The sequence below is a fragment of the Melanostigma gelatinosum genome (assembly GCF_949748355.1).
Source record: "Melanostigma gelatinosum genome assembly, chromosome: 6".
Classification (NCBI taxonomy): Eukaryota; Metazoa; Chordata; class Actinopteri; order Perciformes; family Zoarcidae; genus Melanostigma; species Melanostigma gelatinosum.
The window spans coordinates 27,212,713-27,284,801 of record NC_136639.1 but is presented as its reverse complement, the minus strand read 5'-3'; the positions used below and the strand labels follow the sequence as shown (position 1 = coordinate 27,284,801).

The window sequence follows — 72,089 nt, the reverse complement described above, 5'->3', positions numbered from 1 at the left end:
TGCAGCAGCGACCTCCAGCTCCCGCGGCTGCCGTCCCAGAGCAGCAGCGACCGCCAGTTCCCGCCGCTGCCGTCCCGGAGCAGCAGCGACCTCCAGTTCCCGCCGCTGTCATCCCGGAGCAGCAGCGACCTCCAGTTCCCGCCGCTGTCATCCCGGAGCAGCAGCAACCTCCAGTTCCCGCCGCTGTCGTCCCGGAGCAGCAGCGACCTCCAGGTCCCGCCGCTGCCGTCCCGGAGCAGCAGCGACCTCCAGGTCCTGCCGCTGCCGTCCCGGAGCAGCAGCGACCTCCAGTCCCAGCTGTGGTCTCGGAGCCGCAGCTATCCCCGGACCTCGCGGCCGCGGAGCCAGAGCCGCTCTCTGGTCCTGCCGCCGCAGGGCCAGCTCCAGTTCCTGCCGCCGCAGGGCCAGCTCCAGTTCCTGCCGCCGCAGCTCCAGTTCCTGCCGCCGCAGCTCCAGTTCCTGCCGCCGCAGGGCCAGCTCCAGTTCCTGCCGCCGCAGCTCCAGTTCCTGCCGCCGCAGGGCCAGCGCCAGTTCCTGCCGCCGCAGCTCCAGTTCCTGCCGCCGCAGCTCCAGTTCCTGCCGCCGCAGCTCCAGTTCCTGCCGCCGCAGCTCCAGTTCCTGCCGCCGCAGGGCCAGCTCCAGTTCCTGCCGCCGCAGCGCCAGTTCCTGCCGCCGCAGCTCCAGTTCCTACCGCCGCAGCTCCAGTTCCTGCCGCCGCAGCTCCAGTTCCTGCCGCCGCAGTCCCAGTTCCCGCCGCAGCGCCAGCTCCAGTTCCTGCCGCGGCCGCCTCTACGCCAGTTCCTGCCGCCGCAGCGCCAGCTCCAGTTGCTGCCGCCTCTACGCCGCAGCCCGCTCCAGTTCCTGCCGCCGCAGCGCCAGCTCCAGTTCCTGCCGCTGCCACCTCTACGCCAGTTCCTGCCGCTGCCGCCTCTACGCCGCAGCCCGCTTCAGTTCCTGCCGCCTCAGCGCCGCAGCCCGCTCCAGTTCCTGCCGCCTCAGCGCCGCAGTCCGCTCCAGTTCCTGTCGCCGCCTCCGTGCCGCAGCCTCTCCCACACCCGGCCGCCGTCCCAGAGGCGCAACGACCTCCAGTTGCCGTCTCTGAGCGGCAGCGACCTCCAGTGCCCGCTGCCGTCTCTGAGCAGCAGCGACCTCCAGTGCCCGCTGCCGTCTCTGAGCAGCAGCGACCTCCAGTGCCCGCTGCCGTCGCGGAGCAGCAGAGACCTCCAGTACCTGCCACTGCGGCACCAGCATCCTATTCTCCAGAGCCCTTCCGGCCGCCCGGCCGTCCGCCGGAGCACCCGTGTCCGGAGCCCTTCCGCCCGCCCGGCCGTCCGCCGGAGCACCCGTGTCCGGAGCCCTTCCGCCCGCCCGGCCGTCCGCCGGAGCACCCGTGTCCGGAGCCCTTCTGCCCTCCCGGCCATCCGCCGGAGCACCGGTGGCCGACGCTCTTCGGCGGCCCCGTGGCGGGTCAGATCCTGTCACCCCTCCTCCGGACCCCCGCCGCCCACCCTAGTCGGCCTTGTAGCTGTGGGGACATCCCTCCTCCGGACTCCCTCCACCCGCCCTGTGTTGTGTCTTGTGTTACGTCTGGAATCCGTTCCTTAAGGGGGGGGTACTGTCAGGATCCAGGATCCCTGTCTGACCCGGTGTGTGTGTCCCCTGATCTCCTCTCCTCATGTGCTCTGTCATTCCCCTGTCTGTTATTGTGTGCCATGTGCTCTGTGTTTGTCCTCTGCCTCCAGACACCTCCCATGGCCGCACCCTTAATCGTGCACGGCTGAGGACAGTCAAGCTGATCACCTCCTGCAGCCTGACACACCAGACTCAGGGCCCCTTAATGAGTATCCTGCCACTATATAAGCGCTGGCCCTGCAGTCTGGGAGTGTCAGGTCGTACCGTCTTTAACCGGCTGAAACCCCGTGGCATCCTCTGCCCTCCTTGTGTCTGTGGATTACACCCCGCCGCTCTGCCCTCCTTGTGTCTGTGGATTACACTCCGCCGCTCTGCCCTCCTTGTGTTTGTGGATGCGCTCCGCCGCTCTGCTCTCGTTGTGGTCTACGGATTACACTCTGTCGACTCCAGTATCGAGCCACGGGACTTCACGCCGTCAACTCACCAGCCCTCCAGTGTCGAGCCACGGAACTCACACCGTCGATCTGTCGCTCTACCCGCCTGGGGTTAAACGGACTACAATCGCCGTCAAGCTGCCAGGCCTCCGGTGTCGAGCCACGGGACTCACACCGTCGATCTGCCACTCGGGTGTCGGACCACGGGCTCCACACCTGCACCCACCTGTCTATAAATAAAACCTGTTGAACATTCACTTCTGTCTCCTGTGGTCTTGCTTTTGGGTCCTATCTGTGAACTCCCGTGACAATAACTGGTTGCCTGGACTGGTGTCTGGCTCATCGGTGAAGCAATAAACCCCTGTAGAGGTCCACGGATGCAAGGGAACCCCCATCCACAGACAACTAGGAGGCCTACGACGACAGCACACAGAATAATTACGATTGCCAAAAATGTATGTTTCCACTGGCCAAACATACTTCCCAACCAATCGGTGAACGGATTCGTGACACCAGAGCTGTCCGCTAGCTCTTGGCTGAGTGCTGTCAGTCCCTCCAGAGCCCTGGTCACCGATCCATCAGGAGCTGTGTTATTTGGAATGAAAGTACAGCACGCAGACCCAAACATCTGGCACACGCCACTTTTCTCTGCTAAATCATATCTAATGCCATTCTGTTCTGCAAGGTCATAAAACTAGTCTTCGCCAGCTGTGCATGCAGTCCTGATATGGCGTCACTGGTGAAGTTTACAAAACGCTGTTGGTTATAGTAAATGTAGTTGATCCAATCGACATTTTTATTAATCATCACCCTCTGAGAGAAAACAGATTCTAAATCTGCTGCTATTTGATTTCTGGCTTGAAAGTCATTAGACACCCCCCTTGGCAGTCTTATGACATCTTATGTACACTTGGTCATCAAAGGCTCCCTTCGGGCCATCGGCATCTCTTTTGGATCTTCTGTTAGCATGTGGGCGTGGAGAGATGAGTTCTCTATAAGTTGCATCAGTGACAGGCAAGATATAGAATGACAATATAAGTTGCACCAACACACATCTACCTGTCCAATCTTTAGGCAGGATTGGATATATGGTTCTTCCTCCACACCACCACCATAAATCAGCTCTAGGTGCTGTCTGTCTTAACACACTGTTATATAGATAGTCGCTAGCATTGTGACTGTGGCTACAATTTGCAATAATTTGCAATAATACTACCTACATTGGGCCCCTTAGCTGTATCTGAGACTATACAATCAAATGGACCCTCTGTAACCTTGAACAGAGGTGGGGTATTATATTCTACAGGTGGGTAATCCCAGTGTAGCCCCTGACAAGTGTGATGGAGGGGCAAAGTGTCATCAGTAAACAGAGTTAAAATACAACTAAATTCAGGACTTAGGAGTCTGAATCTTGAAGGAACTGGTGTTGCTAGGGGTCTAGATCCTAAACACACAATACAATCTGTACTACTGACTTGAAGCCGTATATTGTACCCACCATAAATTCCCATCTGCCATTCCAGTTTCCACCCCTTACCTCATTCTCTGCGTCAGTCGTATGTCGAACCTGGTCTTTTTACAGGCTTAACAATAATCCTAATGAGCCCTTGTGGGGCAGGACTATCAGTAGTTGCCTTTCCCTGTACTACGTAAAGTCCTCAGTCAGTCAATTTTGGGTCTGTTAAGGTAAGTCTTAAAGGATTACATCTACCCACCCCCTTTCTACACATGTGATAAGAAGCTGGGGCATTTAACATCTTCAGTCGGTCTTTAAGACCTGGGTTGGGGTCTTTTCCTAAACCCTCGCCACCTGTGTTCATCGTTGCCCATCCCCAATCTTCACAATCACAGTCAAAGAAATCACTTAGATCTGAATAGAAGCAAATTCAGGATGTTTCTGGGAGTATTTGGGTACATTTGTTCAGCGAGTGTCTCACTCGTTACCTTCGCTGCTGCACAGTGAGTGAGGTGGTGCCAAGTCGCTCCCATTTTACCTTTTCTGCATGTGAGGTTGCCAATACTACCTCCCATGGACCTGTCCACCTTGGTTCACTCCACCTGCGCTTGTGGACTCTTGTCCACACCAGACTGCCTGGTGACACGTCAGCCTGCTTCCTTTCGTCAGCTGCTGCTTCTGCGTTTGTCACCTGAGAAAACAAACTCGGCTCATGTTAGTTAGAGCTCCAGTATATTTCTCAATTTCTAGAGTTAGCAAGTCTAGGCTAGGACCTATCACTGAGTTAGAGGACTTGGATTGTGCTGTATTTAAATTCAAAGTTGTGGTTTATCATGACGTTATTAAATCTCAAAAATTGTGAGTAGCACCTTTACTGAAAACTATTCTAAATGTGGATCTACAAAAAATGTTTGACACCTTACCATATCCCCCCTTCACCTCGATATCTCTGCTGTAAGGGATCACATGGCAACCATATATGTATCTTGGCTATACACTGAACCTCCCCATGGTCCTGGTGACAGCATGGGCATCTGTTGATGTCTCATGGGAGGAGGTCCAGCTGGACCTGGTCGTAGGTACTGCTGATGTTGTGGTGGGAACGGAGCATGTTGTGGTGGTGCATTGGGCTGTCTTCCTCTTCTTTTATGTGGGCAATCTCTCTGCCAATGACCTTCTCTCCCACATACGTAGCACACTCCTTTACTTACACGACCCCCCTGCCCCCCTTTATCGTTATCTCTCCCTCTGTTGGATGCACCACTTCTGCATCGTGGTGGAGGCTGATAGTACACCACCGTGGAGGCTGGTACTGCTGGATTTTGTTGCTGCTGGGCTTCTGCTGCTATCATCTGTTTCTTGGCCTGAACTTTTCTATTTAATTCTCTGTCGACCTCTGCTACTTGCAGTTTAAGCAGTCGCCGCTGCATTCTCTTTATATCCTCGTCTTCTTTACTTTCTGCTCGTCTTTCCTCTATCTGCTGTTGCAAATCTTTTCTGATGCGTTCTGCTTCTTTAATGTAAACATTATGCAGCCCTCTGTGCTGTATGGTGTGCGGCCGTTGACTCCAAAACTGGGATCCACTGCTCCACTTCCCAGATCTGGATCCACTCAACCACGCACCTTGACTAAAACACACACAAAACTGCCAAAAGTTCAGCAGTAAATGTTAGCATACGTCTGTAGTGTAAGAGAGGTCAACGATCTCTCAAATATGTTTGCGCCGTCCGTGTCAAAATTGATTCTTAGGAACGATGTAAAATAGTAAATGTACCAAAATTAGTCAATACTGGATATGTGAAGGAATCTCGAATCCAAAATTGAAGTTAGAATTCCGAAATCAACCTCAACATCTAAATCAGAATCAAAATCACAATCCAGTTCCAAATCAGAATTCGAAAGGTTTAAAATTGGAAGTAAAATGAAATTAAAAAACAATGAATAATTAATCAATTAAATATTAAATTCAACTTCAAAAAATCAATAACTGTGTTCAAAGATATTCAATCAGACATACCAATGCAAGTCAAACTGTTGAACTGCACTTACACTCTGGTCTGCACAATAATGAATCACAATTAAGTTCAAGAATTGAAGAAGCACACCTGAAACCATTAATCTTTGTTAAAATGCTGAATTAAAACCAAAGTCAACGACTAAAGTTATAATGCTTAATTAAAACTAAGGTCAGGATATAAGCTCACAGCTCTTAGACAATGAATCTCTGAAAAATTCACAGATTCTAAACACTTATTACGATTATTTAGCAGTTACTTCTCCTAGCAGTTACTCCTTCTTCTGCGCAGTTCTTCGCCGAACCGGAAGTTATCCTGAAACTGGCTGTTTTGGTAACGGATATGCTAACCGCTATGCTAACGACAAAAACGGAGCTTCTAATAAAGCATACGCACACACAAGTTTCACCAAAATCCCACACTTTAATTCCACTGGTACGCCCTCTGTCTCCTCTCACACTCTACTGGTTATTTTATTTTATAAGCACTTATTTTACATACAGAGTACCGCAACACCGGAGCTACACGTAGCTAGCGTTAGCTCCTCACAGCGCGGCTACAGATTATGCAATGTTATTCACCATTTTAAACGTATTTCCACGCTGCTAAAACACAGACTGGTCACACGTATTATTGGACTTATTGTCCGGTTTTATTAAACCTTAAATCCTCCGGTTAACAGGCTATTAGCTCCTCCAGACCTGAGTTCATTGTTACGTTTGATCACGAGTTATAAACTTCCAGCGTCACACCACTCTCCTCAGTCAGTCTAGTTTCCCCAAAAGCCCACTATTCTACTTCTTCTGAACCATCCACACGATCCTCTATTTATAATGCACGGCCAAAGCAAGCAAGAGTGTCTCCCAGGAGCCGCAGCCTCAGAAGCTAACTCCCGCTAGCCTAGCTTCTCTAAACAGCGTATGCTCACGGCCCAAAACTCATGGACTAAACCCGCAAAGGATTGCACCCCTAAGCCGGAATGCCAAGATATTTCAGTTCGCCAAGCTACATACCTGCTTTTGAACTAGTTGTTAACACAAACCCAACAATGCACCCGCCGAAACAGAGTGTCTCAGTATGTGCAAAATTAGTCCGCTTTAGCCAACAGCTGTTTGATACCAATGTGATGATTTAATTACAGCGCTGTCTGCCTTTAATTTATTCTTAGGATCCTTATACCTTGACTAGTCCCTTAGTTCACCATACTTCAGACAGTAAATCGTACTTACCTCAGTGGAACGCGGCCTTCCTCGTGGAACGTCCCCACCGGCAACGCAGAGCTAGCTGTTAGCAACGCTTAGCCAAGCAGACATTCCCCTAAATGTTCTAGAAGCTACCTCACAGATTTCATGAAACGGCTCTGCCTACCGATATTATGGGCCCAGGATGTCTGCTTGACCAGCGCTGCCTTCAGCACACACAGCGAGGCCGGTAAGAATGTCCCTTCGTGTTATGCCAAATTTGTTGAGGCCAGCACACGTGGAATGATAGCTTTTCAGACACACGGCGCTAAAAACGTTACCGAAACTGATTTACAATTATAAGGAATTTAATTCCACTGATGCAAGTACGATTTCAGTTACACATTGGAGTACATACTCCTATGAAATATTAAAACAATTAACCCACTTTGGAAAAAACTCTTCCCAGTCCCAGGAGAACACGTCTTCCCCTGGACCGCTACCTAACAGAAGAGAAAAACGCTTGGCTATATCCCTCCCTCATATTCGTTCGCGACTCCTCCCCTTTCGTCTATCTCAATTTTTATTGGCTACCTACGCTCACACCTCAGTAAACGCCTGTCTTCACATCTCGCTCTACCTGCAACAAACACATTCAAATCCTGTCAGTTATGACTTACTCCCTTCTATAATCCTACAGCACTTTATGTTTATCTTAATTATGCATCCCCAAAACCCTTATGATTATGACTAATTATGAATCTTAATTATGAATTATTAAACACTATTATATCTACTAACCACCCCGGTTTTTGCTCAAATTTCTTACATTGTCTGGGAATGTGTTTCATTTTAACTGAGCGTCTTGGTATTTGGAGCTATGCTACACTAACCTGAGGATGCCATATGGACACTACGGTGCTTTTGAAAACTTTTGGAGAAACCAGAGTGGATCAACAGATCAACAAACACGTTCGCAGGGAAACGGAGCTCCACAACCGCGGTCCGCCCGCCCTGATTGTCGTATTTTATAGATTGGATCCATTATATGTCGTACCATTTGATAGTTTTTGACAAATAAAGACTTAAATTGTGAGGAATACCACTTCTTTTCAGGCCAAGTTCCATTCAGCCCACCTTAATGTGCCGGAGCAGGAGCAGTCGTAGTTGTTGATAAGTTGGGGCTAACCACTTTAATCATCAGCCGGCTGACACAGACCCAGGGATTTATATTGGGTCTTCTCATATGTGTTGAGGAGTTGTAGCATTTATTTACTGAAAAATAATCTGTACACACACTGAACTGCTACCTTCACAGCTGTAACGTTACTGCTGACATCATACTCACCTCTCTTTCTCTCTTGACCGGACACTCGCTAACGTTACGCCAGGCTTCTAATACGGCGTACCCAGACAGCGATTATGCCATGCAGACACATGGCCATAGACTGTAGATGAGATGTGGAACTAGTCATCCTGACATCAAATATTGGTTTGTGGACTGATGTTTTGAAACTTTGAGTTTGGTGAAGTGGCCATCGCCATCTTGGATTCCAACCAATGAATGGAAGTTACCATATTTGGAATGCGTAAGAGTGACGTAGTGATGCCAGATACGGCTCTGGAAGCGGCAACGACCTGTCAATCACAATAAGCCCGCCTTAAAGCATACCCTGCTTTATGGTCTATATGACTCTAAATAGACCATTAGTTTGTAAATGAACATGATGCTGTATTGAAACTAAAGATTGAGACCATAAACCAGGGGTCACTAATAGGCGGACCAGGAGGTCTCATATGTTCCGAGACCGTGGCGATTATTAAAAATCAAATCATTAAAAATTAATAATCAACGATACAGCCCTCCACCAGTCTGAGTTGACCAAGATTGATTTTACAAACCTTTTAAGCTTTTTAAACAGCTGTGGACTGTCTGCTTTTATCAGTGGTCCAAGTCCAACACTCGGCCGTGGATCACAGCGGTTCAGCAGAGTCCTCAGCCTCCACACTTGGCTCCACCAAGTGAGAAGTAACCTCCGTCACCTCGTACGGCCCAGTCCACCTGGGGTCAGTCCACTTGCACTTGTGAACCTTGACCCTGACCCAATCACCTACTTGTATCTGCTTTCCAGCTGGCGCTGCTTCAGGTACTGCTCGAGTCCTCTCGATCTGCTTGGAGAGAGCTTCAGCAAGAGAAGTTAGGGCACTCATATAGTCAGACATTTCAATCTGCTGTACATCCAGAGGTGGCATATGACCTCCATCTCTGGGTGGACCTGGCATCGGCCGGCCAGTCACGATCTCGTGTGGGGAGAGATGTGTTTCTCCCCCTTTTCCGGACCTCATGGCCATAAGGGCCAGGGGCAGGCCCTCAACCCATGTTAATTTGGAGCCCGCGCAAACTTTGGCAATTTTGGCCTTAAGGGTCTGATTCGCTCGTTCCACCAGGCCCTGAGATTGCGGGTGATAGACTGACCCGAATCGGTGTGTGATTCCCAGAAATTGCTCTACCTGTGCGAGCATGGTGTTGCTAAAGTGTGATCCGTTATTGGAGCGGATGCATCTCGGTACTCTGTAACGGGGAATCAGTTCTGTCTGCAGCCACTTTACAACTGTCTGCGCGTCTTCTCTCTTGGTGGGAATTGCTTCCACCCATCTTGAAAATCTGTCTACCATTACCAAGATGTACCTCTTTCCCTGCACTCTGTTCTCTGGTCATATCTGTATAATCTATGCTGATGTCTTGTAAACAGGCTGAGGGCACGGGATAAGATCCCATCGGTGTCTTGAATGGTTTTCTTGGGTTGTGATTGCCACAAATTTGACATTCATCGCAGAAGAGGAAAGATATCGCTTCCATGTGCGGATGCCACCATAGTTGTTTTAAATTTTCCAATGTCCGTTTCTTTCCCTCGTGCGTAGGTCCGTGGGCCCCTGGTAGGAGTGCTGCACACAGTTCTGCTGAGGCAACCACTCTGCCATCGTGGGCTCTCCACAGACCTTCTTTGTCTTTTGAGGCTCCTTTTCGTGTCCATTCGGACCATTCATAAGGTCCTGCTTTCTTTTGATGATCTTTGATGTGCTCGATTGTGAGCTCAGGTGGGCCGGATGTTGGCTTCATAACCATTTGGCGAGGTGTGTAGCCTCCAGTTTTCTTGGCTGCTCTGTCTGCCGCGTCATTACCGGCGCTGATTCGTGATCTGATTGTGTCATGTCCTTTGCATTTCATGATGGCCGCCCCCTTTGGTAGTTGGATTGCTTCTACCAGCCTTCTCATAGCTGCTTTGTGTTTCATGCGGTGGTCATTTGAAGTGGTGAAGTTTCGTCTTCGCCATACAGGGCCATCGATGTGGGCCGCTCCATGGGCGTAAGCCGAATCTGTGAAGATATTTACAATTTTATCCGTGCTCCACTTCAGAGCCTGAATCAGTGCTTCCACTTCCGCTAGTTGTGCTGAAGCGGGTTGTGGCAGTGTCCCTGACTCCACTGTTTGGTGATAGCCATCACTCTTCTGTTCGACCACTGCATAGGATGCAATGTTCCCTTCTTCTCCTTTGTAGCAGCAACCATCCGTGTAGAGCCAGGCTTCAGCTGTGAGGTGGGGAGTGTTTTGGAGATCCGGTCTCAATTAGTTTTCTTGTACTGCAACTTCCTCGCACACGTGGTTGTCCATCCGTGAAGTTAGCCAACATATTTCTTGTGGCTGGCACAAAGGTGATGTGTGGCATGGTGCAAGTGTGTTGAATCTTTGTTTTTCTTGCGGCACTGAACGTTAATTCTTTACTCATCAGGAATGCCGCCACGCCATGGTGCGTGTGTACTTCCAGTGGATGGCCCATGACAATATGAGAAGTTTTTTCAATTGCTTTTGCCACTGCTGCAACATATCTTGCGCACGTGGATTGACCGTTTTCCACAGCATCAAGTTTTGATGAATGATACATCAGTACCTGTCTTTCACCCCCATTTTTCTGGAAGAGTACAGCATTGAGTAGGCTGTCTCTTTCGGAAACATCAAGGTGGAACGGTAGGGAGTAGTCTGGGGACATGAATGCGGCGGCATGTGCAAGTGCTTGCTTCAAACGGGTGAAGGCTGTTTCACCCTCTGCTGTCCATGTGATGTTGGCAGTAAGATTTCTGGTGCCCACTTCCTTCAACATCTCTCTGAGAATGGTGGTGTGGTTGGTGTAGTCTGGGATATGGGCTCGTGAGTAGCCGGTTAAGCCCAGAAATGAGAGGGGAGTGGCAACAGTGAGCGGTTGGGGATGTTGCAAGATGGTGACCCTGTGCGTGTGTGATATTTAGAGTGCAATGGACGTGGTCCAGGGGAGTTTTGTATGGGAAAAGCTGAGTGATTTTTGGTTTGAGAATGTTGAACCAATATTGGATGGCAGGGGTCTGGGGGCCAGTTTGTAGACAGCGTAGCCAGAAAACCTCTTCGTCTGTGGGGGACACCGTCTCTGTAACGGGAGCAAGGGAGAGAATGCGTACTGGCATGGACAACGTACTAGTTGGTGGGTTGGACGAGACATGGACACCTTCTTGGTTCATCCAGATGATCAGATTGAGGCGAGTCATCAGATCGCATCCTATCAGGTTGACTGGGCAGTTTGGAGCATGGAGAAAGCTGTGCATGAGGGTTGCATCTTGAAATGTGATGGGGAGAGGGGCGTGTCAATAGGGAGGGCTGTTGTATCCTCCAGGCCATTGTTGTTGGCTACTTGCCTGTGTGGCATGGGCCCCGCCTTGGGGACCATGTCCCTTGTCCCAAGGAGCCTGATGGGCCCCTTGCTGTGGTCTTTGTCCGTCATAGCCATGTCCGCCTCTTCCTCTGGAGTATTGTCCTCCTCTCTGTGTTTGCTGCGGTGCTGCGCTGCAGTGTCTTGCGAAGTGTCCCGGTTTCCCACAGTTGTAGCAGAAATAGGATGCTCCTCTGTCTCCAGGCGCTCCTCTTCTTCTGGCTCCTCCTCTTCCACCCCATTGGCCCTGTGGGACCCATGGGCATGACTGTTCACTGCCTGCTGACATCATAGCCATCATGACCTCCAGTGGGACAGAGGGAGTAGGTGCCGTTGGACGTGGAGCCGGTGCAGGTTGGACTACCAGCTGCTGTTGCAGTTTAGCCTTAGATTTCTTGGTTGCCTCAGCCGCGTCTTGTTATTTGAGTTGTTTCTTGAGTAGGGCCTTCTGCAGGGCCTTAATTTCTGTGTCACTACCCGCCTCAGTTTGAATGTGCTTAGAGAGGTAATGTCGGAGCTGGGCATTCCACATGTCTTGTGTCATTTCTTCTAGGCCAACCACTGCGTCCATGCACCGGCGAGGTCCATCAGGGAGGCCTCGTTTTACCATTGTACGCCATAGTGCCACTGTGGTAATGCTTGCATCATGTGGCTCTCTGAAGGCCTGGCGCCACACCCGTTCTGCTCTGGCCAAGTACAGGGGCGGGGGCTCTGCCGGGGCCCAGATGAATGCTGCCACTGCGCCTTGGTTCACTGGAGTGGGGAACTTAGTTCTGAGCTCCTGCCACAACGCTGTACGATATTGATCAAAGGGGTCGGCATCTGGTGCCACACCAGCGCCTGCCATGTATAGTAGGGCAGTACACTGGGTTGGGTCCAGACAGCAGGAGAGAAGTGCTCTCAGGTCGCCCACTGCCAGCTGGTGGCCAGCAGTCAAAGATTCCATGAGCTCAATCCATGGATTGGCTCCCGCGTGGAGGGATGGCAGCTGTTGTACCATGCTGGTCATGCCTGCAAACCCAAAAGGCACAAATTGAACACGCAGTGGGAGCGCGAGAGTGGGGGCTGCTCTCAGGGGATATTCACCGGCATCAATCTCTTCTGTTTCTCCTTTGGGGGGCGGGCCATGGGGCCCAGCAGGTGATACTGGGGGGGAGGAACCGGAGGAAGTGCTGGAGACAGGCCAGTTGAGGGCGGGGGAGGGGCCGAGGCCAGAGTTGCTGCCACTGGTAGGGGTGATGTCAAGGGGGGTGATGTCGAGTGACAGATGGGGCCTGGTTTTTTCTTTTCCGGACGACATGTCCACCTGCATCCGATCCGTCATGGCCGTTCCTAGTGCCATCATTGCCACTCGCTGTTCCTCTTCTCTGTCTTTGCGGGCTTGCTTCAGTGGGTTAGCGAACCCCCATCGCTTGGTTTGATTTGTCGTTTGATTTCTCTCTGCAGTCTGTGCTTGAGTCACTCGTTTTGTCAAATCGTTGGTAAAGAGCAGGAGGTTGTTGACCGATGGAGGTAGTGGACTAGCCGCCTTCCACCACCCCTCCTCTGTCCATCGTTTCATGCAGTTATCCCAATGAATCTTGTCTCTTTTCCATGCAGTCTTGCCTCCTGTGTCTGTGACTGCTTTTTCCAGTTTTGCACGCAGTTCTCCTGAATAGCCACCAGATGGAGCCCCAGCTCCAGCCATGTCTTCTTGTGTTCTTCTTCTTTTTCAAATAAAGTTTTTTTTTTTTTTCTCAATTCAATTCAAGTTTTTTCGAATTTCAATTTTTTTTTCTTCAAATTTCAATTTTTGAAATTTCAATTTTTGAAATTTCAATTTTTGAAATTTCAATTTTTGAAATTTCAATTTTTGAAATTTCAATTTTTGAAATTTCAATTTTTGAAATTTCAATTTTTGAAATTTCAATTTTTGAAATTTCAATTTTTGAAATTTCAATTTTTCAAATTTCAATTTTTCAAATTTCAATTTTTCAAATTTCAATTTTTCAAATTTCAATTTTTCAAATTTCAATTTTTCAAATTTCAATTTTTCAAATTTCAATTTTTCAAATTTCAATTTTTCAAATTTCAATTTTTCAAATTTCAATTTTTCAAATTTCAATTTTTCAAATTTCAATTTTTCAAATTTCAATTTTTCAAATTTCAATTTTCAAATTTCAATTTTTCAAATTTCAATTTTTCAAATTTCAAAAGGAAATGGCGTTTTGCAGTCTCCAGACACACTACTTTCACATCAGCGTATTTCAACAAAAATTTCTATATACGTGGTCCAAACATCAGCTTGCTACATCGCATAAATCAACAGTGTGGCCCGGGATTCAGTCTTTCAGACCGTCATTGTTCAGCGAACCGAAGCTTTCGCCACGGCTGTGTCACCTCCGAACAGTTCGTCAAAACTTACGCGGTGAACACAATGTCAGCCTATGCAATTTCACAATCATCAATTTCTGTTAGACCCACTCACACACATGTACATTCTATACTAAAAACCCCCACTGCTGGCACAACAATTCTGTCACAATGCTACGTAGTTTGTCTTTAGAAATTTAGTTAATGCAATTCATTACTCACAACCCGGTACTCCTGATCAATTCAATTTAGTACCTATAGACAATTCTGAAGAATTAATTTGAATAGGCTCTGCTTACCTTTCGATTGCAGCTGCTTTGATCAGTTTCCCGAGGTGATAAGAATTGCTCCGGTCGGCAGCCGGAATCCCCAGCCTCTCGGGAAAACACCTGTTGTTTTGTCTGTGGACAGAAGAAAAAGTCCGTCACGAGATGTATCTCCTACTGATCGTTAAAGCCAAACTCTGCTACCATGTTGAGAATAAAACTCATGTTGAGGAGAAAACTCAGGTGAACAGACCTAGGTCGAGGCGTTTAGCTCAATTCAAGCAATAAGGTTTATTTGTAACTGAAGTATTATGTCCAGCAGTTAAACGTGCACGGACCTAGAAAGTTCACTCTGTAGGAGCGAATGAAAAGCTAAAAGGCGCTTAGACAGAGTGCGCATGTGGTGTTAAAGGTTCTTCTGATGGAAGCCTATTGGTTGAATACAAAGTAGGAGGTGGATCTGTTTTTTAGCGTTCAGATGACCTGATGGAGCTCTGGGCAACTTCACCCACACTGGCTCAGTTCCGGGACCGCCTTCTCTGGAACATCAGTGTGTCTGCATATTGTTAACACTTAAGGTGCCGGAAAAGGGTGCAGTTCTAAGCTATTTCGAAGTCTCTGTGTGAATAGATAAAGAGAACTCTTCTCCTACTCTAAGATGGCAGTTTCTGCCCTAATCTGGTGGTTTAAGCAAGTGTTTCTTTCAGGGCCACTGTATCTGTTTCTATCGTGCGAACAGGCGACGGAATGCCCTGCTTGGAGTTTTTGACCTACTTACAGTGACCTCACAACTCCGCAATATAAGCTTACAAGTATAGCGCATATTATTTAACATTGAATGAATATATTTCCATTTACACTTGGGGCAGTTATCATCTCAGTGTTTGGTTGAAGTCGTCCGGGCTCCTCCTCTCTGTGATCCACATGGTCAGTTGTCCACCCCTGTTCTCTGCTGCACCTCTGAAAAGGCTCACTCAAAATGTTCCCTTTCTGACCCTCAAAACTAATCAGTGTTTTAATACCTTTAGTGACTATACTTCTATGGTTTAATACATTCAATGAGTAAAATACTGTAACATATAATATCCTCTGTAAGTAAGAATATTGTAAACATATAATACATTCCATCAGTTAACATATTTTGACATTCTTATTATTGTGACACTTCTACTCACCACTAGGGGTGTTATTAAATCCTACTAATAATGCGTTTCTAACACTGAAATCCTTCACAGTAGCCGCCTGCTAGCGGCTAATTTACAGCATGCTGTTCACTCCCATTCACATGATTGACTGTTTACACCTGGCGCACATGATCCTAGATCCCCTGTCCACTGTCACTCTTCCTCTACGTTCATTGATCAGCCGCATTCATCCCCTACAAGCAACACTAGCTCCCCCTGGCGGCATGGAGGGTCTCCTACTACTCTTTCCCCAGCCTCTACCGTAACTTCCACTCCACGACCCATGAACATTCCCGTGAGAATTACAGACTTGCGCTTCCGCCCTAGTTATGGTCGGGTTCGAGGTGCTGCACGAGTGATCCGTCCTATTGCACATACCCCCAAAGCTTCCTGTGCTGATGACGACACAGTGTCTTCCCCCATCAACATGTGTCTGATTAATGCACGCTCTATAACAAACAAGGCTCACAAGTTATAATTTGGATTTTTTATTTCTGACCAAGACCTGGCAACGGAATATGGAATGCATCCATTTCAATGAACTCTGCCCTGTGGACTGTTCTTATGTTGGGACACCGCGTTTGACAGGCCGCGGTGGAGGTCTCGCCGTGGTCTGGAAGAATCAGTTTTCCTGCCAACTGGGGAGCACATAATCCAATGCTACTTTTGAACTGCAGCTCACTAAAGTGGGCCGACTATAGCCGTTTTACTGTTTTTTAATTTACCGACCTCCAGGTCCTGCAGGTCAGTTTTTATCAGAGGTCACAGACTTTCTGACCTCTATTATCAAGCTCGACAAAGTGCTTCTGGTTGGTGATTTTAATCTGCATATCAATGATACCACAGACTGTATAGCCACTGAGTTTCTAAATATTACAGAATCTTTTAATTTCACGCAACATGTTTCTGGCGCCACTCACAGGGGTGGTCACACCTTGGACCTTGTGTTCTCTCTGGGTCTTGATATTGATCATACCCGTTGTGAGGACCGACTGATCAGTGACCATAAATGTATTTTCTTTGATCTTTCTGTCAATGCTGACCCCTTGTGTCTGAAACAAACATTCCACTCCCGCATTATTACTCAGAGTACAGCTGATAAGTTCTCTATGCACTTCTGCTGTGATATTAACACAACTCTCAATGATGTTGAACACTTGATACAGTCATTTAATGAACATTGCACCACTTTGCTGGATAAAGTGGCACCTCTTAAGGAAAGGACCAGGGCTGCCTACAACACTTCTCCGTGGATGACAGACGCTGTCTGCAGCCTGAGACGGAAGTGTCGCAGGACAGAGCGGCTCTGGAAAGCCACTGGGCTAGAAGTGCATCGCTCATATCTCAAAGACCTCAGAGTTTCCTTTAATACTGGAGTAAAGGAAGCTAGAACTGCTGATTTTGCCAATTTAATCTCTTCCTCAAAGAGAAATCCCAAGATTCTGTTTGACACAATTAAGTTAATTGTTTCACCGTCTGTCTCTACATTACCATGCTGTTCTGTTGACGATTGCAACAAATTCCGTACCTATTTTATTGATAAGGTAACAGGTATTAGGTCTGGCATTCAGCCTGGGATTTGTTCATCTACATGTAGCTCCTCGCAATCTCCTGCTGTTCTGGACTCTTTCCAGCCTATCAGCCTTCAAGACCTGATGGACTTAATTATCAAAACAAAGCCATCATCTTGCCCTCTGGATATAATACCAACCTCTCTGTTTAAGAAAGTTCTGCTAATTATTGGCCCTGCAGTAACATCTATTGTCAATTCCTCATTGTATACAGGAATTGCCCCTTCCTATTTCAAACATGCCACTATCCAGCCCATATTAAAGAAACCAAACTTAGATCCAGCTTTGCCCATGAACTACAGGCCCATATCAAAACTGCCTTTCCTGGCCAAACAACTTACTGCTGCACTGGAGAGGCACAACATGTACGACAAGTTCCAGTCTGGGTTTCGTAAGCAACACTCTACTGAAACCGCTCTCCTGAGGGTTTCAAATGGCATTCTCATGTGTGCTGATGCAGGTGACTGCTCTGTGTTAGTTCTTCTGGACCTCAGTTCTGCATTTGACACTGTAGACCATAACATCCTGATTAAGAGGCTACGTGATTGGGTGGGCATATTTGGCATAGCATTAGACATCTTACCTCAATGACAGAAGCTTCAATGTCTCTGTGGGTGATTTTGTGTCTGTTACCTCTCCACTGTCTTGTGGTGTACCGCAGGGCTCAGTTCTGGGGCCTCTGTTATTTTCCCTTTATCTGTTACCTTTGGGGCCGATTATAAAAAGTTATAATGTGTCCTATCATCATCAAAATTCTCACCATCACTTACAGAGCACTTCACGGTCAGGCTCCGACTTATGTAGCTGATCTACTTCGCCCCTATTCACCCGCCCGCACTCTCAGGTCAAACGCTCTAGGTCTTCTGTCAGTCCCACGCACACGATTTAAGACCCGTGGTGACCGAGCCTTTGAGGCAGTGGCCCCGAGGCTCTGGAATGCTCTGCCTGCAACTCTACGCCTTGCAGATACTGTGAATACTTTTAAGAACCAGCTCAAAACCCACCTTTTTAGGCTGGCGTTTGAGTAAAAAGTAAAGCCATGTCCTAGACCTGCTCTTAAAATATGTTTTACATTTTTATTTTATTTTTTATTTTTTCTGTGTATGTAATTTATTGACCCTAGGGTCACATTGTGTTTTTTATGCTTTTAAATGTCTGCTCTGTTAAGCACTTTGTGATGTTATGTCTGTGAAAAGCGCTCTATAAATAAATTCATTCCTTCATTAAAAGCGGTGATGTGAAGCGCCACTACGAGACAAAGCACAACTCTTTTTAGCAAACGTACCAACTCACATCAGAAATGCAGTTCAATATGATCATGAACATGTGAATTCACTTCCTAACAATGATGTTAACAGAGAGGAATAGAGCTGAAACTCATGATTTTAATAACCACAGATAAAGTCCCTGCACACAAATTTTTATTAGAAGATGACAAAAATATAATATCATGGCTTTATTTTAATTACATGACTTCACACCTGAATAAACTGAATTTAAAGCTGCAGGGTAATACGTTTTCTAAAATTAAGTATTTTATTTTGAGATGCACATTTTTCAAAAGCTTTCTGTTATGTCAGTTATTCTTTGATGCAGCCTTTATTTTACTTGAAATGAGAAGAGCATTTATTTATGTATTTCTATGTATTATTTATAATCCATCCAGTTTAATGTGAAAACTCAGAATAATAATTGATGTTTACTTTCTTAATTTGATTTGACAGTTGTTGACTACACAGAGACGTTACTACTACTAGGCTTCTTGAATATATATATGGCACTAAATAGCGCGAGTTAGATATTATTGTAATGTTTCGAACCTTTGGACGAGGACATTTTCTCAATCTGGACCTTTTGGAGCTTTAATTGAATACCCGTGCCATAAACCCATGTTTACAATGTTTACTGAGGTAATAAAACAAGTAGGAGAAGTAAGATAATTTTTTCATAAACTTCCATACAATCTGACATCTTTTTGCAACTGGAGTCGTCGCCCCCTGCTGGTCAGTAGAGATAATGCAGGTTTAACGCATTCCACACATATTTTTGATGTGGTAAATAGTTTATGGAAACGCCTCTGCAGAATAAATCCTGAGGTAGCTTACATTTAACTTACATGATTGATCATCATCTGCTTTTGGCTCAGATATATTTTTTTGTTGTCTTCGCCTCTCGACCGTATGAAACATGGCTGATACTAGCTGTCATGAAAGAACAATGAAAACATGCTCAATTGAAACAAATTCTTGAATACCTCTATGTTTTCCTCTCCTAGTTAGATGGCCGAGGCAACTTGTTTTGTTTACACTTCGCAACGTTTACTTCTACTCTTTAATGGTGGAATACAGCCTTGCATAGCCTATAATGCCAGCTTCTGACTATCTTCTGGATCTATGTGAGAAAATGTGCTTCTGTGCATGTGTGTTAGCTCCATGCTCCTTGCACAGCCTGATAGCGGGGACGATGTGGCCCACACATACTGGAGCTCCTCAATTATTCTGGTTGTGTGTACTCTACAAAGACTTCATCACACAGCTTTTCAGGGACGTTTTCACATTGCTAGGTGAATCAAAATGGTGGTGACACCCATCCCCAGCCCGGATGTCATCTGTGAATACACAGGGTGTCAGTCTGGCTGTGCTCCGACTGCAGGCAGACAGCCTCTGTCAGCGTCAGACCAGGAAATGCCACCTCTCTGCTGACAGCTGCCTGTGCAGCACTGACGACGGCACCCGCAGGGAGAGCCCTGCAGCTCCACACCTGGCTCTGCACGCCAACACACTAAGTGCAGATCCCCAAACTTGCCATGCAACGCCCTGACAGCACTTCACTGTATGTCTAAATAGAGCAGGAACCCAGCGTGTCCCAGCGAAACTTTTACATTCTGCTCCATTCAGGGAGGGTTTGTCACCTGGGAAGGTGGATAATGAAGCAGTGGTTGTTCAAGGCACTGCTTCCCCGTCGATATGGTAATGGCTGGATTGGATTAAATGAGCTGTCCTCCTTGTCTGTCACGGGGAGGACAGTTGAGATCTTTGGAACGTTTAGGCTTTGTTTTAAGCTGCAAGGGTATGAACTGAATATGATCAAGCTGCAAAATAAAAATAAAATGGGAGTTTGACTGAAGACGCTGGCTACAGATAGTTGTAGTCAGAACTGCCAAAGTAAATGCTCCATCCTGACAATCCTTGTTAATGGTAATGTTAGCTTTTCCCTTGTTTGGTGGTCCAAGATCCCAATGGAGATGTGGTATCCCCATGCCACCATCTTATCAATGACAATAACATCAAACAGTGTGATCTTTAAGGGTCCTTTATTGTCACTGAACAACACATCGTTGCACGACAACAAGCAGTTGTAATCCTGTAATGCTACAAGAAAATCAGAAACACAAAAACAGTTCATTACTGTCGTGCATTGTTTACGTAAATTGCATCAGGAGGAATGTAAACAGCAGCAATAAAAAACACAGTTCAACTCTAATGCCAAATAACATGGCCTGTAACTTAACATTCAAAATGCGACATCAGGGGAACATTGTCCATCATCTTTGACGTGGATGTGTGAGGCAGGAGATGCTATTTGACTGATCTGTGTGGCCTCAGCTTAAAGGTCATTAACATCCTTTTGGTAAGTGTCTCAAACCGGTCCACTCTATGTCAGTATTGGCTTTGCAAAGTCAAAGGTCTGATTTAAAACCAGCCCAGTTGCCAGGGGAAAAATATTGGCATTGGTCGTTTCTGCAAATGACGGATACGTTGAATGTGGATGTATTGTAAGTGACGTACAACAGACAGAGAAAGTAACATGGTGTATCGAGCACCCTATATTAAGACGTATGTGGTGTATTAATGGGAATAGCAATCGAGAAAGTCCATTAATGGTGGGTGGACAGGTCAAACAAACACAGGACTTTCACCCAGGAGACCATGGTTTGTGTGCTGTGTGAAATACAGTCTGAGGTAACGGAGACAAAAGCCAAATGTCAAGCGTTCATAACAATGTCATTCTTTATAGCCGGCCTATCAATCGTTTTTAAGCTCAATACTTCGATTTTTAATTGGTCACAGACATTGTTAATTGTAAATGTTACTCTTGTCTGTTAATGGTTAATGATCAGTCGAAGACGGTCGGCTAACGGTCAGGAAATAACGTGTGACACGCGGCTGATATGAAACATATATTAATAGAACGTATATTCCATTCAAAAACTTTCAACGTAACCTTGGTTTGCAGAAAGATACAATGCCAACATTGTATCTGTTGACTGGGACAGTAGATTGTGTGTTAAGCCATTTTCAAGACATTAAATGCAGATATGTATTCATTTGGAAAGAAATGTCAATATTAACACAAGCATTAATGTGCGTCATCACAGTACATCTATATCATTTACAGCAAGAAACACAAACGGCTGGGTTACACAAACGTTTCAAGAGCAGTAACATTATTAACCAAACCGCCTGTTTAACATCCATCACAGCCTGCAGACCCACTTGCTGCTTCAGCTCTGCCCTACTGTACTCACTGTACTAGTGTGCACACACTGTTCCTGTACAATGAGAGATCATTACCAACATTTCAGGTTGGCTCACTCTCATTATGTTTGAGTGGTTTAGATACTGGTAATCTCAATAAAGTGCTGGCTTGTTTACAAGCTGTCTGATTGTCTGACTGCTATAGAGAGCTGTGTGCTGCTCTATTCCTCACTATCCCTGTATATCACTACAGCTCTTTCCTACTGCTTTGCAAACACAATGCTATGCTGCAGGTCCATTTTTATTAATATCATGAAATCACAAATTTGCCTGAAAGGGCTTTACAATCTGTACAGCATTGGACCCCCTCTCTCTCTCAGCGTAGGACCCCCTCATATCAGATCAGGGAAAAGACCCCCAAACAAACTTAAACTGAAAAAATAGAAGAAACCCAACGAAGTGCAGTAGAGGAGGACATTGAGCAACCGCAGGTGTCTCCAAACAGATAGCAACTGAGCCACACAACCTCCTCCCCACCATGAAGACCTTAAACCAGCCAACAGGAGCAGCAACAACGACAGCACAGTTAGAACAGCAGCATATTGTTCTGTTCCAGTGAGGCAGAGCGATATGGTGGCTTCAGCAGGCTACTGTGGGATCACTTTCTGTGCGCTCTCGTGTTTGTGTATATCTTCCCTTTGGAGGGTTGCTCCCACTAATTGGTCTTAATTGTTGGTAATACCCCCACGTCGTTTTCCTTTAGGTCGCCTCGGCGTGCTGCTGAGGAGATGCCTTTTTTATTGATGTGACAGCGCTAAATTGAGAACCTTTGGCGGAGTGTCAAAGCCAAATTAATCACTCTAATTTCATCTCTCCACGCGTCCTCAGCCATTGAGTGAATGTGATCAGAGGGAGAGCCGTCTCAGCGTTAGCTGATTCTCCTCATGCTAATTAGCTGCTAGTCCTGCGCTGGAGAGGCCCTCAGGGTGAGAGGCGAGGGGCTAAAGCCGGCCTAAATGGCCACATAATGACCAAGGGTATACGGGAATAGGAACCCAGCTCATTTTCGTTATATATTACATTAGATTGTGAATATTCCAGCCTCTCTTCTTTTTTGAGTGAAGGGCTGATCACTGCTTAGGGCTGCTAGCATGTGCATCAATGAACAGCAACAATCATCTTGTTATATTTCACTTTGCTGATAGAATCAGTTGGCAACATGTAATGCTGAACTTGCAATATCATGTCAACGTTCAATATGGTGATTGTCAAAATGCAAAATCCTTTTTTTGTGAAGTTAGATAGAAGGTTGGCTGAATAAGGCCTGTTGAAATAATTGTATTATTAGTATAATTATTATTGTTAATATTAGCAGTATTAGTAGTATAATCCATGTGGAGCTTCATCCCACATCATGCATGAGTGCAGCCTTAGTTCTGAACAGATCACATCCGTCTCGACGTGTTAACAGCGAGCGCAGCGCAAACTCTTATTTTAAAAAGTCAATCACAATATCGCTAACTCACTAACCACACCACTACTGGAACTATATGTCAATATAAATGGCTGCCATGTTAATTGTGCTTCTGCTGGTGATTAATGACATGTTTCAGGCACGTCTGCCACATTTGAATGGGCTCTACCCCCCCCCCAGTTCAAAGAACATTCTGGGTGTTTAGAAGGCTGCTGCTGAAACTTGGCTCCGTTCCTGCATATTAAACTTTACAGGGCCCAGTGTTTCCATATTGCCTGTCATGCATTGTTAAGACTGGCCTCTCTCTATTAAAGCCTTCATCACACCACTTTATACGAGTGTGTGGGTACATCTGGCCAACGTATTTGGCATCCACTGTAGATTCTGGCTCAGACACCTAACATGAGACTTGAAGCCCTCGGCACCGAGCCTGCCTGGCACCCGCTCCTCTGGGAAAGAAGGGCTGGGAGAATAGGCCGAGAATCAGGACAGGCTGGAGAGCTGTGTGTGTGTGTGTGTGTGTGTGTGTGTGTGTGTGTGTGTGTGTGTGTGTGTGTGTGTGTGTGTGTGTGTGTGTGTGTGTGTGTGTGAGTGAGTGAAGTTGACCCTTGCTCTACTTGCTGTTGGTTGCTTGTAATGTTGGTGATTCAGGAATTGAAGCCTCTTCTGTTATTCTGTAAGTAGCTGTAAGTGGTTGTGCGTCACTCTGCAGACGTGTGCCAGCTAAATGCCTCAAATACAAATGTGAATGTGTCTCCAGTTCCACTGTGAATAAGCCAGAGCCGACAGACAAGAGTGATCTATAACAAGACAGGTTGTTAGGAGGGTTGATTAATGAATCCTAACCCATCACAATGTTGCAATGACTACTCATGAAATTCATGAGAAGCCACTGTTTCCCTTAAATTGACTTAATTTGCAAGGTATGAGAATCAGCTTGAGACCTACTTCAGTTGTTTAATGTATCACACTGACCATCATGCTGCTTCTATTGTCATCAAACTTACACATCGTTGCTTTGTAAATGAACTCGTACTAAAGTAACTCAAGCTACTTACTCAAGCAAGTGACCAGTGACATAACATTACTCAAGGAGGAAACAGTTCATTTAATGGGGACTATTTTCAGCGGCGGATTAATCAGCGGTGCTCTAGTGAGTAGGTGTGGCAGCAAGGGTGTGTGTGGCATTGAGTCTAAATAAAGTAGTGTGTGTGTTCATGGTGATGAAGGAACATGTCAGCCAGTGACACAGTGTGTTGTCAATGGAGCTTCATGGCACAGAGGAAGAAGACATATCAGACTTTGGATACACAGAAAACACTTCAGTAGTACCGATTATTTTCACGATTGATTATTCTGTTGATGACTTTCTTGATTCTTTTTTTCTTTTTTAGAAAACACACTTAGAAAAAGTGAAAAGTATCCAAAACAAATTCCCCAAGGCGTATTCAAATATTTACTATAAAAGAGGACGAAGAAAAGCGTTAAATCGAGGGAATGCGTCCTTATATGTCTTAAAATTATTATTTGAATGTAATAATAATTGTTGATTCATTTTCTGACGGTCAAACAAAGGTATTGCCTGCCTTATTCTTTTTTAACCCTTTCAAGGCTCGTCATGTTCACTTATAAATTTGTGATTTTGAGAAATGAATGAAGAAATGGCTTCCTTGAAGGTAGATTAAGACCCACTGAAAAGTCTAGAATACTAGAAAACAGTCGGTAAAGAACTAAATAAAATATGCAGGAACGTTGCTGTGATTTTTAAAAGTCTTATTTTCTGCTTTTCTCCATTTGATGACTAAAAGGTAAAAGGTCAAATCTGGGTTGATGCTGCCATCTCATGTAAACGAGCACACAGACAGACAGCAGACAGTTAAAGCATTCAGCTGATTGCGAGACGACAGTAGAAAGTGTTGGTTTTCAAAACAGTGAGATTCTGTGAAGCTTTTGAACCCTCCACATCTGCTCCGGAAAATCCAGGTTTTATTGTCCATAAAATAACAATTTCTGGAGAAAAAAAGAAGCATCAGCATCCATGAACACGATACATCTCAGTTATGAGCCTGTTGTGTTATTTCCCTGTGATGCTTGCCAAGGCTCTTCCTTTCCCTTTAATTACTGGATCAAATTCACATCACACATTAACATGAAGCAGGCGGCCAAGTATGTTTTTTAACACTGAGAATTTACAGCTTGAACTATGTTTCATCCTCATATAGCACAGATATGCAGCTTCAGCCAGGCTTGTCCAACACATCCATATGTTTGTTTGACCTGATGGATTTCCTGGAGTGAGGGCTCCGAACACACACACACACACACTTCATATTCTTGTTTAGTGAACATGCAGGCAGACCTGTGGAGATGGAGTCAATGTTGTCATTTGCAGTGTGTTTTGTCTGTGGTCACGTCCTCCAACTCCTCACACCGTTACAGAGATAATTACCAAGTCTGTGCGCTGCAAGGCTTTTTATGTACACCCATTTCTAATTATGCACTGCAGGAGAAGTTACGTTTAAGTCTGTTTTTCATAATTCATGTTTTGCTTACAAAGTGTAAAGACTGCAATTCTCCAGACCTCTCCTTCCACCACCCACTCACCACCTCCTTGTTAAACTTCCGCGTTGGAACAGATAATAAAGTGATGTTTTTAAGTGGAAAATATCCCTACCTTTATGATCAGCCCCTGCTGCTGGAGCCATGAGGAACCCAGCACATTTTTGCTCCAGCAGACTGAGGAAAAGCTGCTCATGAAACAAACTTTCTTTACATTTCCAGGAAGGCTGTCAACTATCACTCTCAGCTTCAGCACAGATGCTGATTTTAAGTGATCGGGAGGGAAGCCTGTTTTAGGGCCACGTTTTGTGAAAAGGATTGAATGTAAAAGTCCTTGTGAAATGCGATGATCACACACACACACACACACACACACACACTTCATATTGTGATGCATGACAGAGAAATGTTTCACATCATAACCAGTCAATCTCATCTTAAAGTTGTAAAGGGGGGCTTTCCTTCAGAGGTCTGATCTGCACAAGCACTATTAATAATAATTTAGAATATTAAATTTAACATCTGAATCTGGTGAAGTCTGTGTATGTGCAGGTATCCTCTCACATAGTGTGATATGTAGATTTTTTAAATGAAAATATCTTCTCACTCATACAAGAATCTATATTTTCTGTGCATTTCAGAGGTTATTTGGTGAACCCATTTTCCTAAATCTGCCATGTCTACATTTCCCAGATTGCCACAGCGGATTGTGAGACATTGCATAGATTCATAAAGCCCACTAGCAATGAATAGGTTCCAGAGATTGTTCATACCCAACTCGGTGTCTAGTGTAGCGAGTATGGGGTCAGATCAGTCCCAATATTAATGAATGCACACAGAAGGATTCACGAATGAATTTTGTGATTTATATGTAAATGATTCTCTCCATAAAATATTTTCAATGCGCACAAAAATAGTTATCATGATACATAAATGTGATGGAAATCCACATATAAAAAAATAAGATTCAAAAAAGATATTTGGATACACACAAGAACATTTCTTGTTTTAAATGAATGTAATTCAATCAGGAGAGACTTCATTAGAATTTAACAGTGATTTATTATACGTGCATAACATTTGAATAGTGCAAAGTCTTTGGCGATTGTACTCCATCCTGAAGTAGGGTACCCGAGGAGTAGGGATGCTGAGGGCAGATAAGGCTTAATCCCCCGAAAAGAGATTTATTTCATTAAATAATAAAATAAATGCATTACCTACTGCCGCAACAACATAACAGAGTTACAACACATTCAATGCATATGACAGAACCACAGGTATATCCAGATATAACCAGCATCCATGGAGACCTGCGAGGCGAGAAAGCACAAAGACTCCGGTGAAGAAGCAAAGTCAGTAATGTGCGTTAATGGTATCGGTAATATAAATAGTAATGTGAGTAATAATGAAAATGAAGTTGAGTTAACTAAAGCAAATGTAGGTGAAGGCAGACCAACATCCCATTAGCTGCAGGGATGGAGCGGAGTTTGCAGCCGAAGTAGCAGCCCCTATTCTGAAAGAGTGCCCTGCCTAATGCTGAGGTGATACGTTGCTTGTTAATGAGGATTAGCTCTAAATGATAGTTAACCTTAATTTAGACAAAGGAAGATAACCTGGGGTAAGAAAGCAGGAGAGGGGGAGCAAGTATCGGTCTTAAACGTATAGTTAATCCTGGATGTAACGGCCAAAAAGAGATACTGTATAAACCACAATTAGCAATCGGATCGCTTAAGTTGAAAGCTATAATGACTATAGGATCAAAGGCCAGATCGGAAAATGTGCATGATGTCTTTGGGAGAGGAGTACCCTCAGTTGATGACAATGACAACAGCTTGATTATCGCACCAGATGGAGATCAAACTGTGAAACAGAGGGAGGCCAGTGTCTAGCACCACTGGCCTTGACAGGACCCCCCAAAAACCCACGGATGGCCTGCATCCGTGTATAGACGTTTTAGTGAATCAGCGAAATCACCGGCTCGTTGTAGAATTTTACACCATTCAAGTGACCGCACTGACACGCAGGTCAGTGCGGCATCCGTCATCAAGGTAGATTGTGCACATTAGGACGAGAAAGATGCCTTGTCCAGCGAGCAGGAGAGGCAAAGAGCGTTCCGAGAGGATCAGCCTGAATGGAGCCACTTATACTCTATGCCAGGGGTCACTACCAGTTTAAACAGTATGACTCATATGTCCAGAGACAACTATTCAAAGCAGAAAGGTGAAGTGCCACTACGAGACAAAGCACAAATCTTTTGAGCAAACGCAGCCGTTGAATCCAAGATAAAGGCACAGGTATGACCTAAGAGCCCAATATGATCAGAATCACATGAATTCACTGCCCAACAATGAAGTTGACAGAGAGGAATAGAGCTGAAATAAGTGGTTTTAATAACCACAGATGAAGTTATAAAGTTGCTGCACACAAATTCCTCTTTTTATGAGAAAAGATTTAATATCACACTTTTTGATTGACATCGCTTCACCCTGAATTAAATGTAGCTCATGCGCAAGTTCAGTCAGGAAGACATTCACTTGTGATCGCTGTCTCTCCTCTCCTTGTAATTACTCTGTCAGCTGATTGGGGGCGTGCACGGTTAAGCAACCAACCAGATTCGACACACAGTTTCCTTAAGCCAATCAGCTCGTTTCTGTCAAACTTTAAAGTGTTCTCCTCTCTGCTGCTGTCAGTTGTCATTTCAGCGTTAAGCAGATGCATGAGCATTAGCAGTGGGTTAACCTTTGCAATTTAGCAGCGTTTAATACTGAGGATGTCTGAGGATACTGACTCCGATTCGGATCCTTTCATAAGACAACCAAGTCTTAATCTCGATAGCCAGCCGGAGCTGGCATGCAGCCCGCTGGGCGTCCGGCGCAAAAGCACTCGCCTTGGGCGCCGTAGCGGCTCCCACCCAGACGAACGAGAGACCCTCTTGGCCCAGCTGGAAGGGCGCGGCATTAATCCAGCACCAGGCCTTCCGCTATCCCAGCTCCAGGAGCTGTTGAGGCTCACAGTTAGCAGCGATCCAGTAGATCCCCAACCAGCGGCTGCACCAGGGCGGAAAAGAGCAAAGAAAACCGGCTCAGCCCAAGCACCACAGGCGAAGAGGAAAGAGGCGATGTCTCGGAATCCTGCTCCACCAGCGCCTCCTGGCCCATCTAGCACAGACAAGGCCATAATCTCTACTCTGCAGTCGCTGGTGAGTTCCATGCACACCATCGAGGCTCGCCTGCAAACCCTGGGGGACGCGGCAATTCCGGCGCCAGCATCAGCTACCATCACCGCCGCCCAGGACGCCATGCGGCAACCAGCCATCATATGTAGCCAGGCCTCCACTTCTGCACATATAGAAGTAGCCCAACATTCGCTGGCATCTGCAGTACCGGCTCCCCTAATTGGTAGGTCATACATCCCACAGGCAGCTAATATTTCTACTCGCCTTAGGTCTAAAATCCTGCAGGGGAAAGACATCAACTTGGTAAGCGTAATGCTGCCCTCCCCCGAGTGTGATGCAAGCATAGTCTCCAGTGGTAGTATCGCTGCAGTGTTTAAATCGACAGATCCAAGGCTAATCAGAGATCTATCGATCGGACAGTTCATGGTAGCGTTCGGGGTGTATCGGGACGTGATATGTGCGGTCTACCCGGACAGAAGGCAGGAGCTTGACACCTACATGGCACTGATAGGCGAGCTTCATCTGAAATATGGGAAGAGCATATTTTACCAGTACCATAAGGCGTTTTCCAGCAAAGCCGCCCTGTATATCATGCAGTATAACTCCCGGTTGGACTGGTCGGTGCTGGATACCGAGTTACTGGTCATGGTCGCGGGTGGCACCCAGACTGTATCTTGTGGTTCGTGCGGGAATTCGGGCCACCTAGCCCAGCTGTGTCCCTCGGAGGTGTTTCAGCCAACGTTCGCTGCGCGTGAGGTGCCTCAGCAAAATAACATGCCTATTTGTATGAACTTTAATGAAAGTGTGTGTACATATCAAAACTGCCGGTGTCTTCACATCTGCAGCTACTGCAAGGATGCGCACCCCCGGTCAGTCTGCCCCCGCGAAACACCATCCCTCTACACCAGCGGTTCCCAAACTGTTTAGGCCATTACATTTTTTCTCTCGCGCACCCCCTAGAGGCAGCTCGCGCACCCCACTTTGGGAATCCCTGCTCTACACCAATAAACCTCCAGGAACTGTCGATGGAACTTTCCTATCATCCTGACTCTGTGTTCGTAGACTATCTGCTTACGGGCTTATCACAAGGTTTCCGTGTGGGAGTCCTTGCTATGCCGACTGAGACGTATGTGGCTAAGAATCTGCAGTCAGCGGTGAATGATCCAGAGACGGTTTTTCAGTTGATCGAGAAAGAAGTTAAGAAAAAGTACGTCATTGGCCCATTCAAGTCCTCTCCATTCCCCGTGTTTCGCACCAGTCCTAAAGGGGTAGCCACGGGTAAGTACTCGGGGAAGAAAAGATTCATCTTCGATCTGTCCGCTCCTCGTTCATGCCCACTTCCTAGTGTTAACAGCCTCATTCCTGCCGAGCTATTCTCTCTCCACTACGCCCCGGTTGACAATGCCATCAAATTAATAAAGCTAGCCGGTCAAGGCGCATGGCTCTCCAAGGCAGACGTCACAGACGCATTCAAAATCAGGTGGGATTCCAAGTTCTATTTCGGGGTGCGGTTGACTTTCGGGTGCAAAAGCAGCCCATTTATCTTCAACCAAGTGTCCGAAGCACTTTGCTGGATACTACTTAATAGAGTCAAGGTCCCAGCTGTCCTGCATCTGCTGGATGATTTCCTGCTTATCGATTCCCCACACGACAGTTCGGGCTCTTCGCTAGTTAATTTGAAAAGTTGTTTCCACTCCCTTGGCGTGCCACTCGCAGATGAGAAAACGGTGGGGCCAGACACACGTCTGGAGTTCCTTGGCATCATGCTGGATACAGTTGACATGAAAGCGTCGCTTCCAATCGCGAAACTGCGGCTCAAACACTCCAAATGCGGAGGTGCTTGCTCTGTTATTGTGGCTCGCCTAGACTCTGGGTTTTGCCCGTTCCAGTCCATGATTAAGTTTCTACGGGTAAGACCGGTTACGTGCTCCACTTCTCCCGTTTCTTACCCCAGGTAATGGTCTGGTATCTAAAACTTGGTTTAACTCTCATTTTGAAGTTATCCTCGCTAGACTTCACTTAGCACCTCAGCTGTACTCAGGGCACTCCTTTAGAATAGGGGCTGCTACTTCGGCAGCTAACCAAGGCATCGCCGCTACTACCCTACAAAAATTGGGTCGTTGGTCCTCCTCTGCCTTCACGTCTTACATCTGACCCGATCTCAACACCATCCTCGATAATCAGAGATTGTTGAAGCCTTAAAAGCCGGTAAGGAATGCATATAACTGGTGGTGGTGACGTGTTCACGTCGGTTGGTGTGTCAGTAGGTCACCGGATTATCTCATAGCAGGGGATAGCCTGGGATCCGTCTTGAAATGTTCCTTCGCATAACACTAAGGGATGGAGCGTATTACCATGTGCAAACGGATATCCTAGCAGTACGGTGTATTCTGGGCTCTCCCATTTACCTTGCTCTAGTTTCTCTGGTGTGACTCGACCGTTTCCTCCACCTGATTGGTCTAACACTGCTTCCCCCAATCTCCTGGTCTCACGTGACCTGGCTTATCGTGACTGTTTTTCCTAGGTGACCGTGACCCGTGTCTGTTTCCTGGTCCGACGGGACCGTTTTCCTTTTCTAAAAGAAAAGGAGGGTCTGAGGTGCCCCGTTTCTCATTTCCTGTTCTAAGTGATGTAAGACCGTGTCCAAGGACGACAATTTCTAATTTCGCAGTCAGAGATGACACATTCTGTTTCGCGGTCCCAGTGCTGTGTGACCTGTCAAAGTATAACATGCTTTCTAGTTTCCCGGGTGAGCTCACCCGGTCTGGTTGTGCTGAAGCAGTGAGACCCCAAACATGCGGGGGCCGTAAGACCTGCAACCATGCTGTTCTACGTTCTCTCTTGAACCCCCCTATTCTGCTCTGCGGTCTAAACGTGACCCCCTCCTATCCTACGCTACGGTCGAATAGGACCCAACCTGTCCTTGTCTGCGGTCTAGCTTGACCCTCACCTATCCCGTCCTGCGCTCGGACCTGCCGCAGGGCCGACCCCGCTATATGTTTCGGGATCTGTTGAAATCCTACCATACACTATGGACTATCTAGACCCGCACTATCCTGTCTCTGCGGTCATGCAGACCCCCCGTATCCTAGTCTGCAGTCCGTCTTGACATTCCTCTATCCTTTGCTTTGACTCAACCGGTCCTCTTACCTCTGGTCTAACATCTACTCCTTCACGTGCTACCCTTAGATTTTCCGCATGACAAATTGTCTATTTTCTTAGGAAATTCACCACAGCAGTAGGTAAGGCAGTTATTTATTCATATAAATACATTTCTTTGGGGGGGATTAGGCCTATTGGACCTCTGTATCCCTACCCTCGGTGATAGTACTACCGGATGGAGTCCAATCGCCAAAGACTTTGCACTTTGCATATGTCAAGTTTGTATAATAAATCATTGTTAAATTATAAAACAAGTCTCTCCTGATTGAAATGTAGCTCATGCGCAAGTTCAGTCAGGAAGACATTCACTTGTGATCGCTGTCTCTCCTCTCCTTGTAATTACTCTATCAGCTGATTGGGGGCATGCACGGTTAAGCAACCAACCAGATTCGGCACACAGTTTCCTTAAGCCAATCAGCTCGTGGCTATCAAACTTTAAAGTGTTCTCCTCTCTGCTGCTGTCAGTTGTCATTTCAGCGTTAAGCAGATGCGACCCGCCTCCACCCCAGTCGCCTCCAGTCAGCAGCACAGTCAGGCTCCTGATTCATCATCAGATTGCAACAACTCCTTTTCACCACCACCACCAGTGTCTGGACTCCATGGGGGATTAGGCCAATTGGACCTCTGTACCTACCCTCGGTGATAGTACTTCCGGATGGAGTCCAATCGCCAAAGACTTTGCACTTTGCATATTTGAAGCTTGTATAATAAATCATTGTTAAATTATAAAACAAGTCTCTCCTGATTGAACTACATTTTAAAGCTGCAGGACAAGTCAGTTCAGTTAAGTTCCTAAAATTAAGTACTTTACTTTAAGATGCAAATTTCCTTAAAGCTTCTGTAATGTAATCTATGAATGCATCCCTTACTTGAAATGAGAAGAACGTTTATTTATTAACAGCGTATATATCATTTATAATTCCTCCGGTTCAATTGAAAACTAACGATGAATATTGTTGCGATATTATTCAATCGACTTTCTTTAATTGATTTGATAACCAGTTGATACAACTGTTAGGCTATACTTCAATATATATATATATATATATATATATATATATGGGAGTAAATCATGGCGCATGGTAGACATTACTTTGATGTTCCGGACCATTGTATGAGGAAATTCTCTGGAACTGGACCTTGTTGAATTTGATTTGAATACTCTGCTCCATGTGCTGTTATTCTCTGGAACACCTGAGGCGAACAAACAACATGAAGAATAAAAGACGAGTGTAACTCATAAATATGCCCATAGACTGTTGGAATAACTGGCAAAAGCCATAAACCAACCTCCATGATAGAGAGGAGGGATTGTAGTTGTCTGTAAGCTCATATTAATGAACTACCTTATTACCTTAGCCAAGCCCTGTAGGGACAGAAGTCAAGTATTAAATGTATCATAAAGAAACAAAGTTTAAATATCCTAACTATTTGCACATTTGGACTGTGGATCTATAATCCCCAAATATGTTAATAATGTTTTATCAGTGAACTATTTGTGATAGTCATTTGATCGCGAGCATCATGATCATACCTGCATAAAGCGCCGACCGTGATTACGTAATTTCCTGCCTGCGCGCCGTCATCACTACGTCGAGGATAAACTAAGTTTAACTGCTGCCTAGTTATGTTTATTACTGCGCATAATGATTTGTAATCTTCTGGATGCACTCCAATTCCATGACTGGAAAGGACGCTTTCATACTGATTGGATGAGAGTGATGCTGCGGAACTCCAGATGTGTGTCGGTCCCAGGATTTATCTGTCGGGGGGATGACGAGGAGCGTAAAGAAAGTGTCAGTTTAAGCAGCGAGGAGCCTGAACTGTCATGTGGAGCCGATTTAGCAGGATGGCTGGTTGCCGTATGGTGTCCTGGTGGTGCCGATGGGTTAGGGTTAGTTAATGATAGAGCAATTACAGGGAGAGAGAGACAGAGATTATCAATGAAAAGTGTGAAGATAGTCTTCCTGACTGAACTTGCGCATAAGCTTCATTAGAAATCCACAAATATATGTATTTAATAGAATTAGCAAAATTTCATCAACAATGTATTTTGATGTTGTTACATTTATATTCAAACTGCTGAACCTGCATTTACAGACTGCTCTTCATGGGTGAACTTTACTGCATTTGAGCAGGTTTGATGTGACTCCTTCGGCATCGCTTGATCCACAAATTCATTTTTTTCAAAAGGGAATTATATTTGGCCAATCAGATCAGTGTCTCCTCCATTTTCAACCAATCACCAGAGCGTGCCCCCACAAGAGTATACTCCTCCATCATGCACAGGTAGGGAACAGAGAGGGAAGTGAATGAGTCTTAGCTTTGGTGGTCCAAACATTTGACTGGATGGAAGCTTACCTCCACAATGTTGAAGGAATAAACCAGCACCGGGCTTGTTACTATGTGACATTGGCTAAGTTAAGCTGGGAAGTAGCTAACATCTTACCTAAAGTTGTCATAAAGAATCAATGCCTTGACTGTCAGTGTTAGAATTAACCATTTTATAAGAGACTCCGAACCTGTATTAGTTTGATATATTAGTAATATGACAGCTAGCTAGCATTTGCTAATGCTGACTTTAGCTGTGTGTTTGTTTGCCTTGGGATCTTTACAATGAGTGCTGCTACCCTCAACTGTGACTGAAACCGAAACGAAACGTTATAGACAGTATGCCAGACTCATTCAGCTGACTAACCACACCGTCACCTGGCAAACAAACATATAGCTAGGATACAATGAACCAACATTCACTTACGCTGGGTACAAACAGTGACAGTAAAACGCTGAAGCGCATCGCTCAGCTCGCTATGTTGTGAGAGGATGATCAGCCTGTATCGGTTTGATAGTGCGCCCACGCTTTCACAGGCTTGCAACTGCAGTGCCACTCACCAGCCATTGTCAGTAATCACGCTCACTGTCTCTCATCATTAGCAAACATCGGCTAACAAAGCGCAGCTATATGTTTGTTTGCCATCTGATGGTCTTTACTCCAATATCATGGATGTAAATTTCAATCCAGTTGCTGAATATATTTGTTGGGATTGTTTTGAGGATCCTTACGGACTTATCTGCCCACGTTTGGTTCTTTTACCACTTGTCTGGGGTGCACAAGTCAGATGTCTTGACCAAAGTTTCATGAGCTGTTTCCAGGAGATGCCTTTCCATTGGGACTTCACCGTGTGGTTGACTCAAAGGAATTGGGCCGACATGGTAGTTCAACAGCCTGTGGACCCCAGGAAGAGTAGCGGTCACTAAGGCGTCAGCTGATGGGGATCCAGTTAATAAACAATAAACCTACAGCTCTTCGCCATCCCACGAGATTCGATTCGCATGTAAGGGGGCGCAAACAACATTGATGCTTTCAAGAGAACCTAGGAATAGCTCTACATTCGTTTTGGATCCCGAAGGAAGAACGGATAACTTGTCCCATACTCCGCCAGCTTTAACCTGCAGAAGAAGGATTCACAAAATCTTCAGAGGAATACAAGGACAGCTTCTATGCTCCGCTTTCTTCCCATTCAAGTCGAGAAAATTCCCTTAAATTCCGAAGAATTCCCGCTGCCATAAGAAAGATTGTTCGCCGCGCAGTTTCACCTAATGAGTGAAGCTCCGGGTCCCGAACTGAGAAATAAATTTGAGGATACACACCGACCACTCGGAAGCAATCTCAAAGTAAGAAGCTTGTGTCTGGGCAGAGATAGGTCATAGTGTGTTTGTAACCTTGTTTGTTTGGTTGAAGTTTCACTGGAATATTAACGTGTTATTGTGTATGTTTACGGACCACCGAGGTCCATTATTGCTGTGTAAAAATGACTGTTGTGTTGTTGCTGCGATAATTGTTTCAATGCAGTTTTAAGAGGGTTATTCCATGCTGCTGTAATAGTGTTGTGTTTAGATCAGTCATCGCAACTAAGGTTGGGAACTGTAACTTTATCAGTTGCTGTATTTTACTGCGGTGATGAGGATCTGCCTTGCTTTGAGTGTTTTTCTTCTCCTTGTTAAACTAACCCACACACACGCTCACACACTCATACACACATATAGGTTGTGCTTGGATGTGGCATGTAAGCACAGCCTCTATTGTGTGCCTCATTGCTCCTTTAGATAATCGTTGCCTCGTCGCCATTTCTGTAGCGTAATCGCATACGAGACTACATCCGCCATTTTTCTTTTTCTCCCACTTCTTCCCCCAACACCACAAGGGTCACTAATAGGTGGGCCGCGGTCCAGATCCGGACCCAGACACGTTGTATCTGGACCTAAAACCGATAATTGAGAATTATAACATTTTGATGGAGTGCTTCTATTTTAACTGGCGCAGTTTTTACGGCACTCGTTCAGCGGTCCAGGAAACACACCGACCATGTATGTCTCATATGTTCAGAGACTGTGACGATTGTTAAAAGTGGCAACGTGAAGCGCCACTACAAGACAAAGCACAACTCTTTTTAGCAAACGTACCCACTCAAATCTGAAATAAAGGCACAAAAAAATGAACCTAAGAGCCCAATATGATCAGAATCCTGTCACATTAATTCACTGTCCAACAATGATGTAAACAGAGAATAGAGCTGAAACAAGTGGTTTAATAACCACAGATAAAGTCCATGCTCACTCATTTATCTTATTAGCAGATGAGAAAAATAGAATGTGTTTTTGTTTTGTTGACATCACTTCACACCTGAATTAAATTAATTTAAAGCTGCAGGACAATTCAGTGAAAGTACTTTATTTTAAGATGCACATTTTTCAAAAGCTTTCTGTTGTGACGTTTATTTTACTTGAAACAAGAGAAGCCCATTTATTTATTATTAAATATGTATGATTTATAATTCATCCAGTTCAATTTGAAATCTGACAATAGATATTGTTGAGATATTATTCAACTGAACTTTCTATATTTGAAATGACAGTCAGTTGTCGACTCATACAGACGTTAATACAACTGTTGGCTAATTTAATATATATAGCACTAAATAATTATTTGGACATTATTGTGATGTTCCGGACCTTTGCGTGAGGAAATTATCTCCAACTGGACCTCGTTGAATTTTAATTAAATACCATTGTCCTACACACACACACACACACACACACACACACACACACACACACACACACACACACACACACACACACACACACACACACACACACACACACACACACACAAACTCACCCCTTGACTGTTTGTTGATTTTAGATAGTAGGCTGGTAATTGTATAGTAGTCGTTGTCAGTTCATAATATTATTGACTTGGTCAGTATTGTTAGAAATAAATAAACTCTGCTATACTTTAGAGAGCAGCTTTCTGCTATTACTTTGTGTATTGTGATAACAGCTGTCTGTTCTCAAATTCAACCTTCACTGTTCACTCTGAATGTGGAACAGTACTAATAGTAACACCCATTAAGAGACTTCATTTATAGTTTGGTTATTGGTCCCTGATCTCAGCCTGGTGCCCCATTATTATTATAATGTGTTAATATTCTTATTGATACTACTAATTTTACGAATGTTAATTTAGTTTTCATACTTGCTGATCACCAAAAACGCTCCTGCCAGATCCCAACAATGACATAAGAGCATACCCTTGCGTTTGTGAATCGAGCAACATCAAAAACCCACACAATGCAATGACATTCAAAGATGACAAGCAGTTCATCAATGCATCTTCAACCGTTTTTATATAAATGTATCAACATCCAAATATGTTTTGCATAAAAAATGCAAATCCTTTTATACACATATATTTGTGTATTTTTATATTTATCTAAAACAATAAATATTCTTGAGTGGATCAGAATATATTTGTGAATCTTATTTTTATATACACAGCATATATATATATATATGTATATAATTTAGTTTTTTACATTTCTGTATAATTACTAGTCACTATTTTTTAATACATTTGTCAATCTTTCTGTGTCCATTCATGAATACTGAAACTGATCTGACTCCATAACTGAGTGCTACTTACTCTGGAAGTGTGTCCATAGCCCCACTGTAGCTGAAGCCCTGAGGCCTGAACACACCAGGCCCTGACAAAGAAACAACACGACACTCACCTGTGAATAATATATATAGAGAGCTTTTATTGTGAAAGGGAAGAAGTGGATCTGGTCTGCGCTGCCTTTGTCACGGTTGAAAGGAGTAATAAAGTTTGCTTCGGACTAGGGAGCTTTCTTGTTGTTAATACTTATAGTGGCAACTCAACGTGATGCCTTCACTCGTGGTGTGAAAAATCAACTTTAACAAACTCGCATTTTTCCTGCAAAATATTTGGATTCCATGTGAAAAAAACAACAAAAAACAGTTAAACAAAAAAAACGCCTCCCTGTGTAAAGGCCTTGAGTCAGGGATCTCTGCTGGGGTCAACCTGCTTTTCCCATGTTAACCGTCTGTCTTCACAATGTCAAATATTAAAGAAAGACAGCGATCTATCAGCTATCTGGTTTGCATGTCAGTGGAAGAAAAAGCACTAAAAAAAGTCAACAAATCAGAATGCGATGCAGTGTTTTCTCCCATCATGGAGATGAAAGTCTGTGGTGCTTTTTGTCTGCTGCCATGATTTCAATGTTGGGGCTTTTTAGTGGAATGGTTGCCTCTAACTTTTGCTGTATTCACATCCCAAATGTTTCACCACACCGAAGTGGGAAAAACACAAGACGCAGAAATGTATCAAAGCTCCTGTTTAGGATGGATTTATACATGCAATACCACCCTCTGGTTTAGAGGCGTCACATTACCACAAATACCTTTGAGCAAGCAGAGCAATGCACCTCTCTGTGTACATATCTCTTGGAAAAGAACGTGTTCAAATGAATAGAGCTTCATTTCTTTCCAGGGGATGTGCACAAGAATGGGCAAACGCTGCACAGCAAGAGGAGCTCAGTCCGGATGATGACAGCAGTCTGGGACTGAGCCGTTTCTCACCAGCAGCTCTCCTCCACCTTCAGACCATCTGAACTCAACGGTCCTTCAACAGGTTCATGTCAGATAATTCCACCTAATTTCACGACCAATGAAAGCTATGCTTGGATTGATCTTGAGGGACACCCTAACAATAGATATTTTTCACTTAAAATGTTTCAGATTATGTTACTGGTTTAAAGCTTAAATTGTCTGCGCACAGGGAAGAACAGCAAAGTTTGTCTTATTGTGATGTAATATGTGGATTATTGTTGTTTTACCCTACAAGCTAAAAACAGTCGCCTCATCAGTGCACGGGGCAGGGATGCAAAATGACACATAAGACTATTGAAAGCCAAATAATGTCTTAATAATAAATAAATAAATAAATGCATTTGGTAGGGAATTCACGTTAAAAGTCTAAGATTTATGTCTGAAATGTCAGTGTCTTGGTTGACCTGCATGTCTTTGGCTAACAGTGCATTAAACACTGTCTCCTCATGCACAGCAGCTTTCAACTCTGCTTAAAGGCCTTTACACACAGCGGGGGACGAATGCATTCTCTTTTATTAATATAGGTGCAACTCAACCCGTTCTGCACAGCCTGCTGAGTTGGTGTTCAAGCATTTATGACAAGAATAACAGTTCAAAACCAGATGTTGTGAGATACAAACAGAAAAAGACGCTCCCGGTGTGTAAAGGCCTTCAATCAGCTCCCTGACAAGGTGGGGGAAAGATTCTAGACGAAGAGAAGAATTACTTTAATTATTCTTATTAAACTATATTAAATATAATTAGTAACTCATCAGGAACATTTGAAATCAAAGCAGAATGTTTATCAATGTAAGTAAACTACACATGTGCGGACACACAAACAAAACATGGAGCGAACCTCAACACACACACACACACACACACACACACACACACACACAAGCAATAAGTCATTCCCCCTACACTCTCTTCCGAGTTGATCATTGGTGTCTGATCGATAGAATGGACTGTAAGGCACATGGCAGTCGTAGGATATTGTAACCTGTGTTTAATCTCAGATTTTCAAAAAAGATTTTTTACAACCCTTCTAACAGTGACTCTTGTACAACAACATAAATACTGTGCTGGAAAAATGAATGAATTAAAAATTAAGCAGTTTCTTTTTCCCCGCAGTCTCTTTCTGTAAACATTGAAAAATACAAATCAAGTCTCGTCAGTTCTCGACAAGACAACAACATCAAAATAACGACAACTGTTCCAACTGTAAGGCTCGGCCGCCTCACTATGCAAATAGTCTCTAATGGGCTCAGAGCAGGATGAAATAATCCGTTACCTTCTCTTTTCTAATCGAAGTAGTCAACAATGCTCAGTTTTAGATCCAGTAGTGTGGAGCGGAAATGAGGGGGGGAGGGGTCGCTGCGGTGAAGGCGGCTCCGTCCATCAGAAGAGGCTGGTCAGCGTGGTCTGTGTGGGGCTCCGGCACTCGTGGACGTCCATGCCGCCCGGCACCGAGGTGAGCACGGAGGTGACAGTGGGCATGGTGGGGTTGGTCAAGTCTGTCAGGGTGGTGGGGGTGCTGGAGGGGCTCATGGAAGCGTTGGAGATCTCCGAGGCCGGGCCCGACGGCGTCCCGCCCTGCAGCGTGGAGCCGTCCGATGCCTTGTCCCCCCCGGTGCTCTCCTGCCGCAGCAGGTTCCTCCTGAACTTGGCCCGAGCATTTTGGAACCAGACCTGCAGGAATAAAACAACACAATCCGTCCTGTCAATTATCTCTGATACCGTGTTCATCGTAATGCTTTTAGCATTTAACAAAGCATTTAGCAAGGTTGTTCAAGGTTCAGGGCACCCACAGTACACAAAAGATCGATGTTTCATTGACCTATCGCCATGCAGTTTATGTTGTATTTGGTTGTGAGATAAAGATCTCCACCGTCTGTTGAGCTCAAAGCAGTTCAAGTATTCTGCAGTAGCATCTCTTCCACTGTTGCTCGAGATAACCCACAGGGAGGATTTCTTAGACGCAGTACATTCCAACCATAACTGCAAGCTCTGTGGATTATCAAGAATAAAGAGGACACATTTCTGAAAGGACATGTTGGTGTTCATTGATACAAACGTCATTGTTCGGTGCTGTAAGTTCCACTCACCTCCCCGTCTATTGTCGATGTAGACGTGGACAGATGAATACGAGGTCAATTACAAAATGTTTTTGTCTCATTTTATTGAACTGACCCTTTAAACACATGTCTTTTTTTAACAATACTTTGCTAACTGACCACACCTGTGCTTTTGCATCTTTAAGTCCAGTCACTCCAATCATTTAGACAAAGCTGCCAACCGTTTCTGTCCAGCATGCTGTTACAATTACTTCCTTGATTTCAGTGCATTCCCTTCCAGACCAAACACGGTGGAAACACAACATTATGTCTGTGCTCAGTACAGCTGCATCAGCACATACCAGTCACACAAGTGACACTCATGAATGCAGACACCATGCTCACTCTTATGGATTAACCTACTGGACCTCAAGCATGTATCAAGTCATCTCAATGAAGGTTTGATACTGTGGTAAAATGAACGGACACCTCGGCTGCCGGAGAGGAGGGAACAACACATCCTCATGTCTCAGACTCTGTGGTTTGAGGTAAAGATAATTTGTTTCAATGCTTAAATACGACATCGCTTTACGTTTCCACAGATCACAGTTTTTCTCTGTACAGTCTACATTGGTTCATCTTAACCTCTCATCGGGGAGGATTTACATCAGCTGTCACACTCTGTGTGGCACAAGCAAAGGAGGAAGTTAGGTAATGTAGTAAAGCCCATAGTATAGTTCCGTCACCCAAACAAAGGAAAACACTCATATGGGACATTTTTAGAGGCAGTGAGAAACTATCTATGAACCCCACCAGACCCACATCATCTCCACCCCCACTCCTTCTATTTGCTGTGTAAGGAGTAATGTACAGCGAGCCCTCACAGCGGCATCTTGAGTCACCTTAAAGGGATTTATTTCACCATAATGACCGGCTCGCTGTACATTATCCCTCTTATTACATCGCTACTTACTAAAGTAATCGATCACTTGATCCAAATTATTGATTTAAAAATGATTTTGTTCCTTCCGTGAAAATAAATAATCCTCAGATCAGAACTGTGTCCGTAGCAATTGCTATGCAGCGATGAACAGACCCTAGACTGCCATCACTGACCAATCAGAAGCAGCTATTCCACAGAGCCGTGTAATGTCAGTTAAGAGCACACAGCAGTGAGCATCTCGTGTCTGGTCTGAAGTTGAAAGGTTTAAAGTCTGTTTGCAGATGCTCACACTGGAGTCAACCTTTAAAAGCACAACGGCAGGCCGCTCTGTGTGCAAACGTTATGCTGTTCATGGCCCGTCATGGAGAAGAGACAGCAGCCACAGACAAAAGTGTGTCTTGGGATAAAAGCAGCAGTGATTTCCGTCATAGAGTCTCATATTTGCAATGAAATGAATGGTTTGCTGAGGACCCTGTGAACCCTTTCAAGAGGGCCCTGCACCCCCTGTTCTTTATTTTCATTTTTGAATTACATTTTTTTCTCCACTTAATCTGTGCTCTCTTTTTCGATAGCAAACAGTGGTGTCTGAGTCTGCACTGAGCTGAGTGTTGGAGCGCTGGAATCATGACGGAGCCATGGGAACTGGGCGCTTCAACCGGAATAACAGGCATGAAAACGCAGACGCATCAAAGCAAAACGACTGCTTTGTTTTCTGCCAGCGTTAATTAAAGCAGCGGGATGATTGTTGTTGTTTTCTTTCCCTTCTCAGGAAAGAGTTTGATTCAGAAACCTTTTTGTCTCGTTTGTCTTCTCCTCGGCCCCCCAGATAATTCGCTGTCGTGTTTTGTGGAAATCAAACGCTCTGGTGTGCTTCCTCTTTCTTGGCGTGTACTACAGAGCTTTTTGATTTTCAACCCTCAATCCTCATCATAACATCACATCGTGCACTCAAATAGATTGCAATTTGTTTTGTTTTTATGACTTTCTTTTCACTCCCAGGTCATTTTGTATTCTAATTCCAACACACTGACTTTTAGCAGGTTTCTTTCCCTTGAGGAAATAAAAATATCGACTGCTTTTCAATGCAGCTTTTTCATTTTATTTCTTATTCTGTGGTTTTGTTTTTATTTAATAAAGAAAAAAAGGTTAAAAAAGAAAGCAAAACGATATGCTTTTGTTTTTGTTCAGCTTGTCGTAGAGGAATTTCACTGCAATGAAAAACAGCACTATCTTGAAATAAAGCATCTGATTTGGCTCACTTCATACATGTTACACCTGGAAACAAGTCGAAGTCCTGCACCCTTGTTTGCATCTGCCTCCTCCCTGAGTAAAGGAAGCTGCGGTCCAGCTGTGGTTACCTGTAAGACCCGCTTGGTGAGGCCCGTCTTCTGGGCAAGCTGCTTGAGGTCCTTGGCGTCTGGGTTGTGGTTGATGGCGAAGTAGGACTTCATGGTCCTCAGTTGGTGGTGCTTGAAGGACGTCCGCATGCGCTTGGTCTTCTGGCTGGAGCTGTACTGTGAGTCCCGGTCCATGGACTCCCCGTCGTTCTCGTTACAGCTCAGCGCTGCGAGCCAGCAGGGAACAGGAGAGAAGAGCTGGTTAGTCATTGTTTCGTCCTCTCTTTCCTGATTTCTTTGTTGTTTCGGACCCCATTTTAAGGTCCAATAAATCTCATGACCCCAGTAATCAAAGAGTATTCAATCTTTAAGAGCACAGACGCAGCTCCAAATGCACCACATAGAAATAATGTTCTGCATTTCAAACCCAGTGAGTATATTTATTAATACATCTGGAATAAACAATCCATCTCCCATGAAAATCAATAAATGTCAATATATATCAAGCGACCTCACATGCTTCTATGTGCATCAGCGAGATCGGTGCAGTGCAGATGTCTGTGCAATATATTGTATGTGGAGGAAAGAAAAAAGAAAATGTTATTAAGGGTTCATTTTGTTCTTCATTTTTTTGTTATTATTGTGCATATCGCTTTTTCCCATGTCAGAAATGTTGTTATTTCAATCTAGATTCCCTTTCTTCATTCAATCTATAAAATCAATCTGATCCAAGGAGACATGTGACCTGACAGCTGTTTCCTCCAGCTGCAGATCCTCCTCTCTGCACCTTGTGTCTGTCTGTCCCTGTCCACATGTCTTTCTACGGAGGAGGTGCTAGCCTGGCTTCAGCAAACACACACACACACACACACACACATGTATGTGTCCCAGCCTGCAAATTTCTTGGCAATATTCAAAGTGTTGCTGCATGCATAACAGTTCGTGTTCAATATCAGAACGCAAATGGTGAATATGAAGTGAGTGAAAACCATCAGAATAACACCTCACTTAATGAGCCCATACACACCAGGCAGGACAAATGCTGCTTTCTGGCCAAAGCATATGCTGCAGCATTTGAACAAAAAGCAGCCTGCTTCCTGCTCGTGCCTCGTCCTCACACACAACGTCTTATTCTCGGTGTTCACACCATCTGAGCGCTGCAGGCTGCTGCAGGTTGCACATGTTCTCATGTGAGCGCTCAGGTGAAGCTTGGATGTTGTTTCTGGCTGCAAACAGAAGAGGGCGCACTGCCTCTTCACTCCCCTGATTCTGCTTCAATGTCATTCACTTCAGTTACTTTACTAAATGCACACAATGACAAAAAGCTCGATTGGGAATCTCTTTCTCTGACAGACGGCTTCCTTTCCTCCTCGTGGCTTCATGATGCAATGTTGTGTTCAGACAGACGGTGCTTTCTTTAACTAAGTCCATCACGAATAGCTGAAATCATTTCAGAGCAACCGGAATTGTATCATGAATTCCAAAAATAAAAAAAAAGTGTCAGCATTAAAATATAGAGAGTGGTGCTGCCTCTTTCAAAGAACAATCACTTGATTCAGGAAAGAAAAGGAAAGCAGCTCTGTTGCATTGTGGGAATATCATTATTTCAGCTGTTGCAGCTTATTGACTGAAAAAAAAAGTTTTGAGAAAGGAGAATAGTTTGTGATCAAATTTATTCTAATGTGAATAATTAGAAAGATTAATTAACGAAAGTAAAAAAATTCCAGTCAGCTAGTTCTGCCCTCAGTATTTCATGCTCAGTGAATACATCGTCATGTCACATTGATCAATCTGGTACACACCCAGTCTGACCCAGCAATGCAATAAGGCCCCAGCGCGTGTGTGTGTGTGTGTCTATAGCCAGAACATCAAACAACTTTGAATACCAGATTGAGGAAACTGGAACATGACTACAAACCACCAACAATGAAGTGATTATTTTTATGTTATTCAGCGTTTAGAGAAGCCTTGACTCCATGTAGATTGTTAAGACTACTGCAGCTCATTGACCTGATGAAATCCTATGAAGCTGTATGAAAAGTTCAATTTACAAGAAATGCTATGTGGCCTGTATTTGTGTTCTTGCTTTTTCTTCTCATTTGACAGTCCTACACTTTTATTTCCTCTCCGTCGGCCACTTGGTTTGGTGCTGCCTGGCCTCACTTGGCCTGCATGCTGTTCTCTTTGTGTATTAGCTGTTCTCTTTGTGTATTAGTGGCTATTGCAGGCTTATTCATGCACACTGTTTGGCCTCAACGTGACCATGCTGCTGCTGTTTCTGACAGGAATGGTCAGCTCGACTGAAGCAGACTATCATGATGGAAGATCCAATGCTGACACAAATAACGCCGAGCACACACAAGTCCTGAATCAAAATCATTGAAAACAACTCACTGCCAACAAGAAGGTTATAGGAGCTTTAAATAAAAATGTAAGTAATGCAGTAGGGCTATTTAGCACAATACAACACACACACACACACACACACACACACACACACACACACACACACACCATAGCCGTTTAAAAACTAGGTCGGTCGTTATTGTGGTAAAGTTATGATGAAGTCATTATAAACTGGCTACATCAATAATATTTATAAAACCACAGAGAGTAAAAGCCATATGATGAAGTTATGATAAAGTTATGAGAGGGGAGCACACACACACACACACACACACACACACACACACACACACACACACACACACACACACACGCACACACACACTGTGAGCCGTTAGGACTGTTCTAAAGGTTGGATTAAGGAAAGCTGTCGCTCTTAATCATTTGGTATTCACGCTGAGGCTGTTCAATAAAACGATGGAGCAACATTTACTTTACAATATGGCTGCGGTGGTTTTTATGTTTCTTTTTCCGACGTTTTCGACCCTGGATCATTGTTTTTGAGGTAAAATCAGCACCACAACACGATCAAACACGAAATATACACGAATGACATGCTGAACTGTCCGCATTTCTTAATGCTCAACACGCGTGTCAATAGCTGAACTCCCGGCGTACTAACGTACGTCCTTACCTGCGTTATAAGCAGCCAGCTCGGCGCCCGGCCCAGGGCTCTTCCTCTTCCTGGGCCGGCCCTTCTGCACTGTCCCCACGCCGTTGAAGTAGGATAGTCCAAGCGTGTTGGCCGGGCCCAGGCCTTTGTGCGGGACAACGTCCGCGTGGTTAAAATGTGTCTGATATTCTCCCTGGATGAGAGTCTCAAAGTGCAGCCGACAGTACACCAGACTGTCCTTCATGCCAAAGTGGTCCCCGGTGGTGAGCATCTTGCTGCAGGAGGTGCACGTGAAGCAGTTGAGGTGGTAGACCAGGTCTCGGGCCCGCATCACCATCTCCGAGGCTGAGATCCCCAGGTGGCACCGAGCGCATCTCTGCACCGAAAATCTTCTGCGGACAACACAGAAAGCTCATCAGCGGCTGGACGCGGAGCCCTGCAGGCTGCTGCTGGTGTGTCAGTGCGGCACGATATGGAGACGTTACGCACTCACAAACAGCGCTCTAAGAAACTTTTCTTACTCATGATGTGAATTCACATCAAACCTTAAAGTTGAACAGATAGTTTGCATCAATTTGGCGATTTTGCAATTTAATTAAATTTGAATTGTACCCAGATATTGTTATTAAACAACCCTATTTCTTTTGTTTTCTTTCCGTTTGTTAACATGTGAGAGAAACACGTGGATTACATCTGGATACAAAATAGATCGTGCATTATGGCACTAAATATCAGCTGTGCAACAACATTGTACAAACTCATATTATCAGGAAAGAAGCGGTGAGAAAGACATGATGTATAAATCGTGGGGTTTTTTTCTCAAATAAAACTGATTTTTAGAACCAAATCCAGAAAAAAATATTTTATTGACGTAATTTTGCATTGACATTGTTTCATTGTTTCTTTATTTAATTGCATCCCCGGTCATTTGTGGTGTACCTTTAACTTTAAAAAGAGTATCTTCACCAGCCACGATAAGAAGCATTTGGCTCTTTGGATCCCAAACACGTGCGGTGGACGGAGCGCGAGCTGCGGGCCCTGCTCGGCCTCCTACCTGTAGTAGTCCTCCTTGCAGTAGATGCTGCCGTCCTTGCTGAAGCAGGTGAGCTCAGATTCCAGGTTGAGTTTGCACTCGCAGCACTTGAGGCAGCGCATGTGCCACTGTTTGTCCACTGCCAGCAGGTAGTAGCGGTCCGCGATCTTCCTGCCGCAGCCCGCGCACAGAGCCACGCGCTCGCCGGTCATACACGGCATGGACTGCACGGAGAGAGGCACGAGGACACAGCGTCAGGGACATGATGTCGGAAGAAACACAAGTGCAACGATTCTGTTTGACATGATAGCCTAACATGAAGACATGCTAACATGGCTTCATCCATAATAACATTATTAATACTAATACTAATAATAATATAGTATATAGTCCCAGTGGAGGATCAGTGTATTCGCTGTAGAATATTACAGAGTATCGTCAATTATAGCCTCACTAGGGCCACAGCCACCACATGGGAGGATTTTAGAAATATTGTAAAGAAATATTGTTGAAGTTTAAAACTGTATTTTTGTCTCAACAACCTCAATAATACTCGTTATCAACATTATGATGATATTACAATGCAATCAGTAAGAAAAGGACAACGCAAACTCCACTCCAAGACCACAGTGCAGGAATTAAAAATCTATTGTCATATTGCTGATAGTATAGCAGCAGATTAAAAGAAAACAAGTAGACCTACTGAAGTCATTTAACATCTTAAGAAGCATGGACCCGCTGAGTATGTTCTTATGAAACGCGTGCTGTTGTATCTGTGCTGTTCATTTCTCCTGAAAATAACAACTGTGTAAATGAAAGGTGCAATAACAAACACAGGTTTATGATAGGGGACTGCCATTTCATGTTATTTTCGAGAGGCCTGCAAAATAGACACACAGGTGCACGTACACGCGCACGCCCTCCACGAATAATTTGCAACAGAATATGGAAGCTGAATTTAAAATACCAATTTCTCTTCTCTTGTTTCATATTCATTGCGGCGCATTTAATAATTCATATTGAACTTTCCAATAGTTAGAATTATGCATTTTAATTGAATTGTTAAAGTGTAAAAAAATAAATAGAAAAATAATCTAACGCTACTTTTAATTAAAATTGTTATTGTAAAAGAAACTTCCAAATAAGGTCTGTTAAAAAAATGATATATGTATATATATAGATATATATATATACATATATCTGCGTTGTGAGCCATAGAATATGCGCATGTTTATTGTGTGTTTTGAACGCATCATGAAGGCACAATTAAATAAACGAATTGCTAAGTTTAAAAAATGTTTTTTTCTTCATGGATAATTGTGTATCTTTCTCAGCGCTGGTTCCAGTTGGAGCTTCTCTGGGACTAAAGTAAGTTTAGATCGAACAGTGGCAGTGAAGGAATCACAGTGTTCAGGCCTTGTGGAGGAAGTTTGAGAGCGGAGAGCAACTACACAATAAACTCGGGCATTTACTGGCCCGTTTTTCAGCGTGAATTAAAAGTAGAAAGCGTTCAGAAGTGAATCACAGTGCTTGGAGCTGTAAGAGTGCAGCCGCTGTCACATGTTTCCAGGCTGCCATGCTGCCTGCGCTAACGAGCCGAGAGGGCCAAAGGAAAGTCTCCTACCGTCTCTGATTCCCCCATATCGATGGCCGAGCTGATGGCTGCTGACTCGCTCTTTCCTCTGCGGTCCATTTCTTCCACCACACCGTGCACGTCGCCTCCAGGGAGGCCATGGAAAAGCATCGTTGCCGCAGAGGGGAGGATGTTATAACTGTTCTCTTCGGATCTGCAAGCCAAGATGTCCATCAGAGGCAAAAATCGGCGCAATAAAGCCACTCAAAATTCTTGCTTTTTCGAAAGGTTTTCCTTTCTTGCCGTGACAAGTGAGAAATCCAGAATAGGGAGGAAAAAATATGAGGGAAAAATTGGACACGTGTTCTCCACACTACGTCTCATCTGCCAATGGAAACCGTCATCCGAATCTCTGCAGCTCTCATTATTAATAAGCTCTGATTAATTCATAAATAAGCGCACAGACTTCGTTTCTCTGACTGGAATCGATTTTCTCTCAGGCGTGATGTTATTTATTTCTCGCTATCATTTGCTCTTTCTATATTTCCCTTTCTATTTACTATGAATAAACATACCAACTATGGACGCGCGCTGCATGGGTATCGCCGATGCCTCCTCGTCGGGAGTAATATTTCAGGATTTCGTCAGATGCAAGGCATTGGCAAATATCTTCCTTATTCTGCAGAACAATAAGTAACTCTGTACAGCTGGCAGCCGGCAGCAGGCTTCTAACGCATCTCACAGTCAGAAAGAAGAAAAAAGGTATGTCCCAAAAAGCTGACAGTGGTCCTCCCCTCCTCCAGGCTCAGCAGTCCAAGTTGATGCTACAGCAGCTGATTCATGTCGCTCAAACTACTTCTGCTATTCAGAGAAAAATAGAAAACAGCCGCGCAGCCTTTGCTTTATAAAATCCCGCCGGGCGTCTGGAGAAGCGCTTTTCCTGTACAGTACAGTACAGTTTGGTGAATGTTTTGTCTTTTGCCAAGTAGGCTGTATACATGTGCGTAACAGCAGAAGAGGAGGAGTTGGCTTCACGTTGACTGATGATAGGCGAGTGTTTGCTGGCCCCCCAAAAGCTCCTTCTCAAGTCCCGGTTGGACTCTCCGCTCCTTATCAACGGGGCCCTGTTGCGTCACGACGCACCATTTACGTTCATTGGCTATTCCGCCGCCACCGAACTATCTGGCTATACTTTTACCGACCGGTCTGAAAAGCGGCAGTGCCTCTGCGACCGTTACCGACCACCGGCCAACCGTGTCTGTCTGTCCGGAGCTGCAGTCAGAAAGGTCAGTTTTAAAGAAAGAGAAGAAGAGTCAGGGCAGCACAGCGTGTCAGTTGTCGGAGCTGTTGGAGCTGTCGGTCTGTCTGAGCGCACCGAGGACGTCCGCCGGGACCTTTACTCATGTGACGCAGAGACAGGGTTCCGCAGCCCCGCACGGTTGCTGCTCAGCCTCTTCATGGCACCAGCGGCTCTGCACAGAACCCAGGGCTGAGCTCAGCGCCACCAAGTCTCAAATCAGCCATCCAATGAAGACTCACAGTGTTCAACTTTTTAATCCCATTTTTTTATTCCGTTTTATTTGTTGAAAAACGACAAAAACAACAACACCACAAAAGACAGTTCAACGGGTTCGTTCATTTGGCTTCTCCTAAACTGTATCAAAACTTCGACTTTCTCCTGTCATTTCACATTTGACATGTTGAATATCTGAAAGGTAAATGGGGCTCATTCGAAGTCAAAACTCATGAAAAGCTTTATTTTGCAAAAATAAAGGTGTTGCAGGATCGAAAGGCAAGCCCCTTCAAATGTCTTTATTCCTATACAGAGATATTTAGATCGAACCAAAGACGTGAATTCGAAAATTGTATCGTTTGGAGCATCATTGTTCAATTTAGTGTTCATTCGTTTGAATCCTGTTGGCTCCAGCGGGTGTCTTCTCTACATCTGAGCATCATTCATCCTGTTTTTATTCATCCGAGAGCTCCATCTCCTGAACTCCACTCTGTCATCTGATGCCATCTGAAAGCGGCTTCTGTATTTCCACCACAGAGCAGTTTGGTTCAGCAGCGGGGCTGCAGCGTGAGGCTGCTGAGCTGATCCCGGATCCGCTCATTCTAATTAGCTCTCTGCTCTTAATTGGGAGGGGAAAGTGGACTTCGTCATCAGAGAGAGTCGTGTTTGAGGACCGGAGGAGAGCTTTGATCTCGCACAAAAGCAGCAGCAGCGGTGTGGGAGAAAACGACACGTCACCGTTCTGGCTTTTGTACGAAAACTGAAGTCAATTCAAATAGTTATTTAAATTAATTGAAAACGAAATCCGTCCAGACATTTAACCTCCTGACAATTTATATATCTGCGGATTCATGCGCTTAAACAATATTGGAATGTTTTTTTTCTTCCCTTGATATTTATAATTATTTTTCTTCCAAACATACCTGTCCTGCCCCCCTCCCGCGCATAACAGCTCGCGTTTAGGCCATTGTGAAGTTTTATAGCACAAATATGATGTTAAGCTCCTAAATCTTTATGCAAATCAGCTCCTCTGTAATACCGTTAATTGAATACATGCATATTTATCATCTGCGTTTTCTATCTGCTATAAGGCGGGTTTATACATTAAACATAGCGGCAGCGGGCATGTCTGCCGCGTGTATGAAATATCATATTAGCTGCAAGTGTAAGATTAAGGAAACAAAAAATATCAGTTTGTATGTATTTGTTTCAGAGGAGCCCAGACTGGCTTGATCCTCTGATTTGATTTCAGTTGCTTCTCAGTATGATGAAGAAGAAGAAGAAGAAGAAGAAGAAGAAGACGTTTACGCAGAGATGATTTATGCAAATGTATGCCGAGGTCTGGTGTATATGTTGGAATATTCTCACAGTATTCACAGCAGGAGGAGAAAACTCACAGTATCATAATTAACAATATCAAGTGTGTAAAGGTTAAAATAGTCCAATATTTATGGTGCATTTAAATGAAAAGGTAAACCTGAATTAATTCTCTCTCTCCCTCTCTCTCCCTCTCTGGGGCAGTAGATCGTCAGGGCTGGAAGATAAAAAGACAGAATCACCATCTCCAACAGTCATCATTTATGCTTTATACATATACAACTTCCATCACTTTGTTTCCACTCACTATGACATTTAGTGCATTTTAAAAGGGCAACCTCATTGATACACAAAACAGTTGAGTAACTCTAAATAAAAAGGTTGACAGTGCATCCTGTGCTTCACAGATTTCACATTGAAACAAAAGATTGAGGATCCATTATTTGAGATTATTTATAAACAAATACTAATGATGAAACTGTTGCAAGGACTCGGCCTACAGGAGCTCATGCTATAGGCCAGGATTATTCGGATTATTCTGAGCTATATTTTGTCACCACTAAAGTTGGTAGTTTGGTTGAAATTATAATTTCATATTAGGTGATGAATGAATAAATATATCCACTGGCAGAGTGGTGTCACCCTGTTGATACCGTGGTAACTATCACATTGTGAGGCCACCAGACGATAATCGACGAGCACAACTGTTTTATGGCAATATCGGGGATTTTTATTCGTTTTTTGCATAAATACTAATGTGTCAGGCATTTTATAAATTGCTGCCACAAAAAGACATTTCTGTTTGACAAGACACCAACAATACAATCACCGAATTGTCTTAATTATTTTGTGTATTTGCATTTTATTTGATTAACTAGTGCATTTAAAAATAGAAACAGAATGAAGACTCCATGTCGGGAGGTGTTAATGCTTAATACAAAGAACGTGACCCCATGTGCTCAATGGGAGCTCCAACAGCCGACTGCCAACTCAGCTCTACCTTAAGTTTTAATTCCAAATAAAAGAGCCAATCATTTTTGATGATTGAAAAAAACACAAGTTTGCCCACTTCAATGTGAAAAATATCAAAAAGATGTTTCCAACAAAAACTTTCCTCCCATCAAGCTTTAGAGTCCGAACAGTTTCAGCACTGATGAGACAGAAAGGAAACACACTCCTGACAAAGCATGTGCTATTTAACACAAGTATGAAAGAGGACTTGATATCTGGCTCAAGTTATTGGAGAGTTGTTGTAAAACAGCAACAACACATTTAGAAACGTATCCTAATAACGAACCAACAGTGTGAGAGGCTGACTGAAATACTTTGTTGAAAGCACATGCCCTGTGTGTGTGTGTGTGTGTGTGTGTGTGTGTGTGTGTGTGTGTGTGTGTGTGTGTGTGTGTGTGTGTGTGTGTGTTAGTGGGTGTTGCTGCATGTCCACGACTAAAATGCTGATGCAGCTCTACTGATTACTCCCGTCCCGTAATGATTTCCAAATGGGGCAGCCATCAATACGACAAATCTGCATTTCTCAGAAAAACATCACCCTCGTCAGACTCCTGGCGTCTTTTTGATCTCTCCCCGTGTTTTAATTGTATTCTGCGTAAAGGTAGAGGGGAGGCATCGGGTGCGTGGCTCTAATGGGATGCTGCTGTGGAAGTGGGGAGCGGGGTTACGCGCTCTCTGAGGAGAGCTCGGCTGTAATTAAGAAAGGGAACAAAGCAGAGGAGACTCAAAACACATGAAAGGGAGGAAGCGGATCACCTAATCACTGTACGTGCACCATCCACGCCGTCGCCTGCGTCCACACACACACACACACACACACACACGTTTAATGAGAGGAAGCATCACACACAAACACACAGCCGTTCAGACAGCACACCTGAGCCTCTCAGACCTCAGTCCCGTCCATGTAGCATCTTTTCTTATGGGAGCACACTGTGTTGTGGAATCAGATATAATGCAACCATCATATTCATTCTCATCTCAACAAATGACATTTTAAACTGGCTATGCCAGTGGTTCACAACCTGAGGCTCGGGACCCCTTAGAGGGTCGCGAGACAGATCTTCTGATCTGTTAATAAAATAAAGAATTTGCTCTGCCAGGGCGTTCAAACACATTCCAGTCTTCCTCTGTTCGTAAGTGGACCTTGAGTTAAGAATATACGTACGTTTTTCAATCAGAGAGAACCGTGTAACTCCAAGATGTCAACAACAGCCTTTCTTATAGGTTGTGTGCATCTGTCTGCCAATCCAATGAGTTTTTAATAAATAGAGAATATCTTTAACAAGTAAGAGTGTTTTATCAACCTACAAAACAAAACCTGCATGTGGTCAAATCCCCAGGCCTCTACCCTGCCTTCACATACATACTGTACATATGAGATATATGACAGTTCCTCTTCATTTACATTTTACAAAGCTGGGATAAAATCCTCAGTTTGAATACTTGCTGAGCAGTTTGGGTTCCTAGAAGGAGACCTCCAAGTTACTCATTTCCTCCAGTGTTGAGTCTGCAGCAGTTTCTGGGTCACAAAGGAAAGACGGAGGCTGGGGAAGGAGATAAGGAATTTCAAATGTAACTGAACAAACAGTGGAAAACTCAAACTCCACTAAGTGAAGGCAGAAGATGTCACCTTGTCATATTGTCTGATTGACGGCTGATCTCCAGGAAGTGCTGTGGATAAACACCAATGACTGAAAGGATCCAAAAATACACAGACAGTGATGTGGGGGACGACCCAACAGAATACCTCCGTAATAACCCGCCAAGATTACAGGTGGTCACAGTAATAGCAGGAGGAAGGAGCCGTGAGCGTAGCGGGTTAAAATACCTTCTTTCTTCTCCACTTTTCAGCACAAGATAATCCGGGAGACACTTACACTGATGCGGCACATGCTCACTGAGATGGAGCTGGCAAATGACAGAAAAGGCAAGGCCTTCCAGATTTAGCACAGGAAGAGAGAGCTGTGAATATAGACTAGACCAGGGGTAACGTTAGGCATGGTAGCTCAACCAACGAGCAATGAGTGCTCAAGAGATTTGTTTTGAAATGATGAAGTGGCCTCTCATCCGTATGGCATTGAATGGCCTGTTATCTTCTAAAACATTACGTTTCCATTAACTGCACTCTCAAGTACGTTTGGAGGGAAACGCATTGCAGTGGCAGTTTGAAACAGTTTGAAACACGTGGTTGACTTCATAAATACCACAGAAGGACTTTTTTAGGTTCAGTGACAAACATCATGGTTTGACTTAAAATTACTACAAAACTGAAACAAAACAAAAACACATCAGAAGCACGTGGTTCAGCCGGGACACAAACAGCAGTTTCCTGGGTGGAAGCCCTGAGTTTCACCCATCCACCACTTCAGCCTTCTCCATGTGTGGAAACGTATTTGTAATACGTGAAAAACAAGAGAGATCCGTGACAAAATACGTTTTCCCTCGAATTTCCGATTCAGTTCTGTTGTCATCTTTCGGAGACATGGCTGTTTATTGATCGTTTTCTCCATCCCTGAAGACCCGCCCTACTCTGCCTCTGATTGGCTCGTACTCTTGGCAGAATGTGTTAAGTGTATTGCTGATGAACTGGATTGATGACAGGTTGGTATGTCAATGATCTCATCTCAGATGTGGATGTTTTCATATCGAAGTACAATGTGCTGACTATGGAGATACGTTCTTCTTTTTTAAATGTCACTATGCACATGGCACATCTGGATGGAAGAAAACAAAAGACCTGTTGGAGAGTTGTACTTTGATATGATGTCAGAATTAGACTTATTATATTAACCTTAATGTTTATGGGGCACACCGATTAACAAGGACCTTTAAAGCTGCCGAAAAGCTGAAGTCACATTCCTTTCAATTAAGACTGAGACTATCATTACTCCCACCAACAATAATGTTATGGAGTGAAGACAGTTATTATTGTGACATTTTCTGTTGAAAAATGACTCACAAAATTTAAATTTGTAATTTAAAAAGTTGTTTATTGATTTTTAGGGAGGGTGGAAGACAACAAATGGTGATGGTTAGCAGGTAAATGATATAACCTCACTGCACAATATTGTGTACAATGGTTGTTTACTAACGAGCAATAACACAATGTGAAAGCATAACCCAAGTCCTACACTGTCAATCTCATTAATGTGCTCCGTAGATTATTGGTTAGTAATTACTGATGTACTAACATCAAATACTGTTGGGTGGATTCAATTACAATAAGGAACCATGATTATAAACTGATTATATATACAATCTTAATCTGCAGAGTAGGTATCAATGCCAGATGAATATAATAAATAAAGAATTATTCTGAAATATGGTAGAGTTGAGGTATGAAATGAATTCTAAGAAGTATAATATTTGTACTTAGTTTTTTCAGCATTTAAAAGAAGGAAGTCTGACGACATCCATTGTTTGATTTCTGATATATATTCTTGATTACTGATTTATTAATGAAAAAAAGAACAGAATATGAATATGAATGAATAGGGAAAAAGAATAGAATATGAGCAAAGAAATTATATTTTTGTTCAATTCATTATTTTCTTTACCTTAATTTGATAGCGTGCAATAGAAAAGCAGACAGATAACATGGGCATGCAACAACGGTCTTTGACCGTAATCAGCTGCAGTCAGATGTCTCACACATTCATTCTATGATATGAAACAAGCTGTGCTCATCTGATGTGCTTTACAACCAACACACATAGTGTGTTATTCAACATATTTGGGTAACAATATGTACAACAGTTAAATTGTATTTGGAGAAAGAGCAGATTAATGTCAGTGTGGTCAGTATGAGACTGTACTGGCCTGTGTGCCTAACAGCCCTGCATGCTCAAAGAGGACGTGTAAGTCATCTCTCAGTGGGAGCTTCAGCTGATTCTGACCCACTTTAGATCTGATCATTGTGCGTTATGTCTTGTAATGTTTCCCATAAAGCTAAGGCAGCAGCATAAGATGCTGGAGTACAAAGGCTGAAATAAGAAAACCAGCCTTTTCAAATTTGTTCCATTTTACACATTCTCAGAGCCTGACTGTCAACATATTCAATTCTTGCACAAACATTTTTTGAAATCTTTCAAATCAACAATATTACAAGGTTTCATCCTGGATGGAGATAACCAATAATGAGCATTGTCCGCCGGTCTGCTTTCTCATCGCAGAGTTGTGGTGGTGTTTTTCTGTGCAGCGCCGTGCTGCAGCCAGCGCCTGTCAATCAGCCCCACACTGCAAACATTACAAAAGAAGCTCATTCTGCCACAGGAGCCCCTCTTTGGAGAGCAATTCTAAAACTTACATGCCTCTTATTTGTTGGGTCAAAGGTTAAATTGCTGACCCTCCCCTCCATTCCTCCCTCTCGCTCTCCCCACCGTGGCCAAGCTGTACTCAGGGTCTTATATTTACATGGATTAGAGTCCTTTCACGCTGAAGAAAAGAGCTGGTTCACAGTCAAAGCCCGAGGAGCAGTCCATGCTGCCCGAGTGGCCACATTATTCACTGGCAGACAATGACCATATTGTAGTTATGTGGAGAAGGAGGGGGCAGGAGGAAAGAGAAATCCCCCCCTTTGCCATGGCAAAGTCCTACACTTGTGCCACAGAGAGGGGAGGGCCGAGCCCCATCCGCTTTTTCAAGCAGAGCAAACAAAGCCTGCCCACTGTGAACAAGATGAAGATGTCAAAAGCTTTTAGGCAGGGGGGTGAGACGGGGTTTAGGGGATAAACCAACAAAACAAGTGAAAAGGTCTTCTCTCAAATGGATAAATCCTACTAAGTCTACATTTCCACATCAGATTTAGTCTCTTCTTTAACATCCTCTCTCCTCCCCCTCTCAATAATCTTTCCAAATCAAACCATAGACAAAAGAAGAAGAAGGAGGAAGGAAGTTTGGCTTCAACACGGCTCCGACTCGTATTCTCGTATTTTGTATTTGAGTAAAAACAAATTTGAAAAATGTGAATCTTCTGTTGTGATGGTCAACCCACTTAATGTAATATTTGATAGCAAGCATCTGATAAGCAAAGACAAGAAGACAAGACAAGAGAAAAATCATTTTAAACTGTCAGAATCACATAAAACACACATATGAAAGCTTTTAAAGAGCTAACTTTCCTTGGTGCAGACGGGAAAATAAAATACATTTCCTGGCTTACTCTAGCTGTACTAAGAGCAGATATAATCACAGTATGGATGACGTACAGATATTTCTCCCCAACATGTACCTGTGGCAGCGTGACGTTGAAGAGGATAGAAGCCCAAGGCCCTGCGGAGTGAATGACAGAAAGAGGCCTGGTATACAGACACAGCCAATTCACATGCAAATAGGCAGCCTTGCAATGACTCTGATTAACTCCCTGTCAGTTCATAGTTTCCATGTTAACAAAGATGTAGTCGCTTTTGAGAGAAGCGGTACATTAAGTGGGGAGAGACAGAGGGAGAGAGGCCTTGTGGCGAACCTTACAGTAAAGCCCCCTCAGGACATAATGCAACCTCCGTCTTGTCGGCCTAATCCACCTCGCAGATGCAGGACAGAGCCGGCACTGGTACAAGGAATGAGAACAGGGGACAAAGGAAAGCAGCCCTCTTGTTTCTCCTTCTGCCTCAGCAGCAGACGTCCTCCCAAACCCCATGACTGAACGGAGTGAATGACTTGAGATTGAGCCAGTCAAGAGCTGTGGGCCCAGTGGACCCTCTGAATGAGAGTTGGTCATGCATATACTGCCTGCATTTGCTTCTCAATAATGTCCATACATCAGGGCAGTCTCACTGATTGCCCGTTGACTCAAAATTCAGCCACATCAAATGAGAGTTTGTGGAACTAGCACAATGTCTTTCAATGAAATGAAGTTTCCACAAACAGTCAGAGGAACACCACCAGAGTGAGAAACAGGGAGAAATCTGAATCAGCTTTAATACGCATGCATGGAATCTGACTTTCCACTTCGCTCTCAATGTACAAACACAAGTTTACAATAAACACAAAACATAATATATAAAAAGTAAAACAAGGGCAACAAAAAAAAGTAGAACAGATGTAGGTATAAACATTTAAACTATGTACAATACAAGTATAAATATATGTCCAAAAAAGAATATATACATATGAACACAAACCTATAAACAACAATGGCTATGGAGTTGAGGTGATGGTGCAAGTGGTGGTAATAGTGCCAACAGAGGTATTCATTGTTCATCAGAGTGACGGCCAGCAGAGAGAAGCTGTTCCTGTGTCTGGAGGTTTTGGCGTACAGAGCTCTGTAGCGCCCACCAGAGGGGAGGAGTTGAACAGCTTGTGGGGGGAGTGTTGGGGGGCTCTTCCTGAAGTCCACTCAGCTCCAGGTTGTTCTGACCACACCAGAGGACCAGCTGTTCAACATCCATGATTCATGATGTCTGTACGCAGACTCATCACCGTCCCTGATGAGGCCCATGACCGTTGTGTCGTCTGCAAACTCCAGAAAAGCTCAATTTAATTTAATGAAAACTATTTTTTTCCTGCAATATAAAGTCAGAGCATATTTTATGTGTTCGGTTTGTGTTTCAATAAATCATTTCTGTTATTCAATTGTATGTTTTGTAATTGATTGATTGTTCCATTAGGGACATGTTAAAGAGTGCTCCTACGCATGCTTTCAACGATGCATCTGTGCCCTGCGTATTCCTTCAGAGTGTAGCTGAGGGTTAGAGTTAGATGCAATCAATTATTAATATTTAATATTTCAGGATATGAATGAAATATACAGCAAAAGACACACAGACGGGGACAGTAGACATGCATGCTGCTCATCTACATGTAAACAATATACTTGATGCCTGATGAGATGGTGAAATATATGCAGATATGGAAAGTATATTTCAGCTTTAACGTGGCCGTGTTTCTTTCCAAAACACATTATTTGTATCTTTGAGGCCTAATAAACATCCATTTGGTGAAATGTGGACACCCCACACGTTCAATATTATTAAACTTTGAGAACAAGCGAACATCTCTCCGTGCAGCAGTGGGGGCGGAGCTTCAGGGCAGAGTGAAGTCGAGTGTGTCATCTGAAGAGACTCTGCAAGAGAAAAGCCGTTCACTTTTGCTGATAGCATCGGAAATTTCCGACGAGGGTTTGGAGCTGGCGTTGGCTAAATTCATCATCTACTCAGCGAGTGCAGTTAGTGACAGTATGGGCTCCATGGTAGCTCTGACAGCTTGGCGGTGTAGCTTAGCCAAGGGTCAACTGTGGAGCAGTACATAATATAATACAGGCAGCACAAATGTGTATCGGATCAAATGTTCCACAGTGCTATATGTGGTAAACAATAACACATGGCAAGATCAGCAGCAGACTCACACAAAAGGAACAAACCAATGACAATATTAAAGAGAAACTTAAGGCACAGCAGCCTTGTGTCAGAAGCCAACAGTGCTCCTTGCACCCAACCCTTGCACACATTAGATGCTGTATGTGTATATGTAACGTACTGTAGTCGATGTTTATGTTTTCTAAACCTACCCAAACTGCGACTGAAAAAGTGCTGTGTCTACTATGTTGCACTCTATAGCATGTTTTGCAATGTTAAGGATGCATACAAGGTGTTTAAGTTGAGTCAAGAGTTTCTTGTGCAGCTTTGATTCATATGGGCTGGTTGCTGGGCCACCCCTTGCCTCAGAAGCAGCACCTTGCATGGTACTGCTCTGCTGGTGTGAAACCAAGAGAATAGCCTTTGTCAAGGTGTACTCGCTCCAATTCTCACTCATCTCCCTTGGCATAGGGGTGTTAAATTATATGCTCCAGAGGATTCCACATTCATATTTTTACAAGACCCAGGTTATTAGGCAAACAGGCTCTGCACATGTCCCCCGCTATGACAGTTTTCGCAGTCAAGGATTTCGACCTTTATTTCCATCCAAGTATCGCCTGCACTCCCCTTCACACCCCTGTGACACACACACACACTCCTACCACCCCCTCCAATTCCTGCTCCCTCTCCTTCTAACTAGGCGAGATCCTCTCAGTCTGTGGAGGGTGTGATCACAGTATAGTTGCTCTGGGTGTAAGACTCCAGGCAGAACAGCTGCAGATAAGAACCTCCCAATCTACTCCGTGGATTGACAGCTCAGCCCCCTCGCCTCTTATTTTGCAGCTTTATTTATAGTTCCCCTCTGCAGAGCTCATATGGGGAAAAATTATGTTTCTGATCACCATTTGTTCCTGAAAAGGAGACAAATTACAAATGTTAGCTTTGCTTTTGTACTTTGAAAATGCCTTTTTCATAACCAAACACGGGCCTGATGAAAAGACCAAGGAACATCAAAGTGGTTCGCCCTCCGACAGAAAGGTTAAAAGTTGAGCTGGAACACTGATTCGCTCGCATTCTTCCCCGCTCAATTCTCATTAGCCTCTCGTTTTAATCAGATGCACCATCAATTAGCTTGACTTTTCTGTGTGTTTGATGCTTAAAAGTTGGATCTCAAGGACGCAGAACTTTCAGCGTTCTCAGATGGGAGGCAGGGTTGACTCATCCAGTACTGCACTCACGGCTGTGCTTTTGTTTTATTGGCACCACAGAGGAAGTGGTTAATTCTGAGACAGGCACGGTTTAAGCCTGCAGGACCAAGAGAACGCGTCTGTGTAAGTGCGTGCATGTGATTGATTTTGGGACGGTTGCTGAAAATACAAATGACACCCAGTGTATCATGTCTGCCTCAACAGTGCTGAAGAATAAAATAGAATAATGCAACTCATTCTCACGACCAACACTTGACATACAGCCGCCTGATCAGGACCCCTTGGAGTGACTTTTTGAATGCACTGGATCCCTTTAGCATCATCTTTCAACATGAAGGGTAGTTTGGGGCGACTGTGGCTCAGTGGAGAGCATGTGTCCTTGGGCGATACACTTAACCCCAAAATTGCTGCTGCAACTGTGCCTACGGTGTGTGAATGTTATGGTCCTGATGGGCAGGTGGCACCTTGCACGGGTGAGTGATGACATGTAGTGTTAAAGAGCTTTGAGTGGTCAGAAAGACTGGAGAAGAACTATACAAATACATTCCATTTACCATTTAGTCCGAAAGACTTCAGCGTGTTGGTAATGTAAGGTTACAAGATTTAGGTTTGTGTTAAAATAAGAATATTTTAACTTAAGTTACGTAGATAAGTATGTACACAACTTAACTCAAGTAGGTCATCGAACATTAATCAACGATGACGTTTGGTTTCACTCAGATTAAAAGTCTGTTTGACTCTTCGATCCTCCTCCCTACACCGATTACTTTATTCTTTGTACTCTGTCGCCTGACTTCCTCCTTTAGTCCCAAACAATCAGAAAAAGGAACTAGAGCAGCATGTAGGCACCTACGTGCACTTAATGTGGTTCTGCCCGGTAATTCATAAATGTTGGGTTGAAATTGGTAACCAAATATCCTCCATAACACAATGTCCTATTGAGCACAATCCTCTACAATGCATTCTAGGCCTAGACGCTGCCTCACCTGTATTAAACAGATGTAAAAGAACCCTCAGCATTGTATGGTACTGTGCACGCTTATCAATCTTACAGCACTGGCTAGATGATGCAAAACCATCTGTTTCAAGTTGGCTCTATAAGGTTCTTCAATTAATCCCACTGGAAAGGCTCACACATGTTCTCCAAGGAGACATAGATGGGTTCTTCTCTGTTTGAAGACAGAAGAAGAAACAGAAGAAATCATTTTTATTGTCATATACATTTACACATACACGAAATGTGTCTCTGCATTTGACCCATCCCTGTATACAGGGAGCAGTGGGCTGCCATTGATCGGCGCCCGGGGAGCCGGGGGTTCAGTGTATTGCTCAGGTACACTTCGACACGTGACACGTCCCAGTCGGGGATCGAACCGTTGACCTTCCGGTTCCCAGACGAACCTCTTAACCCAGGGAGACACGGTCGCCCCCGTCTTCTTACAATTATCTTATATCTGTCAATCTGTCCATCTTGGAACCCTGTTATGGATTTTATTGGAGAGGAATATGCCGAAATCATACTAGGAGGTTTTGCAACCGTGGGATCCAAGTGACTCAGTGAAGAAAGAAAGTCCACAATATTTTGTCTGTCACGTGTGCGACTGTCTGTATGGTTGACCGCCATGTTGTATGTAATTCATGTGGAGGACAATATTTGGCATATAAAATGTGTGGGCCGAAAAGTGGATGTGTGTAGGAGGGAGGTTTTCGTAACTTCGGGTTCCAGGGGACGCCCTCACAATGTGTATTGGTATCTAGTAGAAGGATGATGATCTGTGTTGTTTTTTTGTTTTTTGTTGTTTTTTGTATTTTTTGTGTCCGGGATTGGTTGTTTGTGTGGTTGGCAGGTATGTTACCTGCTGTTCTGTTTGTGAGTGGCATGTCTCACTCCTGTGTAAACTGAAAATAAAAAGATTGAAAGAAAGAAAAAGGAAATAATACTGGAGATCCAAAGTCATTGGTGCTGCGACTGTACTGCAATGCAGTATGGGATTGTACTGTGTCCGATTGGTAAGGGTGGAACATTTCAATTTCAAACATAACAGGGATGAAGGCAGAATGATCTGGGATCTGCTAGTGAAAGGTGTCTGAACAGTGTTGAAGGAGTTAACGCTCAGCTGTGGTTCATCTCCTCAGGGGGACTTTGGGGCAAGATCCAGTTAGACTGGAATGTGGATGTGTGTGATTGTGACCAGGAGCTGGCACAACTGTCTCTCACTCCTCCTGCAGAAAGCCTATGGTCGCTCCTCTCAGCAGTGTTATTTCTCCCCAGCACCCTATTAAAACTGCTCTCAACACATGGAACTGGCTTCGACCATGGTAGACAAGCAACTCCCTAGAGCCGAACCACTGTCGCTTGAATCCAAACCACACGCGACCTCAGAGTACACAAGCATTACACTGAAGAATTAACTCTGCTCTCTACAGATGTTGGAAAGCCAGAGATTCAAACTTTGTAAAAAGGAAACTCGGACCAGAGCTTCTCATGGCCTCCAGACGCACCAACGTGGTTATATGTACTGTAAGTACTTACCTTCTAATCTGCTAACAACCTTCAAAGTACGCTTTGAATTTGTAATATTACATGAACAAATCTCAATACATATGCACATGATACAGTAAACGTCAAATGAAATAAATACATTTCAAATGTACTTAGCTGGTAACATGCTGGGGTATAGTTCCTTTGCTTATTTCTTCTCTACCACCATGACTGAAAGCTGAAGTCCTTCAGAAAGCTGCAGTTCATGTCGTGCTGACTTCAGGCTGTTGAAATGATGTGTTGCTTTCTTTTTTCTAAGAGAACATTCGGTTCAATGATTGATTGCGCGGAAATCTTACACCATAGCATTTCAACAAATGCTTGTTAGAATTTAGCCAATAGGTGGCACTCACACAATAGCCAAGATCACTCACACTTTTCCAGATAATTACCCAATGTTCCTTTCATTATTACAACAAAGACAATGTCAAAGTAAAACAAACAACCTGTCCTTTGCCAGCTAATTCTTTTTCTCAGTAAAACGTAGTCATCGTCATAGACATAGTCATCGTGATGTCATCCATTTGTTTGAGAACTACGTCAAGTTTGGCATGTCGGCCATCACCATCTTGTTTTTTGGAAGCTGGACAGGTGAGGAAGGAGCTTAGAACAAACAAATGCTGAATAAGACATTTTCAAAACGCCAACAACTTTATGATACACTTTCATGACCTGAAAACACACTGTGAGAGCGTTGCCAACGTAACCCCTGTGGTAGCAACCATTCATAATCAATCATAAGGGAGCCCCGCCCAAAATCAGACCCTGTTTTACTGTAACTGGACCATAATTTACGAAATGAACATCATGCTGTATTGAAGAATACTTAAAACTAGCGATTGAGATCATAAACGTGATGACTTATATACAACCAGAGGAGTCGTCCCCTGATGGACATTAGCAATAATGCAGGTTTCAGTCATGAAGCTTTGGCTTCACTTGTCAGACCCTGAGGTTGCTGCCGTGTCAAAACGTACCTCGGACGGTAGGTCAGAATGCTAAATGAAGGAATATATGAGTTGAGCTGGCTTCAACATTTGAAGCTTTTAAGAACAATCTTCAAAACAACATGAGGGGCCGAAAACAAGTACTGGCATGAAAACTGCTCTGAAGAAATGTCTCTGCATCTAAAATGTGGCGTTTTTACACGGTGGTTAAGGGGTTTACTCCCAGTGGGTTCCTCCCAGTAAACTTCAGGGGGCGTGTCCCTATTTCCGGTGTCAATTATGCAAACTTCAGCAGATGGTAGTAATTTACAGAAACTCTTTGTGTTGAAGGCAGAGCTTAGACTGTAATGGTATTTTGTGTTAGAATGCAAACAAACAACAGATATCAAAATCAAACTCCTAAGTCTTGTTTTTATGCCTTTTACACTACGAGGCCATGAATCCCCAGGGTTTGTTCCCCCCTTGTACGAGCATGTGGAGTGTGATGTAACGCGATGTGTAGCACAGAAAGCATTCCCCCTGTAGTTTACTGTGGGCTTGGCTGGGTATGGCAGATGTCTGCAACACTGCTCTGCTCCGATGAGGGCTCCATTTCAAAGGCCTGTTTACTGGCAAGTCTTAATAGGAAGTGATCTTAAAGTGTTCCTTTAAACATGTCGGGGGCTAATGGTTTAATTTGCTCTGGGTATTGCTCTGTCTAGTGAGATTTAGCATGCGCTCCTAACTGCACCACTCAAACATCATCTTTTGGAAAGAGAGACATCATCTCCTCTGTTCATTGATGATGCTGCATGTCTTTTCATTTGTCACATCATGTTTGTTTTTTTCTCGTCAAACTTGAATTTGCTTCTTTTAGCGATGTTGGTTTTCTGCCGCAGTGTGTGTTGATGACTAGCGTGTGCAATATGTATGCAAGTAGTTTGTCTTTCTCGTCTTCTTCATTTGTATCCTTCTGATTTTACAGTATGCACGAGTGTAACCTGCTCATGGTTTGACATATATTCAAGATTAGCAGCATACAAAGAGTTAACAGGTATCAGTATGCTGAGGGGTTTAGCTATATATTTGGTAGGCCTGCAAATTGTGCCGTTCATTAGCTTGAGCACCATTGAGTGTGTGTGTGTGCACGTGTGTGTTGCTGCACTACAGCAGAGCCAGGTCTGAACAGTGATGGATTGGGTCCCACAGGCCTCTGGTGTGTTCATTTCCAGAGTCCAGCCGGTGGTTTAGGTCATCCCAGGGATCAAAGGCTGCGACTGGATCACAGCAGCATCCCTCCCTCTCTGGACTTACAACCCCCCCCCCCCCTCTCTGGATGAAGACGGATAGAAAGTTATGTACTTCAGTTTGACAGCTTCTTCATTTACCTCTCTCTGATGGAATATGCCCTCCTGTGCTCTTTGCCAGAGGCAAGATATTTCTCTGTCATTTCAATTCTGATTTCTTGCTCATGTTATCGCGATGATTTCACATCAAATTCTCCTTAGAGACTGAACAATATCTGGTCGCTGTGTGCCTGGACCCTGTCATGATCTTACTCTGTACCTTAACCTGCACCTTAGTGGACACACCGCGCAGGGCACTCACTTATGCTCCAACTGGAGGCCAATTCTAGTACATACCACAAATAGAGCAGCTATATATATTCATCACAATGCATCTCCAACACCAAACTGCCAGAAAGTGCACTTGTTATTATATAATATCGTATATAATACAATATGAGTTGAGTTATGTAAATCAATCACAGTTGTACGGCGCCGTCACAAGCGTTTGGTTCACTTGGTGCGGAACAAAGAAAATAGTTGACACATTGTTGTCTTTCAGTTCTGGTCCAATTTGTTTTGAATTTTTTACAAGTGAGCAAAGAAGTGTGATCATGAAGTCACAGACTGACAGGTAGCTCATTGACTCGACACCTTTGTCAACTGTCATCTCGCATCATCAGTGCTATCGACCCACATGGAGAAATCAAATGATGGTGACTGACGGCAGGTTATGCAGCACTTTACTGCTTCCTATGGACATTATCTTTTCTGGTGTAAGAAGGTATGGTGGCCTGTGACGGTCCTCTGGTGTTGATCGTCCTAGTTGGAGGCACCTGGGCCCGGTGCTCTCCACGTACAAAGCTCCGCCCTCAAGCACTCATGCAGACACCCACCGACCTGATGCTAGCGATTATCACATCCCATCGTTTCCTTAGTTGTTTTGGGGTTTATCGCAATCCACTTCATTCATAATGAGTTACTGAACATTTGCCTTCAGCCTGCGTCTCCCTCTCTTTTGTCATGGCTTCAGATACAGGTCGTGACAGGCCAGCAAGGGCAAATGTGCCACAACGGCCGAACACATTTCCTTCATCGGATACTTGCTGCAGCTTCAGAAACTATTCCAAATCCAAATTACATTGGAAAATCAGCTAAATGTCCCGCAAAAAGCTAAAACAAATACACAACAAATGCAGCAACATACAGAACCTTCTTTGATTTGGGAAAATCACAGCAGTCACAAACAACATGCAATACATATCGATATACATATACCCCCATTGTGCCAATCCAAGGAATGATCCCAAAGCTGGCAGCAGGCTGGAGCAACTAAGGCTGATAATGCAAAACACTGCTGTGGTCCGACAGTATTTGATTACTTGGCATTTAGACTTTTTTAGATTTTTAATGTGACCCGGTACTTAATGCACAAGACACAGAATAAACTGGAGACTGCGATACTGAAAATATAGATTGTATTAACACTGCATGGCTTAAAACGAAACAGAAACAATTCATTATTATACAAACAGGAACCTTTACACAAACATTTGATAAAACATGCAACGTAAACGTAGCTAGTCTACCGCTCCAGACTGGGCACCGTCTCCTCCCCCATTTGAAGACGTGGCGGTGACTGGACTCTTTCTGCTCGGCTGATGTGCCGAAGCGATCACTCCCAGTTTTAGTCCCTCACCAAACATGAATCTAGCAGATAACACACGTTTCACCATGATCTCACACACCTTTGATTTAATGCTATGACCTAAAGAGAAAACATCATATTTCTACAATTTCACTCTTAAAATCATGCTTTTAACATATTTATAAAAGGAAAGAAAGAGAGTCTACCAAATCAGTCACCAAACAAAGGCTGGCCTCAGCTGCTCCATCAGGTGTGTCTGAGTTCAGGAAGAAAGGCCGCGGTGAACTCGCCCCCCCTCCCCTCTTTTATAGACTCTGCCCCCTGCTGCCTGGGTCCTAATGCCGGCTGCCTGTTACCTGCCTTCCCACATTAATACTGATAACCACTCAACTAACTGATGATGTTTAAACTAAATTAGCATCCTTATTAAACACCATTCATGTGTCTGTCTTCAGTCATGTTTTATTTATCCTTTCAATTGGATTTCACTGAAGCAAACAATAATGCTGTCAGGCTGAAGTCCGCTGAAATGTGTCAATTAGGGAAATCATGTTGCCACTACCCCTCAGTCCAGTTTATTATTTACCAACCGTAACAGTGTGTGGCCTGCCTGTCTGTCTGTTGACTTTCCAGGTGTGTAGTTGAAATCAAAATGACGAGGGAGCCGTGAGTAGACGCACACACACACACACTAGCGCTGTGTGATCCCATCACAAGATGGTCTGTAGTTTCACGTGTAGATTAATGAGATAACTACATTGGACTGAGTCGTCCTGCTCAGGAACTTTCCCATCAGTCCCTTGCTTTCTCTCAGTCTGCTTCCCATCTTACCAAGTGCAGTATGTGAGGGGTTAGATGCTGGGGATAAGCTCTTCTGGCTAAAGCTCCATGAAATGGAGCAATGGGATTATGAGGTCCGTGCACAAGTCTCAAGCAATCCTCTCTGAAACAGATTGCTCCTATTCACATCTGCTCTTCATCTCTTTGTGCTTTCTCTTATTTTTCTGCTAACCCCATTGGTGCTTCGCTGCTTCTGCGTCTGGTTTGAACCCGCTGATACAAGTCTATGGGTCTGATCCAAACAAAGTACAAGAACAATAGAAAACAGCACTGAACTTGTGAAAGTTCAAGTGCTTAAGCAGAGCAAGATGGGGCCGAATGTTCGGAGTGTACAATACATACATTATATATGTGTTGCATAATCACTGAGCCTCACCTCACCCGGAGCCTCATATTTGTTAACAAATATAATAAATGAAACTTCATTGAAGTTTTCTGAATCTTCTCATTTAATTTAAAGTTAAATAATTTAACTTTCCCAGAATAATTAAATAATGGGGTGAGGTCTGTGATATGTGTAAATAATCAAATTGTGATTTCACGACTGCAAGTTTTGATCATTATCTATACGACTAATAATAATGGTTAATAATGGTGTTATTCCCTGTAGAAATGAGTATTTGTCTCTATATCTGGCTACATATCATGTACGTGCACATCCAGTCTTGGACGCTGCTTCTAAAACCTGAATGAATCACTCACATGACCTCAGCTCTGCATACCTGCCCGTCTCTCTGCCTGGTGTTGATTCCAGGCTATTGGCATCCTATAATATCGTAAAGAGCTTCACTGTAGGCTGCAAGTACAACAAGAAAGCACTCTCAGTATTAGCACCATGCGTAAATATACAAACACCTCCTTAATTGACTCTATAATGTTTCAGGTGAAATTTATTAGGGCTACAATAAAGAATACATCGCCCAAATATAATAACATATCAATCAAATCACAACTGATTTTGACCGACACAATAGGCTAACATAAAGAAAGAATTTATGAATAGGAACATGTAGCAAGAGATTGATGATACCGACATGTGAATAACATGTACCAACAATGTCTTGCTAGCTTGTTGAGGAGTGGGCTGAATAAGGTTCCAAAGTCAGGCTCGATATCGCAGAGGGAACGCTGGCATGGGCATGTGTCCTGGGCTTCCCTCGACCTCTCAGCTCAAAGTATCTGAATGAACATGGGTTTGATGGGTACCCACGAGTCTCCCTTATTTCCACCTATTCTTAAATAGTGTATTTTAATATTTCTGCATAAACAGTCTTGGAATTGCAAAATGGAATGAGTGGAAAACTGAGACTCTTGTGGATTGAATGAGCCCAATTGTATTCATGTGTGATGATGTTCACCCACATAGTAGCCATTTCAAACAGTGAGAGCATTTTGTGGGACTTGATGTCACTGTCAAAAATAACCCGCTGTGACCTCTAAGAAAATCAAAGCCTCATGAAATGTCACAAGCACAAACTAGAGGGCATTATATGAGCAACATATGGGTGAAACTCCTCCTAATGCACATGCATTGTTTCCCATGAATGATCCAGAATGTGGAGGCCCACCACTGTCTATTTGTTTCTGCCACACTTTCATAATGAACCGATTTTTACTCTTCTCAACACGTGGGCTGGCTGGTCCTCGCAGGCTTTTCCTCCGCAGCGGTGAGCTGTGACCGACTCCCTCGGAAAGTCAACGTGGCTCCCGGCTCTTGCCGTGTCACATTTACAGCACCCCTTGCCAGGACCTCGCCGCTTCTCTGGGTCATGAAGTTGGTGCTTGCTACGCCTTGTCTGTCCGCGGGGAGTGATGGAGCCCCCTGCTCACAGCTACACAAGGCAGCCTGTCCTCATGACGTGGTCTGCAGCGATGTCAGCAGCCCACAACACCCGTCTTGAAACACGGACCCCGTCTCATTTGCATGTTCTTTGGGTCTACATTTATAACCTCGTCATTGACAAAAACACTTTTCATATTTTTGATGAAATTCACATCACATCCTTACAGCAGTCATGTAAAACTAATGCTGTGACAAAAAAAAGGCATAAATAAAAGTCGGCAACTCTGGGCTGTTCTTTATATTTTTGATCATTTAAAAACCGAGCGTACTCTTATAGCTTCTCAAGATGATCAACCCTGCCTTTAATATGTATTTAGCCAAAGTGTTATTCAGTTGTTGACATCAAAATACTACTATTAAGTACCAAAAGTAAAAGTACTCAATATGCAGATTGGTTTATTTCAAATAATATGTTTAGGTTAGGCCTATAGTCTTGGATTGTAAATATAGATACATTCATGTGTTCACCATAACATTGCAGCTGTGAAAAGTGAAGCTCTTTTTAACTACTTTATACAAATGATAACGTGGCTATATACTAAGAATGAATCTGCAAAAAAGCGAACTAATATTGTCAAACAGATCATAATATTTCCCCCCGAGTTATAGAGGACTAGAAATGTAAATCGGAATCAGAAACGTTTTATTGCTCAGTCCGTTACACATACAAGGAATTGGGCAAGGTGATTGGTGCATAACAATAAACTCAGTGCAATAGAATAGTATAGACTTCTATAAAGAGAAAATACACAAGTATAGTACAAGTACTGAGCACATAAGATAAAAGTTCTTCATAGATCTGGTGTGGGAAGATGTCCCCGGGCCGCCCTAGAGGGTCCGAGCGCCACTCGCCACAGTCTCACAAAATCCTAAAGGGAAACACTGCAAATGTTTTAGTTTGGGATTATTCTAGGAAGTTTGGCAATTTCAATTACAGCATTTCATGTCATACGATATGTTTTTGTTTTCTTTTATTGTGACCTGTAGCCTTCTGGGAAAGTGTTGTTCTATTGGTATTAAGACCATGCAATACAAGTGCTACTTATTTTCGAAACTAAAATAGTTGAACAAAGTTGAAAGTGAGAAAGCTACTTTAGTCCCCAGCAGGAAGATCGTGTGTGTCTTTGGCTGTCGTGTATGTTAAGAATTGGAACTTCTTTCTTTTGCCAGATTGTGGTTGCCGGGCGGACAGCATCTTTGTCACCCTTTTCATCCCTGATGAGTTTGCATGCCTTTCTGCTGACGTCTGATACAGCAAGGACAAAAACAGTGCACTTTAAATTACTATACTGTATATGTCTTTTTCAATTTGAAAAAATAAGTCTTCTGCATTTTATTCATGCAGGAATGACATTAAAAAAGGTCGACTAACAGTGAGTAAAACTGGAATTTGGAACCAGCACATATTTGACTCTTGCCTGTGTTTTGTGCAGATGTCGGACTGGGGAGATGATCGCATGACGAATATCAACATGCAAATTAAAATTGCTTGATTTTTGACTTTGCTGTTGGTGTAACACACAACACACAACTCTTTTTTTCAGGTGGTTCAAACAGCATCGAGTCAAGTCAAGTGAGACAATCTGCACAGGTCATCTCACTGCCTTCATCAGAGAATGAAACTCAGGAACAGAGAACTGTTTGAGAAGGTAAACATTGTGTTTTACATGCTGCAGGTTGAGTGACTGATGTTTCCTCTGAATACTCTGCTGATTGTCGTCAATGGTAAACCACAGTGGCTGCTGGTGGAACATGCCTCCTGTGGGCAGATTCTCCAGCGCCCCAGCCAGCTGACACATGCAGACAGGCGGAGAGGACGTGGAGGAAAAGCATATATTTTGCGCAGATATCATATTTGACAAATATTACTGGGTGCATTCCATATTTCAAAAACACAAATATTGAGAATTTGTATAATTTAAAAAAAAAATGTTGTGGCTCAAAGGGGGGCGGCGCCCTAGCGCCCTCTGTTGGCCAGCCGCCACTGGTAAAAATACATACAAACACAAATAGTAGTAATTAGTCTGATAAGGTAAATATATGAATTATATATGAATATGAATAT

The 72,089-nt window shown here is 44.0% G+C and overlaps 1 protein-coding gene across 1 annotated transcript; it reads right to left on the bottom strand.

Annotated features, from left to right (window-relative positions):
* Nucleotides 1–39,962: 39,962 nt before the first annotated feature.
* Nucleotides 39,963–48,883, bottom strand: lhx2b (LIM homeobox 2b). Its single transcript, XM_079270645.1, has 5 exons — nt 48,644–48,883; nt 47,041–47,243; nt 46,008–46,378; nt 42,989–43,194; nt 39,963–40,322 (listed from the first exon to the last, which is right to left on the bottom strand). Exons 1-5 carry the CDS (start codon nt 48,824–48,826, stop codon nt 40,032–40,034), a joined length of 1,254 nt encoding a protein of 417 aa, XP_079126771.1. The 5' UTR covers nt 48,827–48,883; the 3' UTR covers nt 39,963–40,031.
* Between the last annotated feature and the right edge of the window lie 23,206 nt (nt 48,884–72,089).

Excerpts from the sequence above, each read along its gene's own strand:
- lhx2b (XM_079270645.1), bottom strand. The coding sequence starts at position 48,826 with ATGGACATCTTGGCTTGCAGATCCGAAGAGAACAGTTATAACATCCTC. Across the intron at positions 46,379-47,040 it reads TGCAAGGAGGACTACTACAG|AAGATTTTCGGTGCAGAGAT; the intron begins GTAGGAGGCCGA and ends TGTTGTCCGCAG. Across the intron at positions 43,195-46,007 it reads GCTGGCTGCTTATAACGCAG|CGCTGAGCTGTAACGAGAAC; the intron begins GTAAGGACGTAC and ends GCTGGCTCGCAG.